We start from the raw sequence: 72,089 nt of genomic DNA, 5'->3' as shown, positions 1-72,089 counted from the left end.
GAAGGAAAACCATTGAAGCTTTTTGAGCGGGGGGGATACTTCAAAGAGAAGTACCACCATGTAGTTGAGCACTAGATTTGCTATAGGACTGTTGGTTAATTGCCAATGTTACCAAGAACATCAAGGCCTTTTCACCAACTGTCTAGAGGACTGACGAACTGACTCAAAACAAACACGCAAGGATTGCCCTAGTATCACACATGAATCCCAGAGGAAGCAGTGTAGAAATGACACTGGGTAACCCACAAGCAAAAAAGAAAACAAGCAAAAGACATGATCAAGACCTTACACTCTAATTGCCCCATTCGTAGCATACCATGATATGGAAGATCGTGGAAACCTTGACGAGGGAACAAGGAGATTTTGTGGAAAAGATACTTCAAGACCCAAAAGGGAAGATCCCAAATCAAAAGAAAGTGAAAATCCAAAAGAGAGTCGTTTGCCAATGAGATGGGTAGGACAAGGTACTAACGGACCAAGATCAGACATGAGGAAAGCTATATCCTGCAAGGACCTATCGGAGAGCACCGAAGCTAGTGGATTTGGATGAGTAATGCATCTGGCAAGCTGAACTAAGAAAGATAACACTTTGGTGATAGGAAATCTAGCTAAAGGATACGTTGGAATAGCTAACCAAGATGTGCAATGGGTGCAAGATGCTGATCAAGGATGAACTGACACGAATGTTGGATAGATACAATGGTACTAAGCTAAAGAGGATGTACAAGCTAACGGACCAAGATATTTACAAGTGGGCTAATCAAGATATGGTACAAGCTAATAGACCAATGATAGGTATGATATAGATGGATAAAAAGCTCAGGATGAGAGGATAGCGGGATGGCTCAATTTGGTGCAAGAGGTAGAAGCTAAGGATGGGGTGATAGAAAAAGATATGGATTTGGCATGATGCATCCAATGATGATGAGAGATTTTGTGACCAAGGATAGCTAGAGGAGCAGGATGAGATGGCTGGATAGGATGGTAGATAGCTAGGATTATGATGGATATAAAGAGATGACATTGGGCTTGCATGAGGATAGCCTAGAGCTAGATACCAATGACAAGGGAGGATGGACAAGACAAGATCTCCAAGGAATATAGTGCCCCCAATCAGAAGATAACATGCGAAAGGAGGTCTTATGATGGATGTGATAGGATTGAAGCTAGGATGGAAAAAGCTGAAGGGGGTAGGGAGATGGATGATAGCTGAGATGATTGGCTGAAGCTACATAAGATTAGTGGATGGTGTGAGATGGAAGCTGGAGGATGGAGGATAGGTGGATAGATTGGAAGATGGAGTTTGATGTCAAGAGATGACCAAAAGCATGAGGGTGATAGGCTAAGCTAGGGATGGCGAGATTACGCATGACGCTTGTTTGCCAAGTTTTCATCATGGTACTTGTCCAAGGCGCTTGAATTGCCAAGTTTTCACTAGTGGACGCTTTATTTTTCTTTTCTTTTTTGACTTTTTGACTTTGGAATTAGATGGAATGATTTTGGCTTTCTTCAGCTATTTTGGATTTTTTGGGATTTTTCACTGGCTGTTGGAATGTTCAATTTTGTTGCTAGCTGTTGGTACATCGGATGTGTGATTTATGCAATAGATCGGATTAGATGGGATTGATGGTAGGAGATGGAGGGATGAAAATGCTTGAAAGGAGCATGAGATGGGGATGCTTGCAAGAGCAACATTGGCACATGTTGGAACGGGTGTGAAAAGAGCATATGGGGGATAGATGGTAGATGCGGGCGTGATGGAGGATTTGTGGAAGCGTGCTTGGGGATATAGGCACCCAAGATGGATTTAGGAGATGGGGGACATGAGTCACTAGATGGGGGATTAGCAATGGTGGATGCCATTATGCATTGGGTTTCAACTTTTTTCTTGGGGATCCACATGGTTTTGGATTTTCTTTTCATAGGCTTTTGCATTGTTTTGCATTATTTGATTGGATTTTGCCTTTTTGGAGTATGTCTTTTAGAATAGACATATGATTGCCTAGGATGTGGATTTTTAGCTTTATGCATTTTGAAGTTGGCATTCACATTGCTGTGGTAAGCTTTGGAAAGATGGTTAGGAGAAGCTTTGTGAGATGGAGAGGATATGAAAGAGCATGTAGGGGGATGATGATGGATGATGTGCCCTGATATGTGCCTTTGTTGATCTTGCATAGAAATGGATGGAATAGGATTTTTATGATGGCTAATAGGAGGATGGAGGATGGTAGATTTTGGGACATAGGGACCCAAAATGGATTTAGCGAATGAAGGGGGGATATGGTAGGTTTTTTTGGGTTGCAAAGATGGTAGAGGGGGGATGACATAAGATTTCTTGAAGGAGTGATGGGAGGCTAGCATGGTGGGCTTGGAGATAGGCTTGGTTTGGGGGTGTGGTGTACCAACACCTTTAGATGGTGAGCCTTTGGATACATATCCAAGACCATGAAATCCTATATTTTTTTGTGAAATAATAGGCTCTCTAATTCCTTGCTCTTGTGGTCCTAAACCTTGACTTTGATAATGCCATCGATTGAGCATTTGAACAAGCTAAGGAAACTTTTTGCTTGCAGAAAATGGTAGAAGTGATTTATTAGGTGTATTGCAATGGGGAGATACTGTTCTTAATTCTTCTGTTGAGAGAGGGCCACTATGGATGAATGTAATTGAACCAAGAGGGTAGATTATAGATGGTGGAATAGCTTGGATAGGTGGTAAGATGGAAGCATGGAGCGGGGGAGATGGAAAGATAGGATCTTGATGTAGCTGGTGGGATGACAAGATATCTTGTAGTGGAGGAGATATGGCTCGAGGTTTTGGAGATGGAGGAGATGGTGACTGCACTATGGATGGAAGACATGGTATGATGATATCTTCATTTATGCTTTGGGGGATGTCAACATGCTTTTGGGCAGGATCTTGATAGGATTGGTTTGGAGTGGATGGTGCAATAGGAGGTGAAGGGATGGATTCTTCAAAGGCAGCAGATGGATAGATGGGAGATTCAGTAGTGGAGATGGGTGAGTAGAAGATGGATGCATAAGGGTCATTACGAGAGATTTGGGAAATGCTTGGAGGTGATGTGGATAGGATTTGGAGGGATTTGACAGGTGGTGGGATTTTGATGCTTGCGGGAAGTGGAAGGATTTTAAGCAATTTGATGGATGGTATGGGGATGATAGCTATGGGAGATGGAGGTGATATTATAGATGGGGAAGATTTATCATTGACTACTTTACATGGTTGGATTAGATGACATGGCTTATCAACTATTGGAGGCAACTTTTCTTGTATTTCCTCTAGGAGATTCCTTGGAGACTCGTGTGTCGAAGGTGGAGGTGGATTGACAGGAATAGCTAGTGTGATGGGGGTGGAAGATTGGAAGCTTGGTTGATGGGGTGATGGAGGGGAAGCTGGAATATAGGATGGCATGACTAGATAGTTTGGAATAACTCTTGGATTTTGGGGGATGCTTGGGGGAATGTTTCTAAGGCTTTCAATATACCCGTCATAGTCAACAAGATTTTAATCATCATTGGAATAAGAGGTGGCAGGAGCAAGGAAAATGCGACCAAACACATAATGATAGGATTGGTACTTCATGCTTTGATGATGAGTTTGATGGGGATGGGGTCTTTTGTATGGATGAACACGGAAGCTCATGGTTGGATTTGGGTTAAGCACAGATTTTGGATTGGCTGATGAAAGATTTCCTAGGGAGAGTCAAAGTTGCATGACAGACCTAAGGAGGATTGGCTGGAGATTTTTGGCTTTCCTGTGGATGGAAGACTTCAAGGGCATGCTGTCAAAAAGTGAGAGTTTTGCTTTCCTATGCGCTGGATTGGTGGAGATTGTGTCAACTTAAGAATAGACTAATGATCCTATGGGCATGACACAAGATTGATCACTTGTGGATCCCAACCTTTAGCTCAAGGTGATGAGGGATAACAGGTGACAAAGCTAGATTACCCTAGACAAAGCTCTATCAAAAGGATAACCGTGGTGAGGCTGGTGGATTGGTCAGATTGATTGGATAACAAATTCTAGCAAAATGACAACAACTCTCTAAAGGCTTGGGTGTGATTTTGGATTGGGTTTCTAGCTGGCTAGGGGGAGATGATTTGGAGAGACTTTGGATTTGGGATTTTTCTAAAGCAAGGAACTAGATAGATTCGGTTGCAGCAAGGGAGCTTGGATGATTTTCTGATGAGGCAGTGACTACGCTAAGTATGCCTTGAGCTGGGAGATTTTTTCTTTTTTGGGATTTTGACCAAAGTTGGAAAACAATCATTCAAAAGCTATGAACAAATAAGCAAACAAAAGTTTTGAGCAAGCACGTCAAACACACCAACATCCTAGGAAGCTTTCTACAAGGATGAAATTTGTTATAGCTAGGGAGTCCTCGATATACGCAAGGTACGTGAGGCCCAAATCCATAGATGAAACCAAAAAGATGTCACACAGCCAAGAGGAGTGGTAACCCACTTCTCCTCTTTCACTTCTCAAGGGTATAAAGTTCCTTGAGGCTTAGCCCGAGTGACAAAATTTTGATCCCAAGAGAGGTGTCTTTGGATTCACCTCCCAAGTTTTATACTCCGCCGGAACGCTGGAGTTGAGGTCATCCCAAGGGGTGATGAAATCCCGAAGCAAGCCTCTTAAAAAGTGTAAAGCAAGACCACATACATGATCTTGGGCTTTAAAAGACACGCGTTCATTCCAATTGATGATTTAGATTTTGTAAGCTATGATTGAAGACACTTGTGATTATGGCATACAATGTTCATTCCAATTTGATAGCATCGTCAGCATAATGGAAGTCGAGAGATCGTCAACATAAGAAATGTGAGCGTCATTGAAAATGTGTCAAAACCATGCGATGTTCATTGATTGTTAGGCATTCAAGATTGAGTGTGAGTTTGTTTTAAGCCCAAAACAAAGATGTGTGAAACTCGATTGCCAAGCGCGCACCCGGAGGCCCTCCACGTCAATAGTTGTTCAATTTTAGTGCCCAAATGAAGTGTGACCGAGATTAATGTGCATTCAAAGAATTTTCTAACTTAGAAAAAACACTAAAAACCCAAGTGAGTGGAGTTTGATTTGCGTGGAGCACTTAACACCCTCTTAGGTGGACCCATTCCCATAGATGGCACTGAGATTGCAACCAATGGTTAAATTGATGGGTGATTAAAGAGGGTGAGTCCAACTACAAACTTACTCAAAGCGTCTTTATTAGTTTTTATAACTTAGAAGACTTCAAAAATGTGGATTCTTTTTATGCTCCAAAAGATGATTATTTGATCTATGGCATTCAAGATTGGATTTTTTGTTTTAATCATGCATTCATAAAAAAAACAAACTTTGATTTTAATCCATGGCACTCAAGAGTGATTTCAGCAATATGCATTCAAAGACAAGTGATTAAACATTCAAGTTTTTTCCTTTGAGCATTCAAGATTGAGATTTTGTGTGTTGTTTTAAGAACTTTGAAGTGCTTTGTTTTAACCTTAGATCATTCAAGATTGTTTTTGGACTCAAAAGTGAAAATGACTCTTTGGACTTTGCTTTTCATTCAAGATTTTGTGTTCTAGTTTGCATGTTTTAAGCCCAAAAATGATATTCTTAGATTTTTTTGATGCATGAAAAACCTAAGAAACATTCAAGATTTTGCAATAAGACATTTGTTTGGAACAAATAACAAAGCTTTTAGGACAATTTTTGGCAACCATTTAGGACTCTTAGTTTTCATGAGATTTTTTAAAAGAACTTTAGTGTGCACTTAGTGTTGATTTTGAACCTTTTGAAATGGAAACTTTAAGTTCTTTTTAAATTCCCAAAAATGAAGTGTTCCGAATTTTGCATGAATGCATCTAAAACCTTGATGTTGCAAGGATGCAAATGATTAGATTGGTTTAGTTTCACTTGTTAAAAGATTTTTTCTTTTTTGCAAATTTTTAATTTTTCAATAGATTTAAGTATGATTTGGGGGTTCATTTTAAGCACTAAAAATAAGTGTGTATGATTTTGCTTCTTTAAAAAAAAAATGGCCAAGATCTCCCACAAGAAGAAGAAGAAGAAGTAGATGGAATAAGAAGAATATAGACAAGAAGAGGAAGAAGAATTCCAAGTGCTTTGTCCACCTATAAGCTTGAAAATTTTGCAAATACTATGAGATAGACTATGAGTTCCTTTGTCTTCTTCATGATCATGTGGACCTACAAAACCAATTTATACAATCCTATCAATCACAAAAACAAGCAAAATTAGCCAAAATCAGAAAATGACATACAAAACTTGACTAAAAAAGCTAATGAAGATGACCCATGCGGGGTCCCACTGGGCATGCCAAAATGTATATGAGCAATGTTAGTATGATAATAGAAACCAAATTTAAATAAAGCTTCTACAAACTAAACAAAATTCATAAACTTCAAGATAGACTAAGATGAGCTCTTAATTGAAAATATGAGCCATTAATGGACTCTCTCAATAAGAAGCTCTCTTGTTGAGTAGCTTTATCTAAATGGATAGGATGTATGCTCAATATGCTTCCAAAGGCTTCAATGGATGATTGTGGATTTTTGGTGTGGATAGATGGCTTTAGTATGGATTTGGCTCTCAAAATAGCATTATAACTTTACTTCATGGATTGTGTTATTTTGCAAAGGGGAAGGATCGAATTTATAGGCAAGAGGCTTGAGGGATTGAGGGCTAAGATGCAAGGATGGGAAAAAGTTCATGGAGGGCTCAAATTGCATGAGAGGAGAGCACATGGATTGTGCTTCCTTACAGCCAATCAAGGAGTGACACATGTCACATGGTGAGAGGATGGAGGAAAGGGGAAGGATGAGTCAACAAAGGAGGCTCAAGGGATAAAATCTTCATAAAGACTCTCATAATGACTTGTAAGAGCAATAAAAGGGCTTGAAAGAGTCATTTATGGCCTAGTGGACTTCATAAAGTTTTATGGTTGAGATATTTTGAGGGTGATGAGAGCAATTTCGACTTGGACTTGATTAGGAGGGTTTTAAGCTTGTTTAGGCTTGTGCAAATGATTAGAGGATGGATTAGGATGGTTTAGGATTAGCTTAGGAATAGGCAAGTGGATGGCATTTAATGAGGGTGGGTGAAGGAGGAGATATTTGTTAACTTTGGCTTGGGTTAGTAATTCTTAACCCATGTTTAGGGAATGTGACAAGGTTAGGAGGGGATTAGGATTAGGGTTAAAGACATCTTCTAGAAGAGTCTAGGCTTTGGATGAGGATGAAGACTTTCTAGAAGAGTCTAGAACTTCCTAGGATAAGATTTTATGAAATAAATAAAGTTTTATTTATTTCAAGGGTTTGAGTTGAGGAGATATTTATTAAAATATTTTTAATAAACATGAGGATTAATATTTAATCTTAATTAAATATTTTGAGTTGGGATTAGGGGTAGGAAATGATGGGATTAGCCTTTAATCGAAATTAAAGAAGGATTAGAAGATTTTGGAAGAGGTTAGTGGTTTTAAGGAAATTGGGCAAGTTTTGGGCAAAAAATAATTTATTTATTTATTTTGGGTTTTTTGGTCAATTTATTAATTAAATAATTAATAAATAAGGAAATAATGTTTAAATAAGATTTAAACATTTTTGGGAGGGATTCCTTAATTAAATATTTTTAATTAAGATAAAAGGATTTAATGGCATAAAAATTAATTAATTAATTAATTAAATAATTAATTAATAAATGATGATGTCATCAGGATTTTTTTAGAAAATAAAAATACTTTATTTTCTAAAGGTTTTTTAGGTGTCTACAACTACAAGCTCAGTTCACACTAATAACTTGGTTGACACTGGATACTCTCAATCTACTTAGGCTACACTAAAGCATGTTGTTTGGAGGAAATCTTGGTTGTATTATTAACTAACCTTTTTAAATGACTTATGTTTTTTTTCACTAATTGACAATTTGTCTTACCATAGTTTCAATAGTATACACGTATTTCTATTCCTGAGAAACCTTGGAGTTACATCAGCATGGATTTTGTTATTATATTGACTAAGAAAACAAGAGGGTATGATTCCATATGTGTTATTATGGATATATTTTCTGAAATGGCACATTTAATACCATGTGAAAAGACATTAGATAAAGTGTATATTGTTGATAATTTTAGATTTCATAGATTGGAGGGAAGTATTATTTCTAACAAGGAAAGTAAGTTTATTTGTTACTTTTTGTGGAGTTTGTAGAAAATGATGGATGCTAAGTAGTAGTCTAATTCTAAATTTCATCCATAGATAGGTGGATAGACAAAGTTTTTGAATAGAAGTTTGGGTAATGTGTTAAGATTTGTAGTTTGAAATAAGCCAAGTAATTGGTTTACGATATTGACACATGTTGAGTTTTCATATAATAATTCTTTTAATAGGAGTACAAGGAAAACACCATTTGAGATTGTTACTATAATGCAACCTAGAGTATTATCATATTTGAGGGATGTTTTTGGTGAAGAGGAGAGAAGTGTTAAAGGGGAAATATTTTCTAATTTTATGAAGTCTTTACATGAGGAAGTGAAGTTGAGGTTGGAATAGAGTAATCAAAATTATAAGGAGAATGTTGATAAGCCTAGGAGGCATCATCTTTTTGAAGTTGGTGATGAGGTGATGGTTTATTTGAAGAGAGATAGATTTCTTGTTGTAACATATAGTAAGTTGAAAATGAAGAAGTTTGGTCCTTGTAGAGTTTTGATGAAGTTTGATAGTGGTAATACTTATGAAGTTGACTTACTTAATGATATGGATATATCTCCTATATTTAGTGTTTCTAATTTGCATTAGTATCAAGCTTCAAATGATGAAGTTGTTATAAAAGAAAATTATCCTAAGAAGAAAATTGAAAAGGTTGAACATACATTTGAGTAGAGAGTTGCTAAAAGGAAAATAGGAAAATTTTACTATTTGGTGAAATGGAAGAACATGCTAGTTGAAGATGCTACATGGATTTCTCAATCTAATTTGGATTCAGCTTAGATTGTGACATCTCAATTATTTAAGAGAATCATTTCTTTTATCATTGATTGTCTGATGTAGGAGCATCTTGGGTTGCCTTGCAATCCTTATCATTTCATTCATTCTACTAGTTACTACCAAGTTCTAGTTACAGTTGAGTTTCAATTCCTATCGAGTTGCAATCACTACTAAGTTCCTATATGTGTCAAGTTATCTAGTGTTGGTTAAGTGTTCCTTCATGTGCCAAGTGAACCTAATCTTTTTTTATGCTCAGTACCAAGAATGGATGCATGAAATTCCCTTAGCCTTCCAAGATCAACAATAGAGCTATAATGAGTTCTTCTCATTCCCAAACACATATAGAATTTTAATCAAAGACTCACAAGAATCAATGATTATTTATTCTTTTTGTTGATAGAAGAATAGAGTAATGGAAAGATGCAACCAAAATTTTTCAAACATGTGCAATCCTCCAAAGAAAAAAATCATGGGGTATGTTTAGTGGGATTCCTCAAAATTTTCCAAAGGTGAGATCATGGCTCTGCATGTGTGCATGCACAAACATAGATAAAGAAGTTATTATTTTAAATAAAGCTAACCCTACACTAGTAATAATTTAGTTTCATTGGCTTAAATGGTGGGAATGCTCAAAGCTTCAAGACATGATCATTCAACTAAAAGACTCCAAGCCAAATGTACACAAATGGATGCAAAAAGCATGAGATCAACATCATGTTTCCAGAACAAGTTTAGAAGTTATCATGGAGACTATGTATTAACTATTTGAAAAATGTCCACAAAGTTATAATAGTGGTATGGTTGTGAAAAAATTGAAATGCCTACCCACCTAACTCTCATTAACTTGGTAGGTGAGTTTGAAATTTGGAAAAGACAAGGAAACATCTTTGAATCTAGACAAAAGGAATGAATCTCATTCATTTGATGAGTTACAAGATAATGAAGAAGAGAAAAGAGTAGAGATAGGAACAAGATCAGTAGATTGGAGAAGAGGAGGAATATTTAGAGTAGAGATCAGAAGACAAAAAGAAGGTTCAATTTTAGTGTATGCAACTACACATGTGTGAATCTCTTTGTTATTCTATAAGTTCATTTTGGTTTGTCTTGAGAAGTAGTGATTTCTCCTAGCATTATTGTATGCAGGTTTTAGTGGTATAAGTTTAAGATAAAGTTTTATTAGTTGAAGTATTTAGTGTTTTCTAGTAGAAGCTAAATGCTCCTAAATTTTGTAATAGTCTAACCTAGTTGAATAGAAAGAAAGAAAGAAGACATACTAATTGATCTATTTGTGTTGGTTCTTTTTTGTCTCCTTTATATTTATTATTTCATGTTGTTTAGTATTTGAGAAGCTCATACTTGCAAGTTTCCTTGTTGCCTTCTCTATATTTTAATGGTGGAAAAGTTCAACTAGAAAGTCTATTGATAACTCACTTAGTTCACTCCTTAACTGAGCTCCTCCTCTGAAAACTCAGTTTGTGTAAGACTTGTTGTTTCTACCAAGTCCACCAAGTAGCCATATGTCATTCTTGATGACCTCACTTAGTACCTTCATCGATTAAGGTCACTCAATCATTATGCAGGTTGTGTATTGAGCTTTTTGAGCTTCACTCTACTTTTTTGACCAAAGTTACTTGGAATCCTTTATGTTGGGTTTCCCTTATTGCCAAGCTCTCTCAAATTCTTCATGTACTAAATTACTTAGCACCATCAGCATGTCACTTAGTACCTTCTTTTTCCAAGAAAAATTGTTGCTTGACATCCTCCTATGTTGAGCAAAATTTAAGTTTGTGAAGTTGTTTTATTCACATAGTATTAGAGCTTTGAGGCCCCACATCCATAGTGAGTTAGGGTATTTTGTCTTTTCTAGGTATATGACATGGCAGGAGATGTAGGAAAGATATGGCAATAGCCACTATCCTTCAATGGATAGAATTATGATACATGGGAAAAGAATATGAAAACCATAATGGTTGAAATGATTTGGGGGAGTTTGTGATCAATGGGTTCAGTGATGTTACCATCTTGGCACTATATGCCACCCTCACAAACCCACAAAAGACTTAGTTGAAGGAGTCAACTTATTTATGAATACCCACTTAGTTCCAATCACATTTTTATCTTTAGGCCTGGGTACAAGAGTCCATGTTTTGGTTTTCTCTATCTGCTCTATCTCTTCATTCATAGCCTCAATTCAACTTTCATTTTCTCATGCATCTTTGACACTTCTAGGTTCAAAATTAGCAAGTAAACAAGTACATTTCAACTTCTTGTCATAGTACCTTCAGATTTATCTCCTGGCATACTTAGCTAAAATAGGTTCCTTTCCTTTTAAAAAAATTTCATTTTCATCCTCTTGCACTTCAACTTTAGGCTATGACTATTCTATCTGCTACTTGAGTCCTTTAGATTGATAGGCATTGGCTTGGTAGCATCAAAATGTGACATGGTTTCCTTCAACTCATCTTGAACTTCTTGCAACTCAGTTACTAAAGACTTGGGAGTAGAAGATTCATGATTAATAGATGTATCTGGCACTGTATCAGGTTCAATGAAAAAAAATCTCCTATAGTCTTTTGGTTCCTTTTGCTTTCTTCTTTAGTTCTTTCTAAAAACTCATCAACTTTCACATGTGCACTTTCTATGACTTTTTGAGTAGAAAAATTCAAACATCTATATGCTTTACTTTTGCAAGAATATCCCAAAAATATTCCTTCATCACCCTTCACATCAAATTTACCTTTTCTAGATTCTTTCAAAATGTAACATTTTCTTCCAAATACTTTTAGGTAACTTATATTAGGTTTATAGCCATACCATAACTCATAGGGGGTTTTGAATGAGTCCTTCTTTAGCTATACTCAGTTCAAGGTATGAACTATAGTGTTGATAGCTTCCTTCTAGTATTTGGTAGCAATGTTCTTTTCAATTATTAAGGTTCTTGCATAGTCCATGATAGATCTATTTCTCCTTTTAGCTATTCCATTTTGTTTGGGTGTTCTAGGGGCTAATACCTATCTTTTGATTCCCTTTTCAATGTAAAAGTTATTGAACTCATGGGAGATGAATTCACCACCTCTGTCTGACCTCAAACATTTTAGTCGTTTGCCTATTTCTTTTTCTACTTTGGCCAAATACTATTTGAACTTTTCAAATGCTTCTAATTTCTCTCTTAGGTACATGACAGTCATCATTCTTGAGTAATCATCAACAAAAAGAATGAAGAACTTTTCTCTAGTATAGCTTTCAATTCCAATAGGTCTACACAAATCAGTATGTACAATTTCTAAAACTTCTTCAAATTGATAGTTCTTAATTTTGAAGCTAGTTTTTCCCATCTTATCAATCTGACAATTCTTGCATAGACCAACCTCTAGTTTCTTTATACTAGGAATGCCTCTTAGTTTTTTGAATTTTCTTATTTTCACCGAGTACAACCTTCTATGCCATAACCAACTTTCTTCAACTTGAGAAATAAACATAAACATTTACCAAGTTCATGATATAACAAGTTACCTTTTGTTTGAATGCCATATCCAATCAGATTTCCTTTGTCATCCAACAATATTGCTTTTCCATGCATGAATTCCACTTTGAATCTAATATTGAGCATCCCACACTCAATAGATTGTGCTTTAACCCTTCTACCCAATAGGCATTATCACATACAAGCTCTTTGGTTAGTGAGATTCTCCCTCTTCCTTTCATGCAACAAGGTTCATTATTACCAAACCTCACACTGCCACCATCATAGTCTTCAAATTGTTCAAACTTACTTTTATCACCAGTCATATGATAAGAGCAACCATTATCTATAATCCATGTATCATTTTTTTTCAAATGAGAGATAAGTGCCATTTCCTCATCATTATTAGATTCATCTCTCATAGAAATATAAAAAAATTCATCTTCTTCATCATCAGAATCATTAGAATCCTTAGCCATGAAACATCTTCTCTTACCTTTTTCCTTGAATGATTTGAAGTATTTCTTGCCAATGCACTTGTGACCTTTCTTCTCATGCTTGTTCTGCTTATTTGGGCACATAGCAACAATATGTCCAATTTCTTCACATGAAAAAAAATTAGAGGAACCCTACCTTTGCATTTCCCTCTACCTCTTGAATATTTCCTTACAAGCAGAGCTTCAACCACCTCAAGATCACTATTTGAACTCTGTTCTGATTCTTCTTCACTTTTTGATTGAGAATCTTTTATTTTCTTACCTTTCTCCTTGATTGAAAACTTGGCTTTAAACATTGACTCAATGTTCTTCGAAGCTAGAACATAGTTATCATAGTTATCTGGCTTAAATGTATTTAATCTTCCTACTATGGCCTCTAAATTTATCTTATGATTTGCTTCACATATTCTTTCTTAAATTGTAGAAAGTCTAATTGCATAAATATGAAGTAATGTTCTAAGAACTTTACTTACAACTATTTCCTCCTCAATATCACCTATAGAAGCCTTGATAGCATTAACAACTACTTTGACTCTTTCAACATATTTGGCAATGTTTTCATCCTTTCTCATCCTCATCTAATCAAATTGTCCTCTTAGACTTTCTTCTTTGGCTCTTCTCACACTATCATCACCTCCATAGATTTCTTTTAGCTTCTTCCACATTTCAAAAGTAGTTTTGCAGTTCTTGACATCATCAAATTCTTCATAGCTTAGGGAAAATGCAATGTCTATCATCATGGTGTTATGACTCTTCTTCTTAGCAATATCATTAGTAGATAATGTGCTAGAAGGAGTCACATATGCTTCATCCATATATTTTAATCCTATATCTCCAATGGAAGCCAGCTGGAGTCTCATGAGACCTTGCCATGCTAAAAAGTTATCCCTATTAAGCATTGGAATTTCCCTCTTGTAAGACATCCTAATCTTTAGCTTAGATCCTTGAAATCCTTCCTACAAGCACCAAAAGATTTGATACCAATTTTTGGAAATATAGTTGGAGTAACTAAGGGGGGGATGAATCAATTACCACAAAAAAAAATTCACAGATCCCTTTAGCTATCTTAAATAACTAGTTATTGTTGTTACTCAGTAGCCACACAAAAAAGTATTGTAACTCAGTAGATGAATTGTGTATTAACTTATTACTAATTTTTAAGCATTCACAATTATTAACATGCATGCAAAAATAAATAACATGAACATAAGAGACACCAAATTTAACGTGGAAATCCAAGATGGGAAAAACCACCAAGTAACTAATTACAAATTTTCACTCTTCTAAAGTGATCCCTATTAGGATCCAACCCTATTAAAGGTTAAAAAACACACTATTAGGTGTGACCTTGTTAGAGGATTTAATTTCCTTTCTAGGAGTGGCCTTGCTAGAGGACTTTAGAACAATTCAGTAGAACTATCCACCTAGTTAGAGGATTTACAAAAATGGCTGCTAAACCAACTCTAGTAAGAGATTTACAAATCACTGCTACAATAATGAAAAAGTAACAATGAAGTGACCTAAATGAGATTCAACTAAAAATTTCTATTATAGATCTCTATTCTGGTTCAATAGATCCTCACTGATTGAAGATACCTTTGTTGCTCCTTAAGGATATCTAATTCTTCATCAAAATTTGTTCACTCTACCTCTTTACACAATCAACTCACTTGCATGCTTGCTCATTCATACATTAGAATTCACAACTTGAACTTTTATTATACCTTACAAATTGTCAAGTCGACTCAATTTACAAGTTACATTTACCAATAATCAATACATCAATCAGCTGCAGTCATTACATGAAATAAGTAAACTTTATTTCCCAAAATAATGAAATCCTTCATTGGCCAAGCCTACTAAGTAAACATTGCTCTAGAAATGATTGCCAGTGTTAACCAAGTGAAGCTCAGTAAACACTATAGACTCTACAAAATCCTTTGGAGACCAAGTGAACTCAGTAAGAACTAATTTTCCTTTGCTGACTTTGTAAGCTTGGTAGAAACTAACTTTCCTTTGTTAACCTTGGGAGCTTTAACACTAACTTCTATTATACAATCTTTTGATGCCTGAGTGAGCTCGGTAGAAATTGTCTTCATAGTGTAGTATTTAGGAATGCTCAGTAGACTTTGTAACTCACTTTGCTAACCATCTAAGCTCAGTAGACTTTGTCTTTTTCTTTGCTAACCAACTGAGCTTGGTAGACTCTATCTGATAACTGATATGACATTTGTGTAACATCAAAGAAAACAAAAAACTATTCAATTATATCCAACAATTGTTTGTAAATTTGTACAAGAAGAATTGCATCAGAAGGAGCTTAAAACCAACTATACTCTACAGCAAAATGGATTGGCTAAGACAAAGAATAGAACCATTGATGAAATGGAAAGAAGCATGATGAAAGAAAAGAGACTCCCAACTGAATATTGGAGAGAGGTAGTAGCAAAAATAGTGTATTTTATTAACAAGTGTCCTACAAAGTTAGTTCATGAAAATATTCCTCTCGAGGCATGGTCAAGGAATAGATAGATAGTTAACACTTGAAAGTGTTCAGATGTGTAGCATATGCACATGTGCCCAAGGAACAAAGGAAAAATCTAGATGACAAAGGTGTGAAGTGTATCTTGGGTGAGTGCACCAAGTTTTGGTGCCAAAAGGGGGCTATAAGTGGACACCTTTTTCTTGAAATTAGTAATTTGTAAACTTGAACAAGAATTTGAAGATAGTTACACTCAAAATTTTAAGATATGACAAAAACAAAAGTCATAGTCCTTTGAATCTAGTTCTAAACTACTAATTTTTTTTCAAAATGGTCTAGTTTTAGGTCCTCAAAAAAGGGGACCACAAAAAGTGGTACTATTTATTTCAAAAAAAATAACATGCTACAAAGTGTGGCCCCCCTAAAATTTTAACTTTTATTTTGAAATTCTTTAATTGCTCTAGTCAAAAGTTACTTAACACTATGTAGTTTATTCTAGATTTTTTGGTAATTTTATAATGTGTATTTTTTTAATGATTTTTTTAACTAGACACATCCCAAAAATGTGAAATATCTATGTGCTCCCCCTAGAAATAATTTAAAACTAATCTAAAATAAAAAATTTTTTTCCAAAGCATGTAGAATAGAATCTAGTTTCTAAAAAATAAAGTTGTTGTAAGATTCAATGAACGAGCTAAAATCTATAGCCAAATTAGTACATGGTGGTTTTTGACAAAAAATGAACATACATTCAAAAGAAATTATAGATGAAAGGCTTAAAATAGTTCAAATTAAAAATAAATTATATGGTTATATAGCTAACATAGAGACCTACAATGTCATGCAACCTAATCTTATCGATGTCAAACCATGAGGAATCTTGAAGGAGAGCACACAAGAAAATAAATCATTTTTTTTATGTTTGCTAAAAAACACATCTTAGACCTGTGTATAAACTCCAAACCTTTGGGTTGGATCTCCAAGGAAAAACCAAGCCTTAGGCTTGGTTTTAATGCAAAGCTTTCAATAGCATGCATGCGCTATAGTGTGCATGTGCTATTTAAAGCATTTGAATTTTGGTCTCAATAGCACATGTGTGCTATAGTGTGCATGCAATATTGAGACCTAAATAATGCATAGAAGATGTAAAGAAAGAGCAAGAGAGAATAGGGGGGATATGGCTGTGTGTGTGTGTGTGTGTGTGTGTGTGTGTGTGTGAGAGAGAGAGAGAGAGAGAGAGAGAGAGAGAGAGAGAGTAGGGGATGGGAGAGGGGAGAGAGTAGGGGATGGGAGAGAGAGGAAGTGAGAAAGATTAAGGGTGGAAAAGAGAGTATGAGATGGGTGAGAGGAAGTAAGAAAGAGTAGGGTTGGAAGAGAGAGTATGGGATGGGAGAGAGAGGAAGTGTGAGAGAGAGCAGTGGTGGCACAGAGAGAGTATGGGATGGGGGAGAGAGATTGAAAGTAGGGGATGGGAGAGAGAGGAAGTGTGAGAGAGAGTAGGAGTGGTAGAGAGAGTACAAGGTGGGAGAGAGAGAGATTAAGAGTAGGGGATGGGGAGAGAGAGAGATTGAGAGTAGGGGATGGGGGAGAGAGAGAGTAGGTGGTGGGAGATATTGTGGGAGAGGGAGAGTAAGAGAGAGGAGAATTGGAGTGCATGTGTGTGAAAGAGAGAGAGAGAGTAGGGAATGGGAGAGTGGGGAGACAGAGTAGCTTGAGAGAGAGTAGGGATGGAAGAGAGAATAGGCGATGGGAGAGGGAGTGGGAGAGGGAGAGAGGGGGTGATGGAAATGTGTGTGTGTGTGTGTGTGTGTGTGTGTGTGTGTGTGTGTGTGTGTGAGAGAGAGAGAGAGAGAGAGAGAGAGAGAGTAGGGGATAGGAGAGAGTGTGAAAATGTGAGAGAGAGTAGAGGGTAGGAAAGAGAGAGTAGAGATGGAGAGAGTGAGAGTGAGAGAAATTAGGTGATGGGAAAGGGAGTGGGAGAGGGAGAGAAAGTGAGAGAAAAAGTAGGGGATGGGGGAGGAGAGAGGGGGGATGGGTGTGTGTGTGAAAGAGAGAGTAGGGAATGGGAGAGGGGAGAGAGAGAGAGAGTAGGGGATGGGAGAGAAAGAGAGTAGGAAATGGGAGAGGGAGTGGGAGAGGGAGAGAGAGGGGGGATGGGAGTGTGTAAGAGAGAGAGTAGGGGATGGGAGAGAGAAAGCAGAGAGGGAGGGAGGGGGAGAGAGAGAGAGAGAGAGAGAGAGAGAGAGAGAGAGAGAGAGAGTAGGTGGTGGGAGAGGGAGTGGGAGAGAGAGAGAGGAGGAATGAGAGTGTGTAAGAGAGACAAAGTAAAGAGAGATACAGTAGGGGATGAGAGAGAGTGTGATAGTTTGAGAGAGAGTAGGGGGTATTAGAGAGAGAGCTCATACAGGATGTGGGGGAGAGAGAGAGAGAGACAATGAGAGAGAGTAGGGGATGGAAGAGAGAGAGAGTAGGGGATGGGAGAGAGAAACAGAGAGGGAGAGAGAGTACTTGAGAGAGATTGTAGGTGGTGCAAGAGGGAGTGGGAGAGGGAGAGAGAGAGGGGGATGGGAGTGTGTGTGACAAATCTAGAGAGTAGGGGATGGGAGAGGAGAGAGAGAGGGGGGATGGGAGTGTGTGTATTTGTGAATGAGAGAGAGAGAGAGTAGGGGATGGGGGAGAGAGAGTAGGCATTAGGAGACGGAGAGAGAGATGGGGAATGGGAATGTGTGTAAGAGAGATAGAGTAGGGGATGGGAGAGAGTGTGAGAGTGTGAGAGAGAGTAGGTGGTGGCAGAGAGAGCTCATACAAAATGGGAGAGAGAGAGTGAGAGTAGGGGATGTGAGAGTGAGAGAGAGAGTAGGGGATGGGGGAGAGAGAGAGAGAGAGAGAGAGAGAGTAAGGGATGGGAGAGAGAGAGAGAGTAAGGGATGGGAGAGAGAGAGTAGAGAGGGAGAGAGAACTAGAGAGAGAGAGAGAGAGAGAGAGAGAGAGTAGGCAATAAGAGAGGGAGTGGGAGAGGGAGAGGGAGAGAGATAGAGGGGATGGGAGTGTGTGTGATAGATCTAGAGAGTAGGGGATGGGAGAGAAGAGAGTGGGGTGATATGAGTGTGTTTTTCTATGAAAGAGAGAGAGTAGGGGATGGGAGAGAGTGTGAGAGAGAGTAGGGAGAGGGAGATAGGGAGAGGGGGATGGGAGAGAAGAGAGAGAGGGGAGATGGGAGTGTGTGTGTGTGTTTGTGAAAGAGAGAGAGTAGGGGATGAGAGAGTGTGAGAGAGAGTAGGGGATGGGAGAGTGTGAGAGAGAGTAGGGGGTGGTACATAGAGAGTACGAGATGGGAGAGATAGAGTGAAAGGATAAGAGAGAGTGAGAGAGATAGTAGGGGGTAGCAGAGAGAGTACAGGATGGGAGAGATAGAGTGAAAGGATGGGAGAGAGTGAGAGAGAGTAGGAGGTGGCAGAGAGAGAGTATGGGATGGGAGAGATAGAGTGAAAGGATGGGAGAGAGTGTGAGAGAGAGTAGGGGATGAGAGAGAGTGAGAGAGAGAGAGTTGGGAATGGGAGAGAGAGAGAGAGAGTAAGAGTAGGGGATGGGAGAGAGAGAGAGAGTAGAGAGGGAGAGAGAGATAGTAGGTAGTGGGAGAGGGGGAGAGAGGGGGGATGGGAATGTGTGTGAGAGATCTAGAGAGTAGGGGATGAGAGAGGAGAGAGAGGGGGGATGAGAGTGTGTATTTTTAAAAGAGAGAGTTTAGGGGATTGGAGAGGGGAGAGAGAGAGAGTAGCAAGAGAGAGAGAGAGAGAGAGTAGTAGATGGGAGAGAGAGACTAGGTGGTGGAAGAGGGAGAGAGAGAGAGGGGGGATGGGAGTGTGTATAAGAGAGAGTAGGGGATGGGAGAGAGTGTGAGAGAGAGTAGGAGGTGGTATAGAGAGAGAATAGGATGGGAGAGAGAGTGAGAGTAGGGGATGGGAGAGAGTGTGAGAGAGAGTAGGGGGATGGGGAAGAGAGAGAGATAGTAGGTAGTGGGAGAGGGAGGATGGGAGTGTGTGTGAGAGATCTAAAGAGTAGGAAATGGGAGAGGAGAGATGGTGAGAGAGGGAAAGTAGGGGATGGGAGAGGGAGAGCAAGAGAGAGAGAGAGAGAGAGAGAGAGAGTAGGGGATGGGAGAGGGGGGCAAGAGAGAGTAGGGGATGGGAGATAGTAGGTGATGGGAGAGGGAGTATGAGAGGGAGAGTGGGTGAGTGTAGGCAATGGGAGAGGAAGAATGAGAGAGAGAGAGTTGGTCATGGGAGAGAGTAGGCGATGGGAGAGGGAGTAGGAGAGGGAGAGTGAGAGAGAGTAGGAAATGGGGGAGGGAGAGTGAGAGAGAGAGTAGGGGATGGGAGAGGAGACAGAGAGTAGGGAGAGAGAGAGAGAAGGGAGGATAGAGAGTATGTGCTTTATAGTGTGTATGCACTATGTGAAATCACCCAAAAAAGATCAAAAAGCAACTTTGGGGCCCATTTCATCTATTTTCTACCTTTTTCTATTGTGCTTTCTATTATTCTAATAGAAATCATGGGTTTCAACATAGCAAACACTATTTTGAGACATTTTGAAGCTAGCAAACACCAAATTCAATCATTGGATACGCGATTTGAAGACTTTTTGAATATTCCTTGTATAGAAAAGGTTAGTGCAATCCACTTTAAAAATTATTTGTTGATATATAGATACAAATTTGATTATAATTTTACATGTCGTTTAATATATAGTGAATTCATTGAAATTTGTATGTTTGAATGAAATGTTATTTCAAAATGGTTGAAATTTTGACAAGTTGGTTGATATATATTGTGTATTCATTCAAATAATTATAATTTTTATATATATTTGAATAATTTGTAATTTACACATTGTAAGTAATACAAATGTTTGAATAATTTGACATGTAGAAATCATCATCATGCCAAGGAAGAAACCAAAAACTCAAACAAATGAAGATAGATAGAGAGAGAGAGAGAGAGAGAGAGAGAGATTTGGAAATTAAAAGAGATAAAATGAAACTACTATGTGAACAAAGAAAATTGCAAACCAATAATGAAGAATTGACTTTCAAAGAGGATCAAGAACCACTAATACAAAGAAACAAAGAGGAAGAATTAGAAAGACAAACAGAATGAATGAAACTATTAAACTCAAGAAGACACTTGAATTGTGAAGCTACACCATCTTCAAATGTTGGAGTCATATCATCCTCTCATATTGAAGGGACACTAATTTGTAGATCCAATGATGTACACACTCCATCATGTCATGTTAAAGACACAACATCAACACATCAAGTAGGTGATATTCCATCTTTTTTTATTTCCAAGGCAGATCATCTTCGGTTCAAGGTACGCAATACACTCAATCTTATGTTGATGTTCAAAATGTTGAGGGAATGGAAGAGATTATAACACCTTCTAGAATTCATTATAGAAGATCAAAATATTTGATTGATATTGATACTAACATTTTGAAATCAATTTCTGACAAGATTAGCAAGCATACTTGTCAAAGAAATGTTAATCATATGTGGAGATTATTTTTGAAGAATTAAATATTATAGGTCAATGCCAATTATTTTTTGAAATGATGATAAATTTTAAATTTAGGCCTATCATGAAGATTCTTGGGCTAAGAACTATGGATGACTTAAATGAAAAAATAATTGTAAAGAATCTAATGAGTGCTTATGAAAAAGTGGGTTCTAAATCACACAACAAAGATAGTAATATCACAATACAAGTACTTAAATAAAAAATAGTAAGTAGACAAATGAAGAAAGCTTGACTCATGAGAAAGACAAGAAAAACATTAAAAATTGGTAGAGGTACTCTAAAGAGAGAAATGCTAAGGCATGAGAGATTGGAAGATCCAACAAAAAATAAGTTATGGACATTTAGTGGTAGACTACTATGAAAGGATAAAGAAATTAGTGAATCTTTGAAATCATTGATCGAAGATTTTTGGAAAAATAACACACATGTTTCCCCTAATCAAAGAGATGTTGTAAGAAGGAGAATTGGTATCCAAAATCATGACCCACATGTGAAACATTTTTATAATTCAACTCAAACACAAATTTTTGCAAAATTTATTGGCATGTATCCTCAAATTCGAATAAGTAAATTTTTTTTTGAGATGGGTAAACCTTTTTATGCCAAGATAAATCACACATTCACAACTTGTTGTGGTAGGATACATATTGTATTTTCTAACCATTTTAGTATTTTAAGGCATATTTGTGTGTTTTTGCATTCTAAGTTTATTTTGTAGGATTTTGACATGAATGAGCCACCAAGATCTTTAAGGGAATTCATATCCAACATTTTATGTGAAATAGGGGATGACCAAAAAATTTACAAGACATCATGCTTGGATGGTACAATCTTATATTGTGGTTCTTTGCAACTTTTATCAACTTGTCAACATATGGATAGTACACATGCAATTGGAAATGAAATAGTAGATTACAAAAATTTAAGACAATGACATATGCTCTAAAAGATAAGAAATAGGGAAAAAAGTGTGATTTAGTCATTGAAAAGATTCCAGTGTATGAGTTCATGAAGATTTTTCATGAAAAGATTATTTACGAGTATGCAAGGTGTTAGAGTAAATAATTAATTAATTATTATTCATTCTATTTACTTAATCTTACTTAGGTTAATGTGTTTATTTAATACTTCATAGTTAATAGTTGTAGTGATGAGTTGTTAAAAACATAGGAGTTTGTTCCCTTCTAGTATGTTCTACCTTTTTGTGGGAGTGTGCTTGGTTGTCAACCTTATCTTCTACCACCTTCCAACTTGTTCTACAAGCTTCCATGAGGCCTTTATATTCATGCTCTCTCATTGTATTTCCTCATTCATTGTAAATACAATTTCATTATTTTGCAATATGTTCTCTCTCATATCCATTTAGGGTTTTTCCAAACTCCACCTCTTCCCTTTTGGTTTCTCTTTGATAAGTTATTTGCATGTAGGTGATCTTGGTGAGTTGTGGAGTTGGATTTCATTAACTCCTACATGGTATCAGAGCCACCCTACTACTACCTTCATTGAAGGATTTTTTAAGCCACAATTTAAAGACACAAACCCTACTTTGTTTTTGCATTTTTCTTCAATTTGGGGGAAGAGCATTTTTCAGAGCACTTTGGGCCCAAATGGACACTACAATTGGATTCAAAAGGTGCTTTTCAATCAAGATCCATATTAAAAATTTTGATTTTGGAGACAAGGCTCAAAGAGCTATAAAAAATTAGTTTGGGGCATCATAGGGACTGTAAGGATGATTTTTTGGTTAATTTTTTTTTAAAATATAAATTTGGGAGCTCCACCGCCACACCATCGGGTGGCCACCACAACCCCACCAACATGCAACATACATTGGCCACACCTCTGCAACACCACCTTTGCCAACGAGCTTCCCATTGGCCAATGTGGCTAGGTAGTGCCCCCTACTCCCACCACCTCCTTCGTTCTACAACACCACTCTACTTGCCTATTGCCACCTCCTCCATTCCAGTGCCAATCTCCACCACCTACACTCTACTTAGCCTACATAGAGTATAATCAATGCCCGCATGGCATTTTCTAGCACAGTCAACAATTTTGATGTTGACATGTGGCACAAGTACCACATAGCACTTTGCCACATGGACCCTGCCATGTCACCTTCTTTGCCACATGGCTACCACATGGACCTGCCACCTGGCATGCCAGGTGGCACTTTTTTTGCTGCAAGAGCCTTCAAGCTAATAATTTTAAGCTAGCTATCTGCTAACATTAGCATGCCATCACACTACATCAACATGCCACTTGTACCTCTCTAGGGTCATTTTGGACCTACCTATAGTTTTTTTGCCATAACTTGAGCATACGGAGGTATTCTTCCAATTTGAAAGAAGCACCAAAAAGCTAGTTCTGAGATGGAGACATTGGTGCATGTATTTTCAAGTTCTGATGTAGTTTTGTTGCCTTTTTTTCACTTGAAGTCCAAAGTTTTATTTTTGACTCCGACGTGCATATCTTTTGCGTCCCATGTTAGTTTTTTGAAAACATTATATTTTTGGAAAGCTAGTTTTGTCACCTTTTTAGAAATGTGATATTTTTCCTTAGATTTTGGCCCATGATATTTCTATCATGTTTTAAGCATTTTTTTCCTCTATTGTGGATATCTTGGGTATTTCAAGTCTGAGGATCATTTTCCTAGCATGGTTTCTTTTGTCTTGGACTATACTATCTTTTGCATCAGTTTTTTTCCTTTTTTGAACATGGTAGAAATCATTTGTAAGAACTTTTATGTATGCGCATTGAGATAAAGTGCCACTTTTGCATTTCAGGTTCATGAACATTATTTTTTGAGATAGTTGTACTTACACTATTTTTATAAAGCACCATGGGGGATAGTTGTTTGCTATTTTAGGCCTTCTCCATTTGTCAAGTGAGTGTCCCTTCCATGACATTAGCCCCATTCAGCGTCGGTGTGACCATTTTTTTATAGGTGTTTGTACCTCTTCATCTCTCCTCATTCTTGGTTCGTTTGTAGGAGATTTTGGCCCACCTTCTCAGTTACCTATCATCTCACCTCGTCTCCATTAAGGGGAGTTATGCTATTGTTCTAATGCATTCATGATTTGATTTTTCAATAGTGTGAGCTATGTATTTAGTGGTTGATCCTATATATGAGGAAATTCTAGTGGTTAGCTACCTATGCATTTCGGTAAGATGGATCATCTAACATAGAGACACGCTTAGTTCATGCCTTCTTGGTACATGGATGTTCTTTATATCAGAAATTTATTTCTAATGGTAGATTTTGTGGCTTCTTTATGCTTCAGTGATGCTCTTCATGATCTCTCTTTGTTCCTATTTTTAGGGGCATTCCCCTAGTTGGAGACTTTTTCAGTTCTTCACTAGGTTACCTCTTTTTGGTGAAGGGTTTTTCCCACGTGGTTTTCTCTCTTTTCTAATTTGAGAGGTTCCATTCTCTTGCATTGTACATGGGTACCTTTAACATGGCCTCGTTGCTGAGACCCATTCTACATTTTCATCTTAGTTTTGTTAGCTTAAGGCATTCCCCTAAGTTGCACTTAAGGGGGGATGTTAGAGTAAATAATTAATTATTATTTATTTATTCTATTTACTTAAGCTTACTTAGGTTAATGCATTTATTTAATACTTAGTAGTTAATAGTTGTAGTGATGAGTTGTTAACAACACGAAAGTTTTTTTCCTTCAAGCATGTTCTACCTTTTTGTGGAAGTGTTTTTAGTTGTCAACCTTGTCTTCTACCACCTTCCAGCTTGTTCTACAAGCTTCCATGATGCCTTTATATTCAAGCTCTCTCATTGTATTTTCTCATTCCATTCTCATTGTAAATACAATTTCATTATTTTGCAATATGTTCTCTCTCATCTCCATTTATGGTTTTTCCAAGCTCCACCTCTTCCTTCTTAGTTTCCCTTCGACAAGTTATTTGCATGCAGGTGATCTTGGTGAGCTATGGAGTTGGATTTCATCAACTCTTACACAAGGCATACACATAGAGCTTGATGGCTAGATTTGCAATTCAAGTTGTGCAAGGATATGTTTCCACTAGATGCCATTGTTTCGATTGTAGACTTCATAGAGAACTACATACTACAACCACAAAATGAGGTGCAAGAAAAGTATTATACTTCTCAATAGGTTTCCATATTTTTTCACATAACATTCATGCATTCGCCTAGAAGTACAAAGGATGACAGGAAGATTTTGAGGGAGTACCATTTTTACATCAGTGATGATCGATCACATTTTATAGAGTTTGCACAGAGTTGTTTCCAACTATTTTATGGATATTTGGCTAACAAGGGCATCACAAATCATCAGCACATTATTTGGTCAAACAATTGTACATCTTAATTCAAAAATGCACAAGTTGTGTAGAATTGAATATATGTGAAATTTCATAGAGGCTGGTCATAGAAAGGCAGAGGATGATGGTGCAAGTGCATGCATCAAAAGAGCCCTAGCTCATGAAGAATTAAAGTAAAAAGATGGAGCAATATTGATAGATACAAAATCCATTGTCTAGTGGTGTAACACTACAATGGGTCAAGGTAAGGAAGGTGAGTCTACGGTTCATAGATTTTTTTGGTTGATAGATAATACTAACATTGCACCATATCAAGATTGTTACAAACTAACATGATCCAATGAGTTGCATTCTTTTAGAAGCTCTAATACGGGTTCATGGAGTATCCACACAAAAAAAATGAAATTCTATTATCCATCATGTGCAGAGGAAAATTGGGATGACTGTGAGTCGACTGAATGGGTGGACAAATGGGATATATAGGTTTTGGACCCAATTAACACCTATCATTCCCCACAAGCACTAGAAATGGTAGAGATGGATTTTTCTATTGAATTTGACCACTTGTCAAATCTAGTGCAACCTTGTAATGTATATATTTATATATGTTTTTAATTTCAATATGTAACTTTATAACTTTTACCTAAGTATTTTCTAAATTAATGACCACATTTTGTACATTTGTCACTGCGGGCCATGTTTTTGTTGTTATTGCACCTGAAGACAATGAAGAAGGGATAGATTATTATTTGTGTTGTTGTGTCCAAGACAAACAAAAATTGGATCACTTGATTATAGATGGTGAAGGTTTAGAGTACCATGTCAGTGCGGTGGTTGTAACCAGCACATGGCTTAGATGATATTCTATGAAGAACCCTAACTTGTGGTTATTCAAGAATTGGGAAATAGAGAGGAAGATTCTTCATTATTCAAACTTTATTGTCACATAAAATGTCCACTTGATAAAATATGGTGGAAAAGTACATAATAAGATTCTTTGGAAAGTTTGTGAGTTAGACCATGAGGCAATACTTGAGACATTAAAATGTAGAGCAAATCCAGTTGGCTCATTAGATTGAATAGGGAGAGAGGGATAGAGAGTGATTAATCTTATTTTAGATTTTTTACTATGCTAATTCTTCATTTGCAGGTCACCAAAGAAGAGGGCTAATAAAGTTGAAGCACCAGTGATAAAGGGTGAGATGCTAAAATCATTTGTGAAATGGTATTATAATTTCATATCCTCAATTTTTATTAGTGCTTTTTGGTCAAGTACCACTGTGTGTTAATCATCTTATGCCTAGGATTGTAGAGGATCACAATCATCAAAAAGTAAGAATGAAAATAGGTCTCAATTTGATGATAATGAGGTAATTACAGATATATTTCTCTCTAAGGATAATGTTGATCAACCGATGTATAAGTTGAGAGAACCAAAATACTTTTGATATTTTTGTTGGAATATTCAAATAGGAATAATGCTTCTGAGAGGGGGGGTGAATCAGAAGTACTATACTTTTAGCATTAAAACTTTTTAACTAAAAGTAGATTGCATGCATATAAACATATCAAACAATTATGAAAAACACATAATCATCACCACATAACACTTAAGATTTTGGTAACCCAGAAACCCTCCAAAAATAAGAAGGTAAAACTGGGGTGGGGATGATACCAACAAAATCACTATAGTAATAAAGTTTAACCACTTCTAATGGTCTGCCCTGTTAAAGGCTTTACACTATATCAATAGTGACCTAGTTAAAGGATTTCAAACACTTTATATGAAGTGTTACCCTATTAAAGGATTTAATCACCTATTTAAAGGATTCTACAAAATAGCTTTTAAACTAACCTATCACCATAGGGTTTTCTTCCTAATACAATTGCTAGAGAATATTAGGTATAATAAACTTGATAGATTACAATCCATCAATTGCTGAATATAGGCACTTGATCTTCTTTCCCTAATCTTGATCCTTTGTGATCTGATACTTTTCACTCTGAGAATAGTTTCCCTTGAACACCCTCATCCATCCATCATCAGGTTCAATATAATTTTGTCTTCCTTATAAAGACATTCGAAGACTTAGGGCTAGGTATGGATCTACGATCCATATTGAGTCTCTGTTTCCCACTCATTCCTTTCACTTCTATTAGTGGTTACATGCCTTCTCCATTTTTCTTATTGGCTACATGTTGATTGCATGGGAAAAATAAAAGATTCAATCTTATCTTTTAATCCTTCGAGATTAATCATATGTCAGCCATAAAAATGGTTTACATCTGAATTTGTAATGTTAGAAACTTATATGTGCATTCTGTGTTTCTCGACACTTACTGATCTCTAATGCTTGGCACTTATATTAAACTGGCTTACTCGACACTTGTTGCATTTTTGTATTGCTTAGCATCATCTATGACTCGGCACTCAAATGCCACTCAGCACTTGTATCATGCTTAGCACCTAAAGTCATTTGGCACTTAATCTTCACTTGACACTTGAAGGCTGCTCGACACCTAATGATCACTCGGCACCTATTGGATTTCCTGACTCAACTCATGTTGTGGCTCGACATATGTAGTGTACTCAGCTCCAATGTAGAAAGTGATTAAGTGTGTTGGCACTCAAGTGTCAAAAACCATTCTAAGACTAACAATCTCCCCCTTTGACATGAGTGACAAAAACACTTAACTACCCTTATGAGTACATGCACTAATCTGCTTGGTATATATATTCAAAATTTTTAATGTACAATATATATACCTCAAAAGTATTGTAACTCCCCCTGAGTTGATTGTACCAATATCAGTGTTGTCTTGGTAACCAAAATTTGATGTTGTATATCATGGTCCGCCTTTGTTGTCTTATTTCCCCCATTATCTTGTCTCCCCCTATTTTTATTATCTCCCTCCTTTTTTTTATTTTCTCCCCTTTTTTGACACTTATGTCAGAGGGTTTTAAGGGTTAAGACTATATTTCGCCAAAAATGTGTTGTTTACCTCCATAATCATCCTAAGAGCTACATCCCAATTATGCAAAGAAATTTCCAATGATTTATGCTAGAGGGCAGTCTCTGTAGCAAGATGAATAAGTCCTTCTGAAGTAGAAAGATTAGGATCTTTCTTGAGAATAGTTTCAGCATACACTTGTTCTTTTTGGAGGATTTCCAAATGTGGGGTTATAGAAGATTGGAGCTATAATAATTTGGCCTTGATGGTGGCCTTTTTTGTTGTTAATATAGCTATTTCTTTCTAAGTGTGAAGTGTTTGAGCAAAATGCTTCTCACTTTGAGATGGATCTCTAGGTAGCTGCATGCTATAAATATTCAAATTTCTTTCTAGGCTCTTTATCTTTTGGCTAGTCTCTTGTGTGAAATATGAAAAGTCACACAACTTTTTGTATAATGAGAATATATTCTCAAGTACCTTTTTGACTTTGTCTATGACCTTTGCCAATTCTATTTGAGAAAGTACTATTTCACTGGATATTTTCTCATTAACTTTTCCTTGAAATTTTCTTTCAAACCATTCCATGAGTTTTGCATTTGTTTCTAGGTCTGCATTTGTCACCTATTCAACAATATCTGATAATTGCTCCACAATATGCTTTGACTCATCTGGTGACTGAATACTGAAGGCATCCATAAAGATGTATTTAATCTCATGCATTGTTTTCTTTTGTTTATACTCCTTGAGTATTTCTTGCCTCTTCCTTCTGTAATGCTTCCTCTACCTCATTGATTTGATCAATGTTTATTGTTTTTAAGTCATAGCTTGGTATGACTATTTCCTCATCTATTTTAGGGTCTCCATAGTGAAGTACCCTTGCAACTTTGGTAGAACTTGATCCTGGTGCTGATATTTGCAATGGCTATTGTGAAGGAGTTCCCGAGGTAGGCAAATTTATCAATGTTTGTATTGCCTCTTGCTCTTTAGGGGTTTCCTCTATTTTCTCCTCCTGCTATCTACCTTGATCAATTATTGTAATTTTAGGAAGTCCACATAGTGTTTGAGTTTTAGGATCAGATGTAATGTTCTATCCTATTTGTTCTGTTGCTTTTTCTCCTGCTGCACTTGGCTTCTGTACTGTGGTGTCAACTATTCCTATTGAAATGACTGTTGGTATTTGAAGTTGACTACTAGTAGCTGTAGAGATGTTGGAAGGTGGTTCTTGTGGATTCACCTTATCTCTAATAGTGTTTTCTACTAGTTTTTGTAATTCATCCACACTGACCAATACTGGATTTGTAGATAATCTTGCTTATTGTGTGGATTGGTCAAGGATTCTTTTGAGATCCTCTACAGTTAATGGTTTGATGTTCTAAGTAGAAGTGTCACAAACATACTGTATAGTTATTGTTTCTGTAGGTGTGATGGGTACATGAGGAGGGCTAGAAGGCAGCATTTGTGTGTCTTGCATACTCTGATCATGTTGTTGCTCTTGCTCAGCTGTTGCCATTATATCTTGCTTTTGTGTCTCCTCCTCTATTTATCTCTTTTCTTCTTCCTTCTTCTCTTCTTCTTGTTTCTTTTCTTCTTCCTTCTTCTCTTCTTCTTGTTTCTTTTTTTCTTCCTTCTTCTCTTCTCTACCTTGCTCTATTTCTATCTTCTCTTCTGTCCTTTTTCTTCTTTCTTTTGGTGGAGTAGAATTTTCTTCCTTGTATTCTTCTTCAAGAAAATCTTCAATCTTTTTGTACAAGTTCTTCCATGATTTGGTTGTTCTTTGTACAATATCTTCCATTTTGTTTTGGAGAATGAATAATGCCCTGTATTTAGGTGTAAACCTGGCATTGTGCCTTTTGACTACTTTTTCTACTTGCTCCTTAGTCAAATCAGGTAGTATGCTTGCTAGGGTTGATTCTCTCATCTCCTTTTCCATTCTTAAACAGAAATGCCATCTGTCTTCTACAATTTTTGACAGTTCATATGGCAATTATCCATCTAGTTCAAGAGGGGTGTACTTGAACTATGCCATCATTCCATAAATTGATTCCTCTATTCTATTCTATTCTTCTTTAGTGAACTTATTAAAATCAACTTCATTTACATTGCTTAAATCTCCATTTCCAATCTTTTTACATATTATATTAACTAAAGAATGACTTACCTTTTCAGATTGATCTCCTTCATCAGTATCAGGTTGAGCTACATATCTTCTTCCTTTCCTAGGCTCATGCTATGTCTTCTTGATTGGTTTCTTCTTTATTTCTTTCTCTTTGGCTTTTTGAGTTGAGGCCCTTGTTGTAGCTCTGGTTGTTGGCTTTTGGGGTGATGGCATAGTAGCTTTCTTTGGTTTGGGCTGAGCTGGAAGCTGATCTTTCATCTTTATTTTCTTTGGCTTGGCCTGGGTTGGTGCTTCCTTGGTTTCTTCTTTCTCATCACCTTCCTCCTTGTCTTCACCTAGGCCTTGAGTTAATTCCGTTGGGCCTTGCTCTTGTTCATCCTCTTAATCATCATTGTCATCATCACTGTCTTCAACTTCAGCCTCTACTCCTTCACCAAATTGCTTCTTAATTTTCTTCATCAATTTATCTTTGTTTTTCAATGTGGAGGCAATTTTTAATTCCATATTTATTTTTTATCTCACCACATCATAAGTGACAAAATGTGGGGCACTCTTATCTATTTCTTTTGCCAACAATGCAGTTATTGTTGCAGATGCTTCATCAACATTGATTTCATAACCAAATGGCCTTAGCCATCTCACCCTTGGAATTGCAGCTTGAATGTAGGTGAAGTCAATATCAACTAAGAAACATATATCATTAATATGTTTTTCTACTAAAGAAACTGGTATTCTCACCCTTTGCTTAATGGATTTCTTGAAATCCTCAAAATAGCTTGTGATTAGAGTATCAAAATTTTCTCCCATTTGTTCTATATACTCATTTATTTGGGATATGATAGTCTTATCACTCCTCCATGTCACTTTTTCGAAAGAAGGAAATTCATTCTAAACATAAAAGAATATACAAACCAAAATTGCTCCAAATTTACATTGAGCACCCTTTGTCCTTCTTATTGTAGTTAGGTTTTCATTTATCTACTATAGTTGTAGTTTAGCAAGATCATAAGTATGATCCTTTTTCACCAATTTATAACCCACATCTACTGCTATGCATGAAACATTGTTGAGTCTACTGGATTGGTAGAATTTGTGGGCAATAACTCTAACAACAAACTCAACTAGAGGATCCTAAATGGTATGAATAGTCATTCCTCTCTTGTTCCACTAAGCACCTATATTCTTTTCAATGACCTCCTTAGATTCACTTCTCATGGTTTTGTGCTGATCTAGGGTAGGATATCCAGTTACCCTATGAATTATTCTTTTTGCTAGTTTGACAGGGACATCTTCTAACCACAGACTACCATCATGAATTCTGCTCAATAAAAGTCTGATCCACTCTATCTTGAGTACGGTGGGAAAACTTAAAACTTGTGTCAAACCCTTCCTTTCAACAATTTTGTATTCATCTTTTAATACTCCCTTGACACATAGCTTTGCAAAGGCTTCTCTAATTTCCATGTCTCCTAGGGCTCCTATCTTTCAATTGTAACATCTTCTTATATCCTAAACCATGACAACATTTGGGGGTATGCAAGAAAGGGCTCTAACTAGGTTGTTTTTGTATGCCACTTTAGGAATAGGGTGAAAATTAGGATACCTGACTTCATTAGACACTAGCTGTACTTCAAATGACTCTTTTTCTAGGGTTTTCTTGGAACTTGAAGCCATTTTTGTAAACTAGGGTTTCTTTTATAGAAATACAAAGCTGCATAGCTCGACACAAATGAAAATACTTTAAGATTGATGAAAACTCATTGTAGGAGGTTACAATTTGCTTGGAATACTGGATTCTCTATTGTGAAGTCACTTTGTGCTCTTTATCTCTTCTGTTTCTTGATCGCAATGAGGAAAACTGATTGAAATCATGATAATATATCCTATTTCTGTCGCATTAAATGCTCAACTACAAACTCAACTTATGAAGGATTTTTGACACTACTTGGCTTGCACTACATTCTTATTTTACTCGGCTTCCATAGGAGTTTCTTAACTTGGCATCAATCATCAACTCAATCATTGTTAGGAATTCAGCTTCCACTAGGATTTTACTCGGCATCCAAAGACTGTCTCGGCATCATTTGGTCTTGGCATCTTGTTTCATGCAGATTTGTACTTTGCATTGCTTCTTCATAATTTATGGCTGATGTATGATACTTCTTTGTATGTATCAACCCTATAGACTCATCTTTGAGATTAATTGGATGAGAAATGATCACTTGACCTTGTGAGTGAAGTGACCCTTTCATTGGATGTACTTGATTCATTCTTTTTCTACCATGTCTTCATGTTTGTTCTAATGTATTCCTCATCAATCTTTTCTTTGAATTTGTTTGATTCAATTTTTGGTGCTTTTGACCTTGTAGGATAGTTTCTGCTGATGTGGCTAGTTTTTAGGCAACTGAAACATGTCATTTTGCTTAGCCACTTGCTATAATTCCCTCTAAAATGTGTTCTTATGAAATTTTGGGGTATATGTCCATATTCTTGACAATAATGATAGCTATGCCTAGTGTTGTAATCCCAATGGTACTGACTTCCATTTCCTTTTGTTTTAGTTTGATGATTTGATGTCCACATAGGCTTTGATCTGCATTCAAATGCTCTATGTCCATACTTCTTACAATTATAACAATCTCCATCAAATCTTTGTGTCCTTGTAACTCTAAATCTGCAATCTTGTGTCATATGTCCTTGCATGGTGCACTTGTGACAATAACTTTTGTTTTTGGGTGTGTTTGTCTGATTGATTCTTCTACTCCTGCAAACACTAGTAGTATGCCCCCTTTTATTACAATAATGACAAGTAGGTTTTAAATCCTTACCTTTATCACTTCTTTGTTCAATGCTCATTGACGATTCTCAAATTTCAGTGTTGTTGTATCCAAGTCTTGATGTATCATGGCCTGATCTTGGAAATTTCATCAATCGTTCAAAGTACTTGATGGCTTCACTTGATTTGTTGAGATTCTCTGCTACCTCTTTTTCTCTATTCAATTCATTCTACAGTTGTTCATTCTACATCTTCAAAGTGGAGACTCAATATCTTTTATGTTGAGTCCATGATGAACATTCATTATTTGGGCAAGTGTATCCATCTGCATTTTGAGATCCTTGATAATTCAGTACATTTTTCTTCAAGTCTGTTTGCAAGATTTCTTTTGTCATTTTCCATCATGACTTTGTCCTCAACTGCTCTTTTCTTTTGTTTAGTGATTTGACATAACATTATTGCCTGAGATTCATGTTCCAGCTTGAGAGATCTTATTTCATCTGCTTGAACTTTGTTTTTCTCCATCAGTTCTACTATTGTTGCATCAAACTCTTTAGTGTCTCCATTGGTACAAAGTTTTGTGGTATCAATCTCCTTGTAGTTTATATCATTTTCAGGTATGACTATATCCTTCCTTCTCTTTAAGGATTTTTTCAATTCCTCCCTTGCTTCCTCTACTTTGTGTAGAGCTAGTTGCACATCAATCACTTGATTGTCAATCATCTTCCCAAGTTTGAAGACTTCCATCTTTAGATCTTTTTCTCCAAGTTGTTAGACTTCTTCTTGTGAGAACCTTGTCACTCTGATACCAATTTTTGGAATATTCAAATAGGAATAATGCTTCTCGGGGGGGGGGGTGAATCAGAAGTATTGTACTTTTCACATTAAAACTTTTTAACTAAAAGTAGATTGCATGCATATAAACATGTTAAACAATTATGAAAAATACATAATCATCACCACATAACACTTAAGATTTTGGTAACCCGGAAACCCTCCAAAAATAAGAAGGTAAAATTGGGGTGGGGATGATACCCACAAAATCACTATAGTGATAAAATTTAACCACTTTTGATGGTCTGCCCTATTAAAGGCCTACCTTGTTAAAGGCTTTACACTGTATCAATAGTGACCCTGTTAAAAGATTTCAAACACTTTACATGAAGTGTTACCCTGTTAAAGGATTTAATCACCTATTTAAAGGATTCTAAAAAATAGTTGTTAAGATAACCTATCACCATAGGGTTTTCTTCCTAATAAAATTGCTAGAGAATATTAGGTATAATAAACCTGATAGATTACAATCCTTTGATTGCTGAATATAGGCACTTGATCTATTTTCCTTGATCTTGATCCTTTGTGATCTGATACTTTTCACTTTGAGAATAGTTTTCCCTTGAACACCCTTGTCCATCCATAATTGGGTTCAATGTAATTTCATCTTCCTTATAAAGACATTCGAAGACTTAGGGTTAGGTATGGATCTACAATCCATATTGAATCTTTATTTCCCATGCATTCCTTGCACTTCTCTTATTGGTTACATGCCTTCTCCATTTTTCTTATTGGTTGCATGTTGATTACATGGGAAAAACAAAAGATTCGATATTATTTTTTAATCCTTCAAGATTAATCATATGTCGGCCATAAAAATGATTCATATCTAAATTTGTAATGTTACAAACTCATATGTGCATTCTGTGTTGCTTGACACTTATATTAAACTGGCTTACTTGGCACTTGTTGCATTTCTATATTCCTCGGCATCATTTATGACTCAGCACTCAAATGTCACTCGACACTTGTATCATGCTCGACACCTAAAGTCATTCGGCACTTAATCTTCACTCAGCACCTGAAGGCTGCTCAGTACTTGAAGATCACTCGGATCATGTTGGATTTTCTAACTCTGCTCATGTTGTGGCTCAACATATGTAGTGTACTCGGCTCCAATATAGAAAGTGATTAAGTGTGTTGGCACTCAAGTGTAAAAAACCATTCTAAGACTAAAAATTTTGACATTTTTGGGATTTTGTTTGCAATAATGTCAACACTTGATGAAACCAAATATTATGAGTTGAACTTAGTAGTTTTGTTTAAGCAGGTCTAGATCCCTAAGAATAGTCAATGAAAAATACATTTAAAGAGGTTTCTTAGATTGTGCACTTTAAATATGTCCATGTCAGATTTTTTGAAATTATTCCATACTATGATTTTGAGGTGACCATTCAATTAAGCAATAAAATGATATTAAAAAAGAGGTACAAAATAGATATTTATCATGTTTTTCTTCTCTTGTGTGCATGTGGGATAGTTTTACTTTTGTTTGTTGTGTGCTAGACTGGTTCTTTCTTATTGATGACACAACCACTTATAATAATGATGCATATAAAATATTGTAGTCATTGGTACTCTTTTACTTAACAATCATGCCATCTTAATGAGGTCGGCCAAGTGCATTTTTATTCACTTTTTACATTTGCCCAATGAGGCACTCAAATCGAGGTTTCTTCATTTTCTTTTTTTGGGTGTGGGGGGGAGTTGGGTGGGGTACATTAAGAGGGGTTTCCAGAAGTTGATGGGCAGCCTTCATGCTTTTATTATAATTCCTTCCATACATGGTTTGGCCCAAGAAAAGATAATTATGCAAATTACTATATTTAACTTGCCTCATAACCCTACCCTTCAATATCAATGACAATATTTTTCAACATGTTTGTTGTACTCTTCATCTTGCAAATGCTAAATAAACTAAAATGGCTTAAGTGACACTATATGCATTTGAAAAAAGGGACTCATTCAACCCCAAGTTGTGCATAGAAGGGTTGTTAGGGAATTTCTATAAGCACAAACTAAGGATGGAAGATATATGAAATAACTGCACAAATGAATATGAAGTCTAATGAAGTTATTCACACCTCAATGCTCATCAAATGAAGATCGAATGGATTACAAAAATGTCATATGAAGTGAGATGATGGAAAAGTTTTTGAGCTTGCCTATGGTCAAAAAAAATAAATTTAACAACCAATCCCCAAAATGGATTGGAACACTAAAGCACTCACGACTACAAAGGATAAAATGAACAAATTAGTTGAGAGGAGTGAAAAATATTTGAAGGAAAAGAAGAAGAAACTTAATCTAGAGATGGGAGAATCTTTAAACTGAAAGGTGAAGGAAGAAGATTAGCAGAAAGAACAATAACAATAAGCATCTCACAAAGCAATACACACAATGGAATACAAAGAACTTTAAACAGCTATTAAAGAAAGGAAGAAGAAGAAGCCAAAAATTGACTTTTTGTATTGAAGGTTGACTAAAAAAGGATGTCCCTCACAAGTCCCAATAGTCTCTCTCATCCCAAGGCCCCTACATGCTATACAAACTAAAGATGGAAAAAAATCTCCAAATATTTCACCAATTTGGGCCTTGGATGCTTCAAAGTACAAAAGCCCCAAATTGCTCATAAATAAGCCTCGAAACTAGGACCTCTCAATAAACTACTTTCCACACCTTTCTATGATAAATTGAGGGTGGATGCACCATTCATTTGATGTTACTAGACTCCTCAAACCATAAAAATTATGCCACCTTCAAGCAGATCTCTTGCTGCTACTCCCAACCATCCACTTCCATTAACCCTTCCACTACTCTTCTCGGTGATCACCAACCAAATACCTTTCATCTGCACATTAAAACTTAGAAATTATATTGTACATATCAAGGATCAATCACTCCATGAGGATCAGATTTTTATCATTCATGGAGTAATGGTCTTTCCATTAAATTAGATCAAAATTATGAAGAAATCACTATGTTACTTGGGACAGTCAACCCTGTTCTTGTAATTAGCCTATTAAACCAACTTCAAAATAGGAAAAATAGAGATAAAATGATATTAAAAAAGAGGTGCAAAATAGACATTCAAATACCAAATCTTCTAATAGAAAAAACAAGAACTATGAAGTATAGATGTATTGATCATAGTAGACATATATTTCTTCTCTTATGTGCATGTGGGATAGTTTTACTTTTGTTTCTTGTGTGCTAGACTAGTTCTAATGCAAAGTAAGCACAAGGAAGCAAAAATCAAACCTTTTACCACCCAAAACTTCAAACTCCACAAAGGGTAAAGAAAGGTTTATGATTCACTTCTAAAAGGATACTACTCTAATATTACAACTCTTCAATGGGTTTACAAACCCAACTCTCTGAAAAAAGACAAGAATCCAACTTCTTCCTACTTGGTTCAACAATGGCCTACTAGCCCCCAACTTGGCAAAAGTGGGTTTATGGTGTTCCCAAACTTTATAACACCAATGATGGCTTGAGGAAATCTTAACATGACCAATACAAGGAAAATCACTTATTTAACCTACTATTAAGAACCCACAAAACATAATGCAACATTTGACCTAATAGGCAATTAGGCCTCTTAGTTCAGTTTTTCAGCAATAACTCAAAACTCTTCCAAAGGACTAGGAAAAAAAAGTATAGTTTTAGACACCTTTTTTCAAGTATTAAGAGACTCAAAAGCCTTAAGGCTCCACTCTGCTCTAGCATACCTTAACACAAACCATGCACTTAGGCCTAATTAGCAACTTTAGGCATGGTCTACAAGGAAATGGCCAAGAGATGGGCTCATGGAATCAAACCACAAAATTGAAAGTGTGCCCAAAGAAAGATGTTTTTCCTTCACACAAAGACCCCTACTTCCTTTAAACACATTACTTCATCAATTTTCATAAAATCTAGTCTAATACATGAGGGATATTAGACCTAGAGCTTGCTCCTAAAAATATCTTTTGCAACCTCCTACTTCAGGGCTTTTGAACTATGAAAGTACATTACCTTAACTTTCTCCCTACCCATTTGGCACAAATTCCAATGGTGGGATCTCAAATTAGGTCCATTTCTTTGGCCAAACCCTAATTTTGAGGGTTCACAGGGTAGTGATCAAGAAAATTAAATATCTTGAGTTCCTTGATTGCTAGGAGCTTGAAATCAGTTCCAATGCTTCACACATTAGTAGGCCTAGCTATCCAGTACAAAAAAGTTCACTTACCAATAATGTAAGGCTATAGTATATAGAAAAATCAGTAAAACCCATCCTAAAATAGCAGATTTTATTGATTCCGAAGAGAAAGTACATATGTTTCTTCATGTTATCTCTCCCCTTGGGAGTTTAGAGCCTTTATAGGCCATTAAAAATGGGTAGAACCACCCCATGACAAATTTACCCATTGGGAGTGGTTTTTTTGAAAAGGTTGCTAATGCAACTTTTGTAAATTTTTACAATTTTTTCCATTTTGAAAAACTTTCTTCCTAATTCAATTCTAACCATTCCCAAATATTTCTCTAAGACTCAAAACACCTAAACTACCCTGACAAACATAAAATAAACCAAAATTCTACCTTTTGGACCAAATGATGCCTAGGTTTATATTGACACTTTGGGGTCTTGAATCCATTACATGGATGGATGGCCTTAAGGATATTTCTTAATCAATCCTAAGGCCTTATTAAATTGAACAAAAAAAACACTTTAATTAGGTGTAATAAAAGACTCAATTGTAAGGTACGATGGCACTTTGGTGTGGTTATAAGCCAAGTGACCATTTGTAACCACAGAGTCATAATAGGTGTGATTTTGAGTATTTTAATGATGTTAGGATGTTTTATGTTGATTTAATTTATTAAGACACCTTTTGCCTATAGGTTTACAAAAATTGCAAGAAAATGCAAGAAAGTTGCAAAATGCAAAAGTTGCTAAAATAGCAATTTAAGCAATAATAGTTATCAAACTGAACAGAAGGTTGTATGGTGTTCCAACCATCCAAATGGAAGTTATAAATATTGGAACGAATGTATTTAAGATCCACACATGTGGGAAAGTTCATTGTATGGACGGTGGACTTGGTGAATAAAAAACTTAGATTTTTTGCCTTTTTTACTAATTTGTTCAATTCTATATTATCTATATAGATCGGTGGTGGCACAAGTATTATATGATTGGATTGAGAGTTGAGTTAGGATTCCATTGAAATTTATTTGAAGTCTTTATCTTATACACAAGAAAAGTTATATCTTTTTTAGTGCAAGTAGGTTAGATTTACTCCAAATTTGAGGGCTTCAGCAAGATGGACTCCTAACTTGCAAACCCATCGTGAAATTTCAATGCCACTTTATGGATTGAAATTTAGGAGAGGGTTATTTTAGATGGAAAATATTTAGGACTATAGGAGCTTGGTACCTATTTTTTCCAGCAAGCCCTAGACTGAACATAATCTTATGTCTAGTCTAGATTTGAAGGATAAAGAAGGATCAGGCTCCCAAACTAATTAATCTAGCCTAGGTGAAGGGTGTAGAAGGAAAATTTGTATTTTTATAAGAGATCCAAGGTGTTGAACCAAGTCTATGAACCCTTTTTTTTGTGTTTTCCTTGTAACCTAGCCTAAATTGGCCATTTAGGACTGTGACACAAAGTGGCATAACTTGATGTTGGAGCTGAGTTGGTGATTTATCTTTTGGAATATATTAGGGGATGTTGAAGAGTGTTTAAAAGTGAAAAAATATTGGGGGGTCCTTTGCATGATTTTGGAGTTTAACTGTGAAAACTAGGATCAACCCTAGTAGGCATGTTGGTAACTATTTTACAAATTGATTGTTGGGTGTTGGAAAAATTTAAAGTTTGGTCTTTCTTGCTACATTAAGTCCATAGAAACCATTTCTATTAGAAAAATTGAGTGTTTAAACCATCCAAGAAGAACTTTCCATTGTAGGCCTATTTGTAACAAGGAGTCCCTAAGTGTTGTAGTTGATCCAAGTTGTTTGAATACCCTAGGTTTGAGGGATGGGCCTATAAAGTAGAGTCCACTTGCAGGGTAGATTCTATCTTGTTGAGAGCCCACTAGATCAGTCATTAATCTTGGAAGAAGGCTAGGTCTCTAAACCCATTTTCTCATACTTCCATTGTAACCGAACCTAATTTGGCCAATTAGGTCTGTGACTCAAAGTGGGTTTAAGTTGGCATTTGAATAGAGTCTGAGTTTGAGCTTTTGGAATCCCTAAAAGGTGGTTGAAGGGTGTCTAAAGAATTGAAAAGATAGTATGGTCCTTTTCAAGGTTTGGGATTTTGACTAAGAAAGCTAGGATTAGCCCTATTAGGAATGCTGGTAATAATTATGCAAATCAGTTGTTGGGTGTTGGAGAACTTCAAAGTTTGGAGTTTCTTGTTGGATTCGGTCCATAGAAATCTTTTCTATTAGGAAAGTTGAGTTCTAAACCCATTTAAGAAGAATTTTCCTTTTAGGCCTATTTGATAGTACAAAGCTACCAATTGCCAAATCTCTCTCACCTTTCATCATGGAATTGAACTGTCTACTCCATTAGCTCTGAGTGGCTGGGTAAACCTTTTTTGAAACCTTGCCATGTATCCTTCATCACTTGAACATTCTTGGGCATGCCAAACTAGAACATGCCTAAGGGTTACTAAATGCCATAGGGCTGCGATCTTTGATGGGGCATATCATAGAGCTTACGCAAGGTATGTATATGATTCTAGTTCCTATAGGATTGTTTTTTGAGACCTACAATAAGCTATCTAATTTTTTGGAGATCACACTCTATTTTGATTTTGTGATGCCATCTTAGGTGATGCTGAAACTTGTAGTGTTGGCTAGTACAAAGTTGGCAACTACCAAATCTCTCTCACCTTTTTTTGTGGGATTGAACTACCTACTCTATTAGCTCTGGGTGGCCATCCCATTTAGTGCTCAAACATTTTTGGGAATTCATAATCAAAACATCCCTAATGGTCACTAAATATCATAGGGTTGCAATCTTTGATGGGACATATCTCAGAGCTCGTGCGAGGTATGGATGTGATTCTAGTTATTATAGGATTGTGTTGCAAAGACCTACAATAACCTCTCTCACTTTTTGGATATCTTACTCCATTTTTATTTTACGATGCTATCTTAGGTGATGCTGAGACTTGTAGTGTTGGCTAGTACAAAGTTGCCAACTGCCAAATCTCTCTCACCTTTCATTGTGGGATCAAACTATCTACTCTATTATCTCTAGGTAGTTGGGTAAACCTTATCCCCAACCTCATCCTATCCCCTTCAGCACTTGAACATTCTTGAGCATGCCAAACAAAAACATCCCTAAGGGTCACTAAATGCCATAGGGCTATGATGTTTCATGGGGTATATCTTAGAGCTCATACAAGGTATGCATGCAATTCTAGTTCCTATAGGACCATGTTGAAAATATCTACAATAACCTCTCTCACTTTTTGGAAATCGCACACCATTTTGATTTTGCAATGCCATCTCGAGTGATGCTGAAACTTATAGTGTTGACCTATACAAAGTTGTCAACTACCAAATCTCTCTTACCTTTCATCATGAGATTGAACTATCTACTCTATTAGCTTCAGGTGGCTAGGTAAACCCAATCTCCAACCTCATCCTATCCCATTTACCCCTCAAACATTCTCAGGCATGTCCAACCGAAAGTCTGTAAAGATCACTAAATGCCATAGGACTGCAATCTTTGATGGGGCATATCTCAGAGCTCATGTGAGGTATGAATGTGATTCTATCTCCTATAGGACTGTGTTGCAAATACCTAAATTAACCTCTCTCACTTTTTTGGAGATCTTACTTCATTTTTATTTTATGATGCCATATCGTGTGATGCTAAAACTTGTAGTGTTGGCTAATAAAAAGTTGCCAACTGCCAAATCTCTCTCACCTTTCCTCTTGGGATCAAACTCTCTATTCTATTAGCTCCAGATGGCTAGGTTAACATTAGCCCCAACCTCTTCCCTTCCCATGTTGAGCTTGAACATTATGAAGTACTGTTGGTAAATAGATTTGTTCTTTTTTATTTGACTCTTGAATACCTAAAGTTCTAAACAATATCTAGTTACAAAATTTGAAAAGCCATATGTAGATGAATGGGTATGATAGATTTTCAGTGAATTATGTTTATTCCTATCATCTAATTATGGGTGTGTTCTTAACTTGAGAATAGTAGAGGTAGAATGAAGCTAGACTTAGAAAAGATCTAACTTAGGTGAACAAGAGTTTTTAATAAACTATTTGGTTTTATGCATCCACGCATCTTATGAATTCACAAAACTTTTCCTACAATCTAAACTACAAGAATTTAAATCTATACTTTAACTACTAAATTGATAACACTTAAAATTCATCTCAGAATGAACAATAACAATACTTATCAAATTCATTCATTGTATTACAAATAGGGGAAGTAAAACTCTATTTCTTCCTCATTCCAATACAAACCATAAGAGAAAGATACAAACTTAAACAAACACTAATTGGAACAAAAAATAATCAATATAAAAATCTCTCAATTGTCTCTACAACAGGAAGTATTTCACACCAAAAAAATTTCTGACCCTCTATTCATCACTCAACTTTGTACATATAGGGTTTAAGAGATGATTGTTACAATAGAAACTTAATCAGTTCATCTTCTAAGAAGGAAAAATGGCAAGATGCCAGTTTGTCACATTACAAAATTTACAAAAAATGACAAAAATCCCAAAAGAAAGTGAAAAGGAAGCATCATTTGAATCACTTGGACTTCTTCCCCTTTTGATCTTTAACCCTATATGCTTTCGTAGCAACTATAACTAGAACTAGTTCCTCATGACTAGGCACATGTATATTAGTGAATCTCAAGAGCCACTTTGAATGCTCTTGAGCTAGTTCCTTTACAACATTTAACTAATTTGGAAATTCTTCCATAGCCATGTGTACACATCCACCAAGTGTTTGCAACTCTACCACTCTGTTTTCACTGCTTGAAGTCATTCCAGATAGATTACTCAAGTATGTGGAGAAGTTGTTCTTCATTACGTCTACTCCAAAAAGAGCTTTCCCTTGCCCACTAGTTTTTGAGTCAGTGCATAATCCTCACATGAGTTTGAATGCTCTACCTTGGGTCTTCCTCACTTTTTTCCCTATTTCTTTGAGTCCTTCTTCAGCTTCTTGAATCATCTCTAGCTTAAATTGCATACTTTGAAGCCATTCAAATAGAGGCTCAGTCCCTTTCTTCAAAATCTTTGCTTCAACCACCTCTTTTACCTTCATTTGGATAATCATTTTTAGGAGGGAAATGCATTCATTACATCTTACCTTCTCTGTAGCCAAAGTGTTGCAATTAGATATGATATTATCTTTCTTAGTTTCCAATCGAAGGATAACATTTCAAATTTGATCAATCAGAGCAATTCCATCTAAATTGAGTTTCTCAATCCATTCCTTTCCAATCTGGCCAAAATTTCTATCTTTCTGGAGTTGCGAGATGATAGCTTGTACTTCTATTGTGGTAGGATTCTGAGTAGTAGGTACACTAGTGATGGTTGCTAATGGAACAAGCAATTTCCTTCATCTTAATTTTTGACAATTTTAGGCTTTCCAATTGTTCATCTATCACCTCATTACTTGATCTCCACAAGCCCAATTTTGTATTGTGTCTAGCTTCTCCAAGATCAATTGAGTGTAGAGTGAATTCATCAGGTGACATATCCTCAATTCTTACCACTTTATTCATCTTCACTATCTCCATGGTCAATTGCCCTATCTCTAGATCTTGTCTAAGTATCAATAAGGTCTTCTACTTCTTAGCTTTCACCATTACAGTCTTGGAGTGAATTGTTTGAGACATATGTCCTTCCAAGTACACTCTCACCTTTTCTTTTCTTCTTCCTTTCTAAGATGTGTTCTAACCAAGACTCTATGCCAATCACTTTAGAAGTTGTCCCAAGTGACTCTATGCTAAACATCTTTTTCTTTATTGGAGTCATTGCTACTGCAGTTGTAGAGAAAGGATTCTTTGAATCTTGAAAAAGAAGCCTAGATGAACTCAAGGCTTTCTCTTCCTCTTGAGTTTTCTTTGTAGCTTCATCAGATTTAGTGAACTTGCTACTACTACTCTTTTCATCCCCAATCTCCACTATCTAAATGGGGACCTAGTTGACTTCAAAAGAGGAGTATTTATAGATGGAACAGGGCTATGATGAGGAGATGGAATTGGAGTAACATGAGGAGATGAGACTAGAGCAATAACACCATCCCTCAACTCTTACATCTTCTTTTCTTCGATACTACCCTAGGCTCCAATAACTAGTAGAGGACCACCCTAGCAAGTTAGAGTTATTGAAATGTTATTCTTTAGGGGTTAATCACCTCCTCCTAAAGTTTGAGTAGGTCCTTGAGCAGTTATAGTTGTAATAGTGGGTGTAGCACTCTAAGAAGAAGTAGGAGTAGAAACAACTGGAGAATCTTGAGTAGTCTTACTCTTACTCCAACTCTTTTTTTCTATCCACTTAATCCATTTCCTAGTCCTCTTGATGATCCGAGCCATCATAAAATCAAAATCTTCCTCTATATCTACATAAGGTTTAGTATTGATAGGAGTATTCCTTAGTTTAGTCAAATATGTATTACTATACATATCTTACCCATCATATTCTAGCCCTTCCACATCCAAGTCAATGCCATATGTCTTTACTTGATCCACTATAAATCTAGCAAAAGCCCAATCTTGGCTCTCCAACTCATCTTTACAATCTTCCCAATAATCCTCTATAGTAGTAACATGCTTGATTACACTTCCACTTTGAAGAACATCTCTCTCACATACCCATTGGGTCAAACATAGGCCTCATCACTTCATACTCCTCTAACTTATACTTGTTCTCAAATGGCTGAAGCATGTGTTTAGAATCTAATCAAGACTCACAACTATAGGCTCCAACTTTCATGGGGAATTCATACCACCTCTTCCTCAAACTAGCACTCAACATGTTCACCTGAATTGCTTGTCTCACAATCTCAATGAGCATGATCATGTCATTTAGGAATCTGGGTAGCTTCAGGGGAAATCCATCGAAAGTTGCAAGACATAAATATGAAAAGGATGAGAATTAAATGAAATAACTACCAAACTAACTAATGGCTACCATCACTTTTGGGTTGAATCTCCTCTCTGAGCATCCTTGGAGTCCCCTAAAAATCCTCATTGTAAATGCATCGTTAACTCTGATATATTCCACATAACTATTTTGTAACTTCAAGCACAGATAAAACTCATGACTCTTTACATCATCTGGAAAGTTCTCTATTCTGTGAAGGCCTAACCATAAATGTAGGGAAGCTAACATATATATTAAGAAAGAAGACATGTAAAATAAATTGTAGATATTTTTTGTACTAAGGGCTCTAGATAGACGCTCACTTGCCTCATATGCCCAGTTAATATATTGTGCATCTGAAAAAATTATTTGCACCAAAAAGAAATAATGTTCTACAAAATTCAATGCTTCTACCTCACCTTTCAATTGATGCAAAAGCACCAAAATCTAGCATATCAAAGAAATGGAATAAAGTGTCTGTGATATTCTACCATGTAGACTTGATTCCACCCAGTCCATCAAAACTGGTGAATCTTGTTGCCATTTTGTTTGATATAGAGGTAAACATAAATTCAAAAATTGCAAATAGTGCAAGGACTAAACCTTGTAACTTTGAGAGTTTTTGAAAGCACTATTCAATACAATAGCATAATGGTTCAAAAGAGAAAGTAGTAATTTGAAAATCAGTTATGTTCATCTTTATATAAGAACCCTTAATTTGTCTGTTGATTTTAATGATCTGTGCCACACAAGTGAATTTAGGGATAAGTCCATTGAATTAGTAAATGTGAGGGTTCTAATGGATTTTTCCATATCCTTTCACTATTTCTATTGGCCCAATGGTAACTTTCTTTAATTATAGACATACTTTCCTATTTTTCCCTAGTTTTAGAGAAATAGAATTGGAGTACTCCTTGGAAGAAAACCTACCTAGCTGAATTCTATTTAAATACTTTTACATATGTAACAAATTTTTTCCATTACTTTCCTAAAACACCTTGTGATCAATTTTCCAAATAACCATGCTTGCAAGAGTGATTTTCCATTAGATGCAAAAAAATTCTTTCAAGGGTAGAAACCCCACAGAGGAGAAGGCAATCTCTACTTTTCCACCTTTGTCTTTTTTTTGCCTCCTATACCCAAATTGCTTGACTTCAAGAATTTAGAAAATATGAAAGAGACTTCAAAAGTGAAAAATGGGACCCACTAACTTACTTCACCTTTCTGCAAGTGCCTTTTTAGAAAACTAACTTCTTGGTTCGAAGTCCACTGAGGAGAAGTTGTTTCAGAGTTTTTCGCCGAATCTTATTCTAATCATCTTAATGAATTTTGAATGATTCCTATCATAAAAATATGGTCATACTTGAATGATCAATCCATAAATATAATCCTACTCTCCTTCTTCAAGATCACAAATTGTACTAATAAATCTTTGTAGAGTTTCACCTTTAGGGTGTGAAAATTTTCCAAGGAGAAGATGAAACTAGATTTTTAGCAAGTTCAATTTTCTTTATACCCAGCTCAAAATGAGTTGTGAGTAAGTTCATCTAAGATAACATAATCCAAGAATCTCCATCAAGCAAGGTTCTAAGCTACCTATAAGACTCATGATGATAAGGAAACCCACCCAGTTATGTAATGTGGGAGAAAGGAGAAGACAAAAATTGGATGGAGATACTTATCACTTAAAGAGGAAAGGACCAACTGACTTGACCAGACTAGACATGATACAAGTTAAATTTCCACTTTTTCAAGATAGGTATAGGATGAAAAGTGGGGAAACAACTAGCTCTAATTGGGGACTTGGGAAGAGTATACCCAAGCAAGGAACTCAAAATCTTTGGTTTCACAAAAGAACATAAAAGGTGGCAACACAAAAAAAAACAAAAATGAAATGCAAAACAAGAAAATAGAAAGGGAAGGGAAAAGGCTAACTAAGACACACACAAGACACTAATCCTAACTATAATATAGCATAGGGGTTACTTATTTTCAAATAGCAATTTGATAGAGCTTGAGGTCTTGACCATTATAAGTCAAGGGTAGTACTTCGCCACCTTCATATGCCAACTTGAAAGAATTGTTTTCAAGTGCCTGATAAATCCTGAATGGGCCTTTCCACAAAGTATCAAAATTCTTATGCATTCCTTTCAGAGCCTTTCTTTTATCCCAAAGCAACACCATCTCTCCTATCATAAAATGTTTGGGTCTTGTCTTTTTATCAAAAAGCTCTTTCACTCACATCTAGTGCTATGTAATGTGGTCTACAATATCTCTCCTTTCTTCTTTGAGTTTTCTTAGATATAGACATCATCCTCAATTACTATTATGAGTTTTTTCATGGCTAACTCCAAAGGTAGAGGTAGATTGGCTTTAGTTCCATAAACCAGTTCAAAAGGGGATATACCAATTGCCCTCTTGGGTGTCACTCTATCTGATGAAGGGCCACACCACCCATGCCAACTCACAACCAAGATCACAACAAGATGGAGACAAGAGAGATGACAAAATGCTTCATAAAGCATCATCCATTAATACTTGAAATTCATTATAATATCCTCAAAATGAAAGACTCCAAATTCTTACAATATAAGAGATATTTTCTCTTTAAGAGCTTCTACAAGAAATTACATCCGAAGAGCTTCTACTTGAAGAGCTTCTATCTTCTCAAACTTCCTTTAGAAGAGCTTCAATTTTTTGAACTTGATTACAAATCATAATAAGCCTTGCTTAAATAGGCACTTCTAACCCAAGACATTACAAACACAACCAATGTGGGATAAAAGGTAAATACAACTACCTTTAAATAAATATTAAATTCCCACCCCCAAATACAACTAAGTACCCAACAAATATTAAATACATGATTTATCAAAAATCTTCTAGAATTTCCACCTACACACCTCAATTAATGGAATGACAACTATTTTTCTTATTTTTCTATTTATGCCACCTGTGCACCTTGAAAATAGAAATTTCTCTTTTCTCCTTTTCTCCTCCATTTTTCAATTTTTATTATTTTTCCTTCTATTTTCGTCACGTTCTCTCTCCTCCACAAATTTTTTTTTTTTCCTTTTTTGTTTTTGTTTTCTCCTTTTTTTTTTTTTTTTGTGAATAAATAATTTTCCCATGCAAGATGCTCCAGCATCAAACTCCATTGGTAGATAGAAAAGTGTGTCCCACACTTTGACACCAAAAGAAAGATATAAAACCATCTTCATCTCCACCACAAGCTTCCACCTGAACATGGACAAGAAAACCAACATGAAAATCTTCCACATTTTTTTAATTTATTTTTTGCTGATGCATGATGCTCCTGCATCTGACTCCCATGGTAGGAAAAATTTTGTGAGTATGGATTCAAAAAATGAAGTAGCCACTGTTGACATATTTTTTTTTCTCTTCCTCCAACACATAGCTAGAACAAGTATCTGGTGCTGATATATTTCCTTCTTTCTTCTTTTCCAACACCTAGCTGGAACAAGTGTCTGTTGCCAAAATTTATCCTTTGCAATGAACTTTATCCAAGTATAACTCTCATCCTCATCCAATCTTGTTGAATTAATCACACCTGTAATCAACCTGGCAACACTATACCAATCTTTCTTTGCATACCACACTTGACTAAAAAAATCCTCATGCAAACCATCATCAATATCTTTCAAACTCATCTTAAAGACAACATCCCATGATTCATAAGAATTTACCTCTTTGACATCTTCAACTTTTCTTGCCTCTTTCATGTCATCAACAATGCATGTAACTACTTTACTCGCTTGATCTCCAATGAAGGCACTGTACTTTTTCTCCATTTCTGCAATCTTCAAATTATCTTGCTCTATTTTAGGTTCATAAATCTTGTCATCTTCATGCTCTTCCTCTTCTCTTTCATCTTCTTCAACTTTAGGTTCGCAAATAATTTCCTCTACATCCTCTTGCTCTTCCACTAGATCATCTTTCTTTTCCACATCCAAGAAATTATCAACATCTCTTTTTTGGTGACATGCTCTTTATTTCCACAACTCAGCTTCTAATTCATTCACTTGCTTCTGCAAATCAACTAGCAATGATTGTTGATTTCTTTCTCTAAATTTCTCAAGTCAAGGAATCCTTAGAATCCATCCAATCACAAAAGTCATCTTCTTCTTTCTCTTCTCCATAATCAAGTCTTTAGAAGACAAATCTCATCCAAAACAAGAACCTCGTGCAAACTGCCTCACAGTCAACGTTTTGTCTACACAATCAAGAACTTCTTCACAAAATTCACCCAACTCAAGGTCCTGGTGCAAATTGCCTCACGTTCGGTGATTTGTCCACATGCTCAAGAACTCCTGCTTTGATACCACTAATGAAGGGCCACACCACCCGTGCCAACTCACAACCAAGATCACAACAAGATGGAGACAAGAGAGATGACAAAATGCTTCATAAATCATCATCCATTAATACTTGAAATTCATTATAATATCCTCCAAATGAAAGGACTCCAAATTCTTACAATATAAGAGATATTTTCTCTCTAAGAGCTTCTACAAGAAATTATATCCAAAGAGCTTCTACTTGAAGAGCTTCACTTGAAGATTCTATTTTTGTCACTTTCTCTCTCCTCCACAATTTTTTTTTTTTTTTTTTTGTAAATTTAATTTTCTCATGCAAGATGCTCCTACATCACTATCTACCTAGAGTGCCTCATGAATATTTTTGTGCTAGGTCTTCTAATTATCTGAGACTAGCTTCTTAACAATGTTAATTAAGTTCTTATTGCTAGACTCTACCTGACCATTTCCTTGAGGGAAGTAATCAAATGAATGACCAACGGTGATCCGACACTCAAAATAGAAATCAGTAATTTCGATTAAAGAAAAATAAGATGCATTATCCATCACTAGTTTAATAGGAACACCAAACCTGACCAAAATGTTCTCTTTTATGAATTCACACACCACCTCGGAAGTAGTCTTCTTTGTAGCTTTAGTTTCTACCCATTTAGTGAAGTAGTCAGTTGTAGTTATTATATATTGATGACCAGCACTAGATCTAGGACTAATAGGACCAATGAATTCAAGGCCCCATTATTGAAAAGGCCCTTCGATGATAATAGCTCTCAATGGTAGAGTAGCTAGTTGAGGGCATCCAGAGAACATCTTGCACTTTTCACACTTTTCTACCCAAGCATATGCATCTTTAAACATCCCAAACCAATAATAGCATTGCCTTAGTATCTTAAAGGATGTGACTAAAGAAGAGAAATGTCCTCAACAACTTTTCATGCTATTTTTTATCTATACACCTAAGGAAAGTACCATCAATAGCCCTTTTGAAAAGTTTACCATCCCAAATCACATACTTAGTTGCTTTTAGTTTAAGGTCTCTTCTTTGCTTTAGATTAAATCCCTCTAGACATTCGCCATATGTTAAGAAGTAAGAGATATTTTCAAACCATGAATCATAGAGTCCTACAGTTGGCACTAATTTCTTCTCAACCAACTCTTTTGACTCTTCAAAGATTCTATTTTCTAAAATTTCTTTGCATAGAGTATTTCCTCTTATTAACTTAGTAGGTTTTATCTCTATATCATATTATTGTATTTTCCCTATCCATGTTCCTCTAACATTACAACCTATATCCTACTATGTTAATACACTTTTAACTACTATGTCTAGGATGAGGATTACTGAATGTGAGTGTAGAATATAGAACCTAAAATTTTTAAGAGCCTTGACTATTGCAAAAGCATGCTTTTCAATTTGTGAGTATTTTAGTTCATGGTTCTTTAAAGGTATGCTCATAAAAGCTATGAGAGCTTGAATTCCTTCATCATTTTCTTGCATAAAGATAGCTAACAATGTATGCTCAGAAGCATAACAATAAATAATAAAATCTCATTTATAATTTGGATGACACAATACTAGGGCATTAGCAATAGCAGTTTTTATATCATGAAAAACTTGCTTTCTTGCCTCATTCCATTTGGAATTTGAATTCCCTTTCATCATGTCCACTATATGTTTAGTAGTTTCTGTAAAATTAGGCACAAACCTTCTGAGAAAATTCACCTACCCAAAGAAAGATTTAACCCCTATTTTGTTTGAGGGTAGGCTTATTCTCTAAAAAGCTTCTACTCTTTCAGGGTCAATTCTAATGCCTTCCTGGGACACTATATGACCAAGGAGCTTTCCTTCTATGACACATAAAACTAACTTCTTTGGTTTGAGAGATATTCCATGCTCTCGGTACCTCTGTAATACTTTCCTCAAATCTTCCATATGATCTTTTCTTTTTCTCGAGAACACGGTGAGGTCATCCAAGTATATGACTATGATTTAGTCTTTCAAATTAGTGAATGTCTTACTCGTGCACCTTTGGAATGTAGCACCAACATTGATAAGTCCAAAAGGCATTATATGATACATAAATGTACTCAAAGGGGTAGTGAAAGCTATCTTATGCTAGTCTTTCTCCTCTACTTCAACCTAATTATAACTCAAGAAGCCATCAAGTATAGACATCATTTCAGATACTGCCATTATTTGCAATAATTAATCCATATTAGGAAGAGAAAAGTTATCTTTCAAGGATTCTTGATTTAGGTTGTAGAAATCAACATAGATTCTTATTTTTCTATTCCTCTTTTTGACGGGTACTATATTGGCTATCTAGGTGGAATGATGAATGGGATAAATAATTTTTTCTTTTAACATCTTATCTACTTCTCAAAAGGTGGCATCAGTGACTTTAGGATTATAGTTCCTTTGTTTCTACCAGAAAGGGACTACATCAGGCTTTAGGGGAATTTCATGTTTTACCTTCCCATTTCTATAACTTTTCAAATCTTCATAGCTCCAAGCAAAAAAATCTCTATATTCCATAAATAGATTCTTTGTGGCTTCTTTCTCTTCAAGTGAACAACACTTCGTGATTTTAATCACTTTAGGATTATGAATATCTCCAATGTTAACTCCTTCATATTCACCCACTGTTGGCCCCTTTTCTACTCTCTTCTACTTTATGTAAGCATCATCTCTATTAAACAATTTTTCTAAGGCCACCAAATATGGGGGAATAATGTTGCCTTTCAACTAAACTTCCACATTTTGGCTATATTCTTTCTCTACACCAGAGCTTTCATGATTACTTCCATTGGATTCATGTTTGAAGCTAAACTTGTCATTCTCAAGGAACATCTACAAACTTTTATCATCATTGAAAACTTGCCATGATTCTATGTTATCTGGAATGGTAGATCGATTCACAATTTCAATCTTGTACTTCTAGTCTTGGAAATCTGGGTGAGGAAGTAATACTGAGGCAGAGACAACTAAGGAATCAGCTTTGGTATTCATCTCTCTTGAAACTACTTCAATAGAGAAGGTGTCTAGACCTTCAATCTCATCCTAGACTTTGTTCCCGTAATTCTTCAGCTTGTGAATTTTAATAGAATACTGCCCTTGTACCTACTTTATAATAAGCTCTACATCACCTTGAGCTTTTAAAATCTTTATTCTTCTTTCTTTTTCTTTTATTATTCCTAGTAATAAGGCCTCATATTCCATAGTGTTATTCATATTCCCTAACTCTAATTTGAAAGCCATAGGTTTAGGTTCTCCTTTTGGGGATATCAATACTACACCTACTTTAGATCCTGAAGAGGCACAACTTCTACCAAATTCAAGCATCCATATGCCTATTAAATTTTTATTTTTATTGGAAAATTTATCACCTTGATTTTCATCTATTCATTCCTTTGGGTTTTCTTTAGTAAAAAACATATAATTTCCAAATTCTACCTCTTGATATAGGATATGAGCTTTAGGATCATCTGATTTCAAGACTGTGAACTTTGCCTTTTCTTTAGGTTCTAATTTGACTTTCTTATTCCCAATAGGCATTACTGCTTGAGAGTAGTCTAGTTTATTTCTCCTCCTAAGTCACAACAAAAACTTCTACTTAACAGAAGTCCATAGCTTGTTAAGATGTTAGCTACTAGGATAGTCAATAGGAGCTTCTTTTCTGGATGTAAAGCTAAAGCTACCTGAGCATCTTTAATCTATCTGAGTAAGGGGACTTTTTTGGCATCCATTGAGTAGCATCTTCCATGCACTTTAGTAAGATTGAGACCCAAAGCTTTAGCTACAAAATAAGGTATAACATTATTCGATGCACCCAAATCTATTATACAATTACTGAGTTTATATCCATTGATGTATAGTGAGATATAAAAAGGCTTAGGCTTTTGCCTAGGGGATGTTGCTAATACTATGGATCTTCTTGATTAAAAAACCTATATGTCAAGGTTTCATCCTCTTTTTCAACCATTACATTACAATTAGTATCTAATGTGTTTCCTTCACATCGGTCTACCAGTCTTTTTAACTCGAAAGGATGTGACTTTAAATAGTCAATAGTGGAAATTTGAATTTTTGATTCTTCACAAAATTGAATGAAATCAAAGGATGTCTTATCCTTATCCATTTGTGAAGTAGATGCTCCTTGATTAGTATGTACATTATTCGTTGAAAGACTAGATTCATTTATGTGAGTGTGGCTAGAGGCTTGATTCTTTAACCTTTGTCCATAGGTAAGCATAGTGTATGAAGTTCCATCAATAGTTGCATAACACTCACCTTTTTATTCAAAATCCAATTCGTATTCTAAAAATAAATTTCTAGAGTCACCATTTGAATAAGAATCAAGCTTTGAACAAGGAGTCACAGTGTTTAATTCATTAGTAGATAACATCTACATCATACGAGCAGTCTCTGGACAACTCTCACTATCATGATCTATGGTCAAATGAAAGATGGACATATTTCCTTTTTTTGGTGCTGCTTCAATTTGCAACCTGGGCTGTAAACTTGTAAGCTCCAAAAATCTACTTTCAATTCTTCTTCTTAGTAAATTTTGGTAATTCCATAAACAAGAGCTATTGAATTTGAGTAACTGATTCTTCATTGCTACTAGCTCATTAGAAAACTTCTGAATCATCTCCTTTGATGATGTGGTATTACTAGAACTCCATTTAGTTTGAAGTTCTCATTTCCATTTTCCCTCAAAAATTAAATCATCCTCACATTCAATCACTTTCTTTTTTGCATTAGCCAGATCAGTGGGATGTGCTCTTCTTAGATCATAATTGATATCTTGAGGCATAACACTAATAAAGAAAGTTTTTAGATTACTAGGTGTGGGTCTATTAGCAGTAGGAATACTATTATTAATCTTATTTAATTTGGCAAAAAAATCCCTCATGGTCATAGTTGGTTGCTTCTTAATTGAAGTCAACTATGTTAGCAAGGCATGTTCATCTTCTATAGTTTTGAATCTTGTCTAAAATTTAGTTCTCATTGTATCCCAATCAATTATTGAGCTATCAGCTAGATGATAAAACAATCAACTGCACTATCTATGAGGATCTCTACAAACAATCTTATAGCAACATCTTCATGTCCCACTCCTAAGATATGAGTAGCTGCAAAGAAAGCTTTAATGTGTTCATCTGTAGTGACTTTCCCATCACTTAAGAATTTAGAAAAATTCTTAGTTGAACTAGCCAGGATTGGATGATAAGGGTTTAGTGCTAATGGTCCTATTTCCACGGCCCATGGAGCGGCCATGATTGCTCTGGCAGTATATGACAAAAAATTAACTAGAGGGGCAGTAACTCCATGAAGTGCTAACACCTGACAAGTGGAATGTGAAGTGTTGGTGTCTTGATTTCTAATAGGGGAAGGGGGTCTACTCCAACTTTTACCTTCACCTTTCCACTTTGGGACATCTAAAATAGGAAAGCCTAGCTCTATAAGTTTATCAAAGGTAGGATCTTGCCCACCCTATTCCTTGGTACTTTTGAGGAACCTAAATTGTTCCAGGATGTTGGGTCTAGTTTATCTCTGAGCTTTTTTTCTTAATTATCTTTCTACTCGCTAGATATCTCTCCTTTGAATAGCTCTTTCCAAGTCTTCAGATCTTCTTTCTTCTTCCTCTAATACCTGGCTAGCATTTTGATAATGTTTAGTCTTCCTTCTATGTCTCCAAACAAATGTGCTAAGGAATGAAATTATGTCCTCTTGGTCATCTTGAAAACCAAGGTTAGGTTGGAGCACTAGGATTATGTTTTCATGAGGTAGTACCATTTTCCATCATAACATAGGCTTTTTGATCAAGCAATTATTCATTTCCACAACAGAGTCACCAAAAATTTGTTGGTAAATAGATTTTTTCTTTTTGATTTGACTCTTGAATACTCAAAGTTTTGAACAATATCTAGTTACAATAGTTGAAAAGCCATATGTAGATAAATGGGCTTTTGTCCAAATTAATAGGTAAAGCTCCCTATGATAGATTTTTAGTGAATTATGTTTATTCCTATCATCTAATTATGGGTGTGTTCTTAACTTGAGAATAGTAGAGGTATAACGAAGCTAGACTTAGAAAATATCTAACTTAGGTGAACAAGAGTTTTTAATAAACTATTTGGTTTTATGCACCCACACATCTCAAGAATTCACAAAGCTTTCCTACAATCTAAAATACTAGAACTTAAATCTATAATTTAACTGCTAAATTGATAACACTTAAAATTCATCTTAGAATGGACAATAAAAATACTTATCAAATTCATTCATTGTATTACAAACAAGGGAAGTAAAACTCTATTTCTTCCTCATTCCGATCCAAACCATAAGAGAAAGATACAAACTCAAACTAACACTAACTGGAATAGAAAATAATCAATATAAAATACTCTCGATTGTCTCTACAACAAGAAGTATTTCACACCAAAAAATTTGCCGACCCTTTATTCATCATTCAACTTTGTACATATGAGGTTTAAGAGATGACCATTACAATAGAAACTTAACTGGTTCATCTTCTAAGAAGGAAAAATGGCAAGATGGCAGTTTGTCACATTACAAAATTTATGAAAATTGACAAAAATTGCAAAATAAAGTGAAAAGGAGGCATCATTTGAATCACTTGGACTTCTTCACCTTTTTAGCTTTCACCCTATATGCTTTGGTAGGAACTATAACTAGAACTGGTTCCTCATGACTAGGCACATGTACATTGGTAAATCTCAAGAACCACTTTGAATGCTCTCAAGCTAGTTCCTTTATAGCATTTAACTGATTTGGCAATTCTTCCATAGCCATATGCACACATCCACTAGGCATTTGTGACTCTACCACTATGTTTTGACTACTTGAAGTCATTCTATACAAATTACTCAAGTATGTGGATAATTTTTTCTTCATTACTTCTACTCCAAAAAGAGTTTTCCCCTACCCATTGGTTTGTGAATTAGTGTGTAATCCTTGAGTGAGTTTGAATGCTCTGTCTTGGGTCTTCCTCACTTTTTCCCCTATTTCTTTGAATCCTTCTTTAGCTTCTTGAATCATCTCTAGCTTAAATTGCATACTTTGAAGCCATTCAAATAGAGGCTCAGTTCCTTTCTTCAAAATATTTTCTTCAACCACCTCTTTTTCCTTCATTTGGATGATCATTTTCAGGAGGGAAATGCATTCATTACATCTTTCCTTCTTTGCAGCCAAAGTCTTGTAATTAGATATGATATTATCTTTTTCAGTTTCCAATTGAAGGATAACATTTCAAATTTGATCAATCAGAGAAATTCCATCTAGATTGAGTTTCTCAATCCATTCCTTTCCAATCTAGCCAAAATGTCTATCTTTCTAGAGATGCGAGATAAAATCTTGTACTTCTATTGCAGGAGGATTTTGAGTAGCAGGTACACTAGTGATGGTTGATAATGGAACAACAAGTTTCCTTATAAACTTATTCAATTCTTCTATCTCAGCCTTCATCTTAATTTTTGACAATTTTAGGCTTTCCAATTGTTCATCTATGACCTCATTACTTTATCTCCACAAGCCCACTTTTGTATCATGTATAGCTTCTTCAAGATCAATTGAGTGTAGAGTTAAGTATTAGGTGACATATCTTTCATTCTTCCTACTTTATTTGGCTTCCCTATCTCCATGGTCAAGTGCCCTATGTCTAGATCTTGTCCAAGTATCGATAGGGTCTTCTACTTCTTAGCTTTCACCATTGCAGTCTCAAAGTGATCCACTTGAGACATAGTGTCCTTCGTAGGTACACTCTCACCTTTTCTTTTCCTCTTCCTTTCTAAGGTGTCTTCTAACCAGGACTCTATATCAATCACCTTAAAAGCTATCCCAAGTGAATCTATGCTAAACATCTTCTTCTTTACTGGAGTCACTGCTAATGTAGTTGTAGAGAAAGGATTCTTTGGATCTTGAAAATGAAGCCTAGATAAAATCTGGGCTTTCTCTTCCTCTTGAGTTTTCTTCATAGCTTCATCAGATTTAGTGCACTTGTTGCTACTACTCTTTTCATCCCCAATCTTCAGTATCTGAATGGGGGAACTGATTGACTTTAGAATAGGAGTAATTATAGGTGGAATAGGGCTATGATGAGGAGATGGAATTGGATTGACATGAAGAGATGAGACTGGAGCAGTAATACCATCCCTCGAGTCTTCTATCTTCTTTTCTTTGGTACTAGCCTGGGCTCCAATAACTGGTAGAGGATTTCCCTAGAAAGTTGGAGTTATTGAAATGTTCTTCTTTGGGGGTTGATCACCTCCTCTTGTAGATTGAGTAGGCCCTTGAGCAACTGTAGTTGTAACAATGGGTGTCACACTCTAAGAAGAAGTAGGAGTAGCAGTGGCTAGAGAAGCTTGAGTAGTCTTACTCTTACTCTAGTTATTTTTTGTTGTCAACTCAACCCATTTCCTAGTCCTCTTCATCATCCAAGCCATCATAACATCAAAATCTTCTTCTATATCCACATAAGGTTCAAAACTAATAGGAGTATTCATTAGTTTAGTCAAATGTAATGCCCAAATTACGGGGGCAAAACACAGACACACACTTTTTTTTTTTTTAAAGTTAATAATTAAAATTTATTAAGTAGATAAGTTTGCGATCATAGACAAAGTAAAGGTTCTCTACATTTAATCTCAAATAAGGTTAACATAATAAAAAGAAATTTTAATCAAGTTCAACTAGATCAAGTTCAATTACAATTCTCTTAGACAATTATCAATTGACAATCTAATTGATATTGAAAAGTCACTTAAGAAAAACAATCAACTAGAATTAAAACATAACATATATATATATATATATATATATATATATATAATTTATTAACTTAGAATTATTTCGACTAATTTAACATAATCATTAACTATCAAAAACCTACCAAAAATTAACTCGATAATACATTAAGACTAGTAAAAAAAAAACATATTAGTATAGAACTAAAGTTACACTAATTTAAAAGATGATGGAACCTATAAATTAATATTAAGTAATCATGATACCTAATTCATAACAAAACTAAACTTTTTAATATAATGTTAATACAATCATAAATCAAATACCAAAATTTAAAGATCACTAAAATAAAAACTATATATAAAAATACTAACTAATTTAAAATCCAACTATATTATATTTTTAAATAATTTAATACTAAACTAACTTAATTTACAACTAACTTGCTAAAACTATTAACAAATAATACAAAGTAACTAGCAAGAAAATAACTTATACTAAACTAAATTTAAAATGATCTAACTATCATAAAAATAGAAATGACTTCTAACAAAATCTAAAATGAACTAATTAAATCCAAATAAAACAACTCAACTAAACATAGAAACTATCATCATTAAAACCTAAACTAAACAATAGAATTAACCTACATATAACTTTGATAAAATAAAGTTAACATCAAATAAATCCTAACTATCCTAACCATTACTATCCTAAACTAACATATCATAACATAATTTAAACTAAACACTAACCTATCCAAACTAACCTATACCAACCCTACATCCCCCTATGCTAACATCACCCTTCAAGCATGGGCAGCGCTTCCCAAGGAGTGCTTCCCAAGCGCTGTCCTTGGGACAGCGCTCTGCCCAATCATCATGAGTGTTGACCAAGCCTTAGTCATGCGCAAACCCACCTTCAAAGGAAAAAGTAGCCAATAAAAATAAATGGAAATGAAACAAAGGTTTACATCAAACCATACCAAAGCAATTTAGCCAAGACAAGACAAGGCTAGCGCAAACCAAGAACAGGGTGGAGGTATGATGATGTCACCAAGTGGCAGTAAAGTTTGACTGTGCAAGTTTTAACACATTTTTAAAACCTCCTTCCAAAGTGACATCCACCAAGGTGAGGAAACATTAATGACATAAAGTTTATATGGTAGAAAAGGATATTAGAAGCTAGAAAATTTAGATTTTTATAAAGTATTATTTTTAAATCATTGAGGGTCTATTATAATATTAGACTGTAATAGTATGAACTCACTTTTTTCTTTTCCCATACAATTTCCAGAATGATATATGTGCTACTACAGGCCTTATTATTTTTTTTTCATGCATTTGAAACTTACTTGTAGGTTTAAGTCTTACTATGGAGTTTTATAGGATTGGTGTTTTTAATTCATAATGATATTAACTTATCACCTTATTATTTATCATGCTCAATGAAATCAACTATTGCAAGATCATCAAAATCTATGTAAATCTCTTATGAATTCCTAGTTGATAATTTCTATGATACCTATATACTATGCATTTCAATGATACTCACATTACATGAAATAATCATCTACATATTTATTTAACTATCTATTATAACTGATGGAGAAAAATTTGAATAACATAGTGACTAAACTAGTCTTAAGGCAATTGAGAAAATAAGGAGATCCGGATGATGATGTTCTATTCATTTGAAGGGAGTATCTAACACACAAATTTCTTGCAAATTTACTTCCAACACAAACAACCATGAACTAAATCATATCAAACCCAAAGGAGATACCATACATTTACAAATTGAATCTTGCATAATTGAACATCCTCATTTCATCTTGTATTTGATATACATCCATATGACAAAATAAAATATGAAAACTCCAAGAGAAGAAAAAATTACTCAATCACTTATTTTATTAACAACCCGATTCAAGGGCTCAACAAGGAAAGAATCAGGAAGAAAACCTAGCCTCATTGCCAATCCAACCAAATTTGAAATATAACTTACATAGGATTTCAATCCTCAATTACAACAATTTTAATTGGATTTTCTTCATGACCCTCATCAAGGGATTCATAAAAATTTTTGCATCATATTTCTAGTACCTTGGAGGGAATAGAATCTGATCGGGTGACAACCAAGCATACCCAAGAGACAATCAAACATATATATTCATACATGCTTTACACAAAGGGATTCACAATGAATCAACAGTAGGGAAAGGTGGATTCTTCCAACCAAGAGAAGTCAAGCACAACACCAATAGATGCCCAATCGAGGCTATATACCAAAAACTTCCATTCTTCCATTTCAACATACCATAATCATACAAGGTTTGTGCTGATAGGTAGGGGCCCATAACACCCTACCCTTTCTCCCTCTTCTCATCCTGAGAAGAGACTCTACACTAGTTGGAGTCTAACTAAACAGACCTTTCCCAAAATTGGTCACTTCTGCCCTCTCCAAGGGTGAGTAATACCAAAACACCCATGCAAGAAAAATCTCAAAATTGCAAACATGAACATGAAAGAAAATCATCCAAAAATAACATGATTTTCAAAGCTTCCCAACATACCCAAAAACATACAAACATTGAAACAACAACAAGGTATCATAAGCATGAAACAAGAATGAAATCTAAACAAGGGAGATGACAATTCCTACCTACACAAAGAGGTAATGGCAATGAACAAATTTGAGTAGAGTTTCCACTTCATTCCTTCAATCTTCAAAACTCCTCTCCAAATGTAGAGATTGGGTAACAACCGAAACAAGTCCAAGAAGGGCCTCTAAATAAGCCTCCAACTCAACCACCCAAAAGGAGCAATAACTACTTTCACCCACTAGAAATTTCTAGAAACTCCTAACTCAACCTACACTATGGTTAACCACTAAGTGGAGGTGGGGTGAGACAACTCATGGCAACCACTTGCAACTTTCGCACATAGGCAAAAAGAGACTTTTTGAGTGGCCTCAAAAGTCAATAAAAGGGGCTTAGGGGTTGGAAAAGACCCCTAACCCATACTCATACCCCTTGGGTATAAATATTCCATGTTTTAAGCCTTAGGAAAAGGTTTAGAGCCAAAAAAAAGCTAGGAAAATAATAAGGACCAACTAATAACTCTAAAAATGCAGATTAAGCACTAATTCAGATTAAGGATGACTAAACTCAATTAAGAACCCAATTAGCAAACTGACACTAACTTAAACCAACTTGGGTCCAAAGGTTACACAACTAACCCTAATCAGCATACTGAAGAAATAACCAATTTACAAGTGTCAAGCGACACTAACAGAACATAATTATGAACACTAACATTTACTGAACATAGAAAGATACATACATACATCTCACAATACAATACGTGAATTACGAACAACAAGGTTTCCAAAATTAACACATAGAGATCAATTATGTTCCTCTATCGGTTTCCTCAGCTAAAATATCTACACACTCATTGCGCACATCAGTACTCCTGAAAAATCACATGTACATATGTACATATACGTATCAGGAATCACATAATTTAAAACATACATCAATAAGGGTTTCTTCATCCTACTTAATTCTTAATCATAAAGATTCCAAAAATCATTGTGTTAATCCTACATTTTACTTAATTCATCATCATACATAAGCATAAAACCTTTAAATGACAAACATTAATATATCTGAAAGTAACATCACATAACATGAAATAATATAATATGTTTTAAGTATCAGAAAATGTCTCGAGTTGTGAGTATCAAAATGATAAAGTAATAACTAAGGCTACGAAGGGTCAGGGCGAGGCCTCACATCCTCCCCCACTAGGCATGAACTTCCTCCTAGAATTCATCAAAAGATAAGGGTATAGAGATTGCATCCGTGCTGCATCCTCCCAAGAAATTCTGAGCTCATCATAACATTCCTGCTAGACCCTAACTTGGTCCCGCTCTTGACCTCGAGGAGCTAGGGTCTATCGAGAAATAATATGGATAGTCTCTAGAGCTAACTGGCTGACCAACTCCACCTGTAGCCTCAATAACTGTACCCTAATGCTTAATCTAGCAATTTTCAACTGCTGCAAAAACTCTGTGAGACCTACCCATGTCTCCAACTGTCGACTCTGAAAAAGCCCCTCTCTGACCACTAGATGATTGTCCTTGCGGACACTCTCTAGCCATATGACCCATGCCACCACAAGCATAGCATGGCCCTCAGGTTTAAGATTTTGTATCTTGTGATCCTAACTGTTGTGGGCCTCCTGATCTACTAGATCCATTGTATCCATCCCTAGATGACTACTGAGTCTTCACTAACTGTGGCTGTGGGGTATGTACTTTCTGATCCTACTGTGATTGCCACTGCCTGGGCTTAGAGCCCTGATAACCCTGTGAGGGTTCCTATTGCTACTACTAAGACTGTTGGCCCTTAGAGGACCCTGGTTTATAATTCTGATTCCCTTTCCAAGGGGGTTTCTGTCGGGTAGAGTTTCGATTTTGAGACCGATCTCGTGATTCTTGTCTACCCCGAGTATCCTCTACCACTAGTGCTATCTCAACTACTTGTTTGAAGGTGGTAGGGAAGGCAATCTGAACTAGACCCTGAAGTGAGAAATTCAAACCCATGATAAAGAAATGTACCCATAGTTTTTCATCCTTCATGTATTCCACATAAGGAAGGAGCTTGAGAAATTTGCTCTCATACTGAGCCACTATAAGACCTCTCTAGTAAAGAGAATGGAACTCCTCTATCTATTTTTGTCAGAAATGCTCTAACAAGTACCTCTCTCAAAATCTTTCTAGGAATGATTCCCATGTGAGGGTATCCATCCTCACTCCACCTATGATCTCCTCTTGATGCCACCAATTGGAGGCATCCCCTCCCAACTGATGAACTGCTAGGCATGCCTTTAGATTACTCCCATAGGGTCATAATCCAAAGCACTGCTATAGGCTCTACAACCATGCCTCTGCTACTATTCCCTCAATAGAATCGGTAAATAATGGTGGTCCAAGTCGAATCAATTCCCTGATATCATCTCCTATATGTCTAGGAGGTCTAACAAGTGGGGGTCCTCTCTGGTGTATTGACTCACCTTCATGCTCATCCTGCCCCTCTAACTGTCTTGGTGGGGGACTCCTAGTCCTCTCTCTGACTCTGGGCCCGCCTCCTCTAGGTCCCTCTGCTTCCACTACTGGAATCTACTGAACTAGCTGAACCACAGGTACTACTCTCTACTGAACTACACTGATCAAAGTCTTGGTTTGGGTTCGGTGGTGGTGGTAGAGGTGGTCCATCCCCCCATCCCGCTCTACCACCTCTCGCCCTATGACCTCTACCTTGTTGGTTGCTTTAAGTAACATTAGGGATCCTACACAATTTAATGTTTAGTTTTAAGTTTCATAAGCGTAAGGGTTTAAGGTTCCTAGTGTTGAAACATGAGCTCTGATACCAAAATGTCATGCCCAAACTACGGGGGCAAAACACACACACACACACACTGCTTTTTTAAAAGTTAATAATTAAAATTTATTACGTAGATAAATTTGCGATCGCAGTCAAAGTAAAGGTTCTCTACATTTCATCTCAAATAAGGTTAACATAATAAAAAGAAATTTTAATCAAGTTCAACTAGATCAAGTTCAATTACAATTCTCTTAGACAATTATCAAATGACAATCTAATCGATATTGAAAAGTCACTTAAGAAAAACAATCAACTAGAATTAAAACATAACATATATATAATTTATTAACTTAGAATTGTTTCGACTACTTTAACATAATCATTAACTATCAAAAACCTACCAAAAATTAACTCGATAATACATTTAGACAAGTAAAAAAAACATATTAGTATAGAACTAAAGTTACACTAATTTAAAAGATGATGGAACCTATAAATTAATATTAATTAATCATGATACCTAATTCATAACAAAACTAAACTTTTTAATATAATGCTAATACAATCATAAATCAAATACCAAAATTTAAAGATCGCTAAAATAAAAACTATATATAAAAATACTAACTAATTTAAAATCCAACTATATTATACTTTTAAAATAATTTAATGCTAAACTAACTTAATTTACAACTAACTTGCTAAAACTATTAACAAATAATACAAAGTAACTAGCAAGAAAATAACTTATACTAAACTAAATTTAAAATGATCTAACTATCATAAAACTAGAAATGACTTCTAACAAAATCTAAACTAAACTAATTAAATCCAAATTAAACAACTCAACTAAACATAGAAACTATCATCATTAAAACCTAAACTAAACAATAGAATTAACCTACATATAACTTTGATAAAATAAAGTTAACATCAAATAAATCCTAACTATCCTAACAATTACTATCCTAAACTAACATATCATAACATAATTTAAACTAAACACTAACCTATCCAAACTAACCTATATGAACTCTACATCCCCCTATGCTAACATCACCCTTCAAGCATGGGAAACGCTTTCAAGGAGTGCTTCCCAAGCGCTGTCCTTGGGACAATGCTCTGCCCAATCATCATGAGCGCTGACCAAGCCTTAGTCATGCGTAGACCCACCTTCAAAGGAAAAAGTAGCTAATAAAAAAAAAATGGCAATGAAACAAAGGTTTACATCAAACCATACCAAAGCAATTTAGCCAAGACAAGACAAGGCTAGCGCAAACCAAGAACAGGGTGGAGGTACGGTGATGTCACCAAGTGGTAGTAAGTTTGACTTTGCAAGTTTTAACACATTTTTAAAACCTCCTTCCAAAGTGACATCCACCAAGGTGAGGAAACATTAATGACATAAAGTTTATATGGTAGGAAAGGATATTAGAAGCTAGGACATTTAGATTTTTATAAAGTATTGTTTTTTAATCATTGAGGGTCTATTATAATATTAGACTGTAATAGTATGAACTCAATTTTTTTTTTTCCCATACAATTTCCAGAATGATATATGTGCTACTACAGGCCTTATTATTTTTTTTTCATGCATTTGAAACTTACTTGTAGGTTTAAGTCTTACTATGGAGTTTTATAGGATTGGTGTTTTTAATTCATAATGATATTAACTTATCACCTTATTATGTATCATGCTTAACGAAATCAACTATTGCAAGATCATCAAAATCTACATAAATCTCTTATGAATTCCTGGTTGATAATTTCTATGATCCCTAAATATTATGCATTTCAATGATACCCACATTACATGAAATAATCATCTACATATTTATTTAACTATCTATTATAACCGATGGAGCAACATTTGAATAACATAGTGACTAAACTAGTTTTAAGGAAATTGAGAAAATAAGGAGATCAGGATGATGATGTTCTATTCATTTGAAGGGAGTATCTAACACACAAATTTCTTGCAAATTTACTTCCAACACAAACAACCATGAACTAAATCATATCAAACCCAAAGGAGATACAATACATTTACAAATTGAATCTTGCATAATTGAACATACTCATTTCATCTTGTCTTTGATATACATTCATATGATGAAATAAAATATGAAAACTCCAAGAGAAGAAAAAATTACTCAATCACTTATTTTATTAACAACCTGATTCAAGGGCTTAGCCGGGAAAGAATTAGGAAGAAAACCTAGCTTCATTGCTAATCTAACCAAGTTTGAAATACAACTTACATTGGATTTCAATCCTAAATTACAACAATTTTAATTGGATTTTCTTCATGACCCTCATCAAGGGATTCATAACAATTTCTGCATCATATTTCTAGTACCTTGGAGGGAACATAATCTGATCAGGTGACAACCAAGCATACCCAAGAGACAATCAAACATACATATTCATACATAGTTTACACAAAGGGATTCACAATGAATCAACACTAGGGAAAGGTGGATTCTTCCAACCAAGAGAAGTCAAGAACAACACCAACAAATGCCCAATCGGGGCTATATACCGAGAACTTCCGTTCTTCCATTTCAACATACCATAATCATACAAGGTTTGTGCTGACAGGTAGGGACCCATAACACCCTACCCTTTCTCTCTCTTCTCATCCTAAGAAGAGAATCTACACTGGTTGGCGTCTGACTAAAGAGACCTTTCCCAAAATTGGTCACTTTTTCCCTCTCCAAGGGTGAGTAATACCAAAACACCCATGCAAGAAAAATCTCAAAATTGCAAACATGAACATGAAAGGAAATCATCCAAAAATAGCATGGTTTTCAAAGCTTCCCAACATACCCACAAACATACAAACATTGAAACAACAACAAGGTAGCATAAGCATGAAACAAGAATGAAATCTGAACAAGGGAGATGACGATTCCTACCTGCACAAAGAGGTAATATCAATGAACAAATTTGAGTAGAGTTTCCACTTCCTTCCTTCAATCTTCAAAATGCCTCTCTAAATGTAGAGATTGGGTAACAACCTCCACAAGTCCAATAAGGGCCTCTAAATAAGCTTCCAACTCAACGACCCAAAAGGAGCAATAACTACTTTCACCCACTAGCAATTTCCAGAAACTCCTAACTCAACATACACTATGGTTAAACACTAAGTGGAGGTGGGGTGAGACAACTCATGGCAACCACTTGCAATTTTCGCACATAGGCAAAAGGAGACTTTTTGAGTGGCCTCAAAAGTCAATAAAAGGGGCTTAGGGGTTGGAAAAGACCCCTAACCCATACCCATACCCCTTGGGTATAAATATTCCATGTTTTAAGCCTTAGGAAAAAGGTTTAGAGCCAAAAAAAAGCTAGCTAAATAATTAGGACCAACTAATAACTCTAAAAATGCAGATTAAGCACTAATCCGGATTAAAGATGACTAAACTTGATTAAGAACCCAATTAGCAAACTGACACTAACTTAAACCAACTTGGGTCCAAAGGTTACACAACTAACCCTAATCAGCATACTGAAGAACATAACCAATTTATGAGTGTCAAGCGACACTAACATAACATAATTACGAACACTAACATTTACTAAACATAGAAAGATACATACATACATCTCACAATACAATACGTGAATTACGAACAACAAGGTTTCTAAAATTAATGCATAGAGATTAGTTATGTTCCTCCATTGATGTCCTTGGCTAAAATATCTACACACTCATTGAGCACATCAGTAGTCCCAAGAAATCACATGTACATATGTACATATATGTATCAAGAATCACATAATTTAAAACAGACATCAATAAGGGTTTCTTCATCCTACTTAATTCTTAATCATAAAGATTCCAAAAATCAGTGTGTTAATCCTATAGTTTACTTAATTCATCATCATACATAAACATAAAACCTTTAAATGACAAACATCAATATATCTGAAAGTAACATCACATAACATGAAATAATATAATATGTTCTAAGTATTAGAAAATGTCTTGACATCTCGAGTCGTGAGTATCAAAATCATAAAGTAATAATTAAGGCTACGAAGGGTCAGGGTGAGGCCTCACATCAAATATGTATTACTCTACATATTTTTCCCATCATCTTCTAGCCCTTCCACATCCAAGTCAATGCGATATGTCTTTACTTGATCCACTATAAATTTGGCAAAAGCTTGATCTCAGCTCTCCAACTCATCTTTATAATCTACCCAATAATCCTCCATAGAAGTAACATACTTGATTATCCTTACAATTTGAAGCACATCTTTGGCATACCCATTTGGGTCAAACATAGGCTTCATCTCTTCATACTCCTCTAACTTATACTTGTTCTCAAATGCCTGAAGCATGTTTCTAACATCCAATCAAGACTCACAACTATAGGCTCTAACTTTCATGTGGAATTCATACCCCTTCTTCCTCAAAATGGGACTCAACATGTTCACCTAATTTGATTGTCTCATGATCTCAATGAGCATGATCATTTCATTCGAGTTTCTGAGAAACTTCAAGGGAAATCCATCGAAAGTTGCAAGACATAAATATGAAAAGGATGATAATTGAATGAAATAGCTACCAAACTAACTGATGGCCACCATCACTTTTGGGCTGAATCTCCTCTCTAGGCATCCTTGGACTTCACTACAAATCCTCATTGTAAATGCATAATTAACTCTAATATATTTTGCATAACTATTCTATAACTACAAGCATGGGTAAAACTCATAGCTCTTTACATCATTTGGAAAGTTCTCTATTTTAGGAAGGCCCAACCATAATTGTACGGAAGCTAACATATATATTAATAAAGAAGACATTTAAAATGAATTGTAGAACTTTGTTGTACTAGGCACTTTGGATAGATGCTCACTTATCTCATATGCCCAGTCAATATACTATGTATCTAAGAAAATTATTTGCAGCAAAAAGAAATAATGTTCTACAAAATTAAGTGCTTCTACCTCACCTTTCAATTGGTGCAAAAGGACTAGAGTGTCCATGATCTTAGGTTTGAGATTAATGCCCAAAATGGTTTTAGGAACCTTACTCTTAGCTCCCCTTTGTTTCTAAAACCAAGATCTCATAATCTCTTTTTGCCATACCATTTTCTTTAGATAGAATTCTGACATAGCTCATCCTAGTATCAATTTAGAGAATTCTTCTTGCTTTGGAATCTGTAAACAATTGACTACTACTTGCCTATCAATTGAGATTAGCACCATTTGATCAGGTAGTAAGATTTGCTTAGTATCCAAGTTGTAGTGATTGATACATTCAACGATTAGTTTTTGGGTTTGTACTACTACTAGAAATATGGTTGCTTCTACTAGTCCACTTCCTCAAAGTTTCTCTGTTATGGGATGGATTGGTTCCATCCTTAGCCTTCTTTGGAAATCTTGCATGTCGAAGAAATGGAGTGAAGTGTTTGTGATATTCTGCCATGTAGACTTGATTCCACTCAGTCCATCAAAATTGGTGAATCTTGTTTCCATTTTGTCTGATATAGGGGTAAACTGAAATTCAAAAATTGCAAATAGTGCAAGGAGTAAACCTTGTAAATTTTAGAGTTTTTTAAAGCACTATTCAATACAATAGCATAACAATTCTAAAGAGAAAGCAGTAATTTGAAAATCCATTATGTTCATCTTTATATAAGAACCCTTAATCTATCCGTTGATTTTCATGATCCATGCCACACAAGAGAATTTAAGGATAATTCCATTGAATTAGTAAATGTGAGGGTTCTAATGGATTTTTTTCCTGTAACTTTCTTTAATTACAAACTTACTTTCACATTTTTACCCAATTTCAAAGAAATAGAATTGGAGTACTCCCTGGGAGAAAACTCAGCTAACTAAATTCTATTTAAAATACTTTCACATATGTCACAAATTGTTTCCATTACTTTCCCAAAACACCTCATGATCAATTTTCCAAATAACCATGCTTGCAAGAGTGATTTTCCATTAGATGCGACAAATTGCTTTCAAGGGTAGAAACCTCACAAAGGAGAAGGCAATCTCTGATTTTCCACCTTTGTATTTGTTTTGCCTCCTATGCCCAAATCCCTTGACTTCAAGAATTCTAAAAATATGAAAGAGACTTCAAAACTGAAAAATGGGACCCACTAACTTACTTCACCTTTTCGCAAATGCCTTTTCAAAAAAATAACTTCTCGATTCCAAGTGCACCAAGGAGAAGTTGTTTCAAAGTTATTTGCTGAATCTTATTCTGATCATCTTAGTGAATTTTGAATGGTTCCTATGGTAAAATATGGCAATACTTGAATGATCAATCCATAAACATAATCCTACTCTCCTTCTTCAAGCTCACAAACTATACTCATAAATCTCAATAGAGTTTCACCTTTAGGGTGCAAAAATCCCCCAAGGAGAAGACGAAACTAGATTTTCTACAAGTTCAATTTTCTTTATACCTGAATCAAAATGAGCTATGAGTAACTTCATCTAAGATAACATAATCCAGGAATCTCCGTTGATCAAGGTTCTAAGCTACCCACAAGACTCATGATGATAAGGAAACCCACCGATTATGTAATGTGGGAGAAGGGAGAAGATGGAAACCTGATGGAGATACTTATCACTTAAAGAGTAAAGGACCAACTGACTCGACTAGACTAGACATGATACAAGTGTTAGGATAAAACTATGGATAGAAATTAAAACTACATGCAAATATAACCAATAACAAAAAATAATAGATCACATAGAAATGAACACAAGGCACCAAGATTTAATGTGGTTCACCTAATCCCTAGGCTACATCCACCAAACTGCAAGTCCAATATTATTACAATCCAGCGATTACAACTTGATTAAAATTTGTAATCCCTTCTAGCTCAATATAGCTGCAAGAAGCAATTTTGCATCACAACATAATGAAAATACCTAACCCTAAACTCTTTTATACAAGTATTTTATGTTGTTTTAGGGTTACAACATGTCAGCCATATGTCGACCATATGTCGGCTACAATGTCAACCATGGCCCAAAAAAATTTTAACCCCAAAGAATTTATGAAGTATGTACATTACTTTCTTGATTAGTCACCACAATCTAACAATCTCCCACTTGGGGACTGATCAGGCTCCATACTAAAAAACAATCTCCCACTTGGAGACTGATCCTATAGCAATATCACTACCACATGGGGCTCCCACTAGATCAAACCACCCTAGACTCTGCTATTATTTTATTCATGTTCATTCTAGAAGACCAACTGAAGCTGAAGAGGAATTCAACTTCTCCCTTGTTAAAACCTTTGTTAACATATTGACTCGATTGTCATTTGTATGTATCTTCTACAACTTTAATTGTCCATTCTCCAAAACTGACCGAATGAAATGGTACCACAACTGTATGTATTTGGTCTTAGAATGCAGAGTTGAATTCTTTGCAACATGAATGGTACTCTGACTATTTGTGAACAAATAATTATCCTTCTGAGGATGCCCCAATTCTTCCAAGAAGAACTAAAGCCATATCATCTCCTTGGTTGCCTCTATAGCAGTAACATACTCTACCTCTATAGTGGATAGAGCATTAATCTTCTGTAACCTAGAAACCTAGCTCATGGCTGCCCCACCAATAGTAAAGACATAACCTATAGTACTCCACCTAGTATCAATATCGCCTACCAAATCTGAATCAACATAGCCATGTAAATTAGTAGTAGAGTCCCCAAAGTTTAAACACTTATTGGATGTTCCTCTCAAATATTTGAAAATCCACTTGATAGCATTCCAATGCTCAAATCTTATATGACTCATATACTTGCTAAAAACTCCCACTGTATGTGCAATATCTGGCCTAGTGCATACCATAGCATACATCAACCTTCCTACAGCTGAAGCATAGGGTACTTTGGACATTTTATCCTCCTTTTCTTGTGTATTGGGACACATCTCCTTAGTCAACTTCAAATGACCAAGTAAAGGTGTGCTAACAACTTTAGCATTCTCCATAGAGAAATGTTGCAACACCTTCTCAACATAATTAGCCTGAGATAGCATCAATGTTGTGTTCTTCCTATCTCTACAAATCTTCACACCAAGGATTTATTTTTCTGCCCCCAAATCCTTCATAGGAAATGCATGTGCTAACTGGTATTTTAGCCCCTTAATATGATCCATGTTAGACCCAGCTACAAGCATATCATCAATATATAAACATAAAATAATGTAGCTATCATCATCCAACCTCTTAAAATAAACACAATAATCTAAATGAAAATTTCTATAGCTATGCTCATGCATAAACCTATGAAATTTTAGATACCATTGTCAAGGTGCTTGCTTCAAGCCATATAAACTTTTCTTAAATTTGCACACTAAGTTCTTCTTAGCTTTGACCTCAAATCCCCATGGTTGATCCATATATATTTATTCATCCAAATCACCATGAAGGAAAGCTATTTTAACATCCAGCTACTCTAAATGAAA

This window comes from Cupressus sempervirens, chromosome 6 (genome assembly GCF_028749045.1).
Source record: "Cupressus sempervirens isolate cs-2001-9-10 chromosome 6, ASM2874904v1, whole genome shotgun sequence".
NCBI lineage: Eukaryota > Viridiplantae > Streptophyta > Pinopsida > Cupressales > Cupressaceae > Cupressus > Cupressus sempervirens.
This window is presented reverse-complemented; position numbering follows the sequence as displayed.